Here is a 63,665-nt window from a genome sequence, read left to right as displayed (position 1 = left end):
AAATTTTTTGAGAAATCTGTGGTGGTATGGATCAATATAAATATTGTACTTTCTGCCAATCTCGACAGTTTTGTGAGAGAAATTTGAGAAATCAAATTGCGGCTAGGGTTTGGAGAGTTCTGAGTGATTGTATCTCTCTTTTCATCATAGTGAAAATTTTCTCTCGTATCTTGTCCGTGAACGTAGATTTTTCAGCCGAACCACATAAATTCTGTGTTTGTTTTTCTTCTCTTCTCTATTTTGTATGATTGTACGAATCTGTGTATGCCCTATATTTGTGCTTGCTATAACAGAAAATAATAGTACGGTACTCTCTGACCCCTAGATTACTTTATTATTTCTCAATTTCAAATATATGATTTATCTATATTGGACTACGATTGCTTTGGTCTAAGATGGTGCCGCAACTGTGTAGCTCTAAAGCAGCCCAACAACCCCTCTCGGCATGTTATTAAAAAATTTTTTATTATAGTTTTTCAAAAAATATATTAATTTTTTATTTTTATCTATTTTTAATCGTTGGGTTAAATATCAACTATTCATATTGCATTTGGTAGCCGGTAATTTATCCAGATTGCTAATAATTTAATATGGTAATCTGAATTATTGCGTGTGGCATACTTTTTAGATGGTAATTCAGATTGTCTTGAAGAGGGATGGCTATCCAAATTATTATTTTTTGATAATATTATAGTAAAAATTTTGGATAAAATTATCCCTCAAAAAAAATTATACAAAAGATATTGTCCAACCTTCCTCCCTCCCCCCACCCACTCCGCATGCACCCCTGGCCCACGGCTCCTCCATCTCTCTTTATCTGTCCGTAGCTCTTTCACCCTTATCCCCCACCACCCTCCATGGTTCCTCCACATCCATCCACACTATCCCCACGGCTCCACACATACCCATCCCCTCCCCACCACCCCAGTGCCTGCGATTCTTCACACCTTTCAATCCACCACTTTTTTGCATTATCATCACACCCACATGACTCCTGTTACTTTTCATCAAGGCAAAATTATTAGAGATATTTTAAAAATTTGATTTCATATTATCGATAATTTGATTGTCATACCAAATATGTTAATCAAAATTTTCAATAATTTTACTGTTGGGTATAAAATACCCACAGTCGAAGTCCTCAGCGGAATCGGCTCCGGAAGGTCCGCCCGGACTCCTACGGGAGCCGGGCTTCGTCCTCAACTCCAGCAGCTGCAAGCCGACTCCGTCCGGACTCCTACGGGAGCCGGACTCCGCCAACAACGTCAACCGCAAGCGGACTCCGCCCGGACTCCTTCGGGAGCCGGGCTTCATCCTCAACTCCAGCAGCTGCAAGCCGACTCCGTCCGGACTCCTACGGGAGCCGGACTCCGCCAACAACGTCAACCGCAAGCGGACTCCGCCCGGACTCCTACGGGAGCCGGGCTTCGTCCTCAACTCCAGCAGCTGCAAGCCGACTCCGTCCGGACTCCTACGGGAGCCGGACTCCGCCAACAACGTCAACCGCAAGCGGACTCCGCCCGGACTCCTACGGGAGTCGGACTTCGTCCTCAACTCCAGCAGCCGCAAGCAGACTCCGTCCGGACTCCTACGGGAGCCGGACTCCGCCAACAACTTCAACCGCAAGCGGACTCCGCCCGGGCTCCTACGGGAGCCGGGCTCCGTCCTCAACTCCAGCAGCTGCAAGCCGACTCCGTCCGGACTCCTACGGGAGCCGGACTCCGCCAACAACGTCAACCGCTAGCGGACTCTGCCCGGACTCCTACGGGAGCCGGGCTTCGTCCTCAACTCCAGCAGCTGCAAGCCGACTCCGTCCGGACTCCTACGGGAGCCGGACTCCGCCAACAACTTCAACCACAAGCGGACTTCGCCCGGGCTCCTACGGGAGCCGGGCTCCGTCCTCAACTCCAGCAGCTGCAAGCCGACTCCGTCCGGACTCCTACGGGAGCCGGACTCCGCCAACAACGTCAACCGCAAGCGGACTCCGCCCGGACTCCTACGGGAGCCGGGCTTCGTCCTCAACTCCAGCAGCTGCAAGCCGACTCCGTCCGGACTCCTACGGGAGCCGGACTCCGCCAACAACGTCAACCGCAAACGGACTCCGCCCGGACTCCTACGGGAGCCGGGCTTCGTCCTCAACTCCAGCAGCTGCAAGCCGACTCCGTCCGGACTCCTACGGGAGCCGGACTCCGCCAACAATGTCAACCGCAAGCGGACTCCGCCCGGACTCCTACGGGAGCCGGGCTTCGTCCTCAACTCCAGCAGCTGCAAGCCGACTCCGTCCGGACTCCTACGGGAGCCGGACTCCGCCAACAACTTCAACCGCAAGCGGACTCCGCCCGGGCTCCTACGGGAGCCGGGCTCCGTCCTCAACTCTGGCAGCTGCAAGCCGACTCCGTCCGGACTCCTACGGGAGCCGGACTCCGCCAACAACCTCAACCGCAAGCGGACTCCGCCCGGACTCCTACGGGAGCCCGGCTCCGTCCTCAACATCAGCTGCCGGTAAGCCTTGTCCGGACTCCTACGAGAGCCGGACTTTGCATCTGATTTTGATTGCAGGGGATTCCACCCGGACTCCCACGAGAGCCGGGCTCCACCCACTACCCCAACCGCAAGGAGGACTCCGCCCGGACCCCAACGTGGGGGCCAGACTCCGACCGCTGCCGAACTTCAGCCGACAGATCTGCACTCCCAGGCCACAATCACGGCCACGATTCTGCTACACTTCCTGCGGTGGATTCCGAGCAGCTCCACCACTCCCTGACAGGCCGCAGTAACGATCGCAGCACTGCTCCACTCCCTACGACGGATCCCACGCGGCTCCATTACTACCTGACAGGCCACGATAAACGGCCGCGATCCTGCTCCACCTCTTGCAACGGATACCGCACGATTCTCCCATCCGCTGGCAAGTCACGACAACAAACGCCGCCCCACTTCACGCGGCAGATTCTACGTGGTACGCCCCAGTGATAGCCACGGGTCCACTCCACTACTCTTCGCAGCAAACTCCGCCTGACCCTGGGCAGCCCACTGCCAGACGGTTACAGATATCGCCATCAATCCGTTACCTCCCCCGCCTATAAAAAGGGAGACCCAGATACGTTATTCTATAAGCTCATTTCTTATCTCAAAACTCTGCTAAATTCTCCGTTCGAGCACTCCATTCTTGTTGAGGCAGAGAACTGACTTGAGCATCGGAGAGTCTTGCCGGAGCAACCCCACCTCCGGTTTAGACTTCCTTTGCAGGTCCCGGCGGCGACCGCGACTTTTCCGACTCCAGCTTCTCCGGCGCAAGCAGATTTTTGCACCAACATTTACTATAACATTAATTATCTATATGTACCAAATATAGTAATCACCATTATTGATAATTTAATGATGGTAATTTATCCCGAAGATAATCTACATTACCTTCTAAGATTGCCCGGCAATGTACAAAATGTTACCTTAGATTTCAATTTGATGTGGGGCCCATATATATGATTGGTGCAATAAATATTCAAAAAATTAAGATTGTTTTGATGTTGTAAAGGATATTTTTTTTTTCAAAATCCTTGACTACCACCCTGGAAGATGGAGGGGTTGGAGGGACGGAGGTAGAAGCAGAGGATCCGACGAGTAAAGGCATACGGAGAATGTCGTGGGTGAAGGATGGAGCATCGATAGGCAAAGGACCCATCGAAGGTGGCGGGGGCTCCATAAGTGGGGAAGAGGGAGTGGTGGCAGAGCCGCACAGACAGGTGAGCCCTTGTGGGTGGAGGACCTACAGGTGGGTGGTAGAGAAGAAAGATGAGATGTGGGAGTGCAGTGGAAAAGAAGAAAAAAGAGAGGGAGGTTGCGGCAAAAAAAAAGAAAAAAAGAAAGAATGGGAGAGTGCATCGGAGAAAAAGAAAGGAGCCGTGGGGAGGTGGCACAGTTGCACAAGAAAGTGCACAAGCACCGATGGGGGGAGAGGGGAGAGAAGACCGCAAAATAGGACGATACAAGCGTCGAGGGGGAGGGTGGAGGGAAGATGCCGAAGGGGGAGGGGAGGAAAGACCGTCGGATTGGGCAGGTGCCAAAGGGGAGGGGCATTGGAGAGGAGAGGTGGAGTAGATTGGAGGAGGAAGAAAAAAAATAAAATATTAAAATATTTTTTATAATAAAATATTATAAAAAATATAATAAAAAAATTATTATTATAATTAAAGTTGGACCAACTTTGATGCACGAAGCATTCAGCAATCACTCGAGTACTCTCTCCTCCATGGTTCTCGCTAAAGATATATCTAAGTCGTATAGTTAAAATTAACGAGCTCATAATTCTTCTCCCTATGCTTGATGCCTCCAATAAAATTGCAATTTACGAAACCCGGTCGATCGTTAACCGTTATTAGAGCTTATGTTTAAAGAAAACATGGCATGCAAAATTACCAACAACTTTGGTTGTCGTCAAACACATGTATTAGTTGGGGGTAAGTGGTGGGTGAGAGGTCGTGATGCAAGACTCGCCGAACGCGGAGGCGGTGTTCAGGGAAGGCGGGCGGGCCCGTTGATCGATGCCGGCCTTCGCCATTGTGTCGAGAGTCGCACGAGACGGTGACATCCTCCCACTTCGCACCACTTTCTCAGGCGCACGCCACCCCAGCAACTCCACAGCAGCCCGGACCCAGCTCCATTTGTCTCTCTCTCTCTCTCTGAAGAGGTCTACGGGGAAGGCCAATATTCAAGATGTACCCAACAATCTAAAGGGGACGTCGGAGCGAAATCATAGCCAGGAAAGGAAAGATTGAGAGAGAGGAAGAAAAAGAGGGAAGAGGGGTCATTTAATTTCTTCTCTCCTGGTGATGGATGGGTAGGACCTAAGTATAAAGAGAGAAGGATTGCTTGGGGTAAGCAAGTGTCCTGGGACTTACCCAAAAAAAAAAAAAAGCAGTGTTGAATCACTCGGATCGGCCGTATTCCGTGGAGTCAGAAAGCGGAGGAAGGAAGGCAGCCGGTGGGTTTGTTTATGAAAGAGAGAAGGCTGCTAATTGCCAACGAAAGCCCAGCTACTTCGCTGCTCAAAGGAGTGGTGGGACTTTCCATCCATGTGAAACGGAAGGCAACGTACTTGTGCTGCTTCTATTTTATTCTATTCTATTCTAACCACGTGAACCGGAGACCTTCTGAACCTTTGCTCCTCTTTCTCTCTTTTTTCTTTCTTTTGCATGCCCTTCATCATATCGAAGAACTCCTTCCTATAGTTTGCATTTGGTTGGAAAATATTTCATGAAAAACAGGATTCGTGCAAGAAAGAGGAAGCCGAGTAGCCAGGCCTTGGAGTAAGGCTAGGCTTTGGATATTCTACCTGGGATATCTTCACGGGAACTGAACTGGAAGGTAGTAGCAAAGGAAGGTGAAGGTAGAAGATTCCAGAAGAAGGTCGAGCCAGTATATTTAAAATCAGCGGCAGCAAAAAGAAAGAAAGAAAGAATCCATCCAGCAGTTTTTTGAATAGTGATGATATTTTAGAAGAAAAGAAAGAAATTATAGAGAGAGCAAGAGAATATCAAGCATCTATCGTCTTCTCTTCCCTATCTTCTCTTGTGTGAAAATTTCTCGAGTCGACAAGCTGGCAAACCGGTGGTGGGCCGGGAGCGTGGGCATGGGAGGGGTCGACCCGGTGGTCACCTCCTCGGCCGCCGCCCCCTCATCCCTCCATCTCCGCAACGCCACCGGCTCCCACCTCAGCCCTCACCGCCGGGAGCAGCAGCAGCTACAAGACCTCCCCGCCACCCCCAACAGCAGCGCCAGCAATAACAACGATAACGACAGCAGCGGCGGTGCCAATGCTGACGACAACTCCCCCGCCACCGGCCTCGAGATCGTTGAGGCCGGCTCCGTTAGTGGTGGCGGCTCCGGCCGCCGGCCCCGCGGCCGGCCCCCGGGTCCAAGAACAAGCCCAAACCCCCTGTTATCATCACCAGGGAGAGCCCCAACGCCGCTCCGCTCCCACGTCCTCGAGATCGCCAGCGGGACCGACATAATGGACGCCATCGCCAACTTCGCCCGCCGTCGTCAGCGCGGGGTGTCCATCCTCAGCGGCAGCGGCATCGTGACCAACGTGACCCTCCGCCAACCCGCCGCCCCCCCGGGGGCCGTCGTCACCCTCCACGGCCGCTTCGAGATCCTTTCCCTCTCGGGGGCGTTCCTTCCAGCGCCCTCCCCACAAGGGGCCTCCGGTCTGGCCGTATACCTCGCCGGCAGGCAGGGGCAGGTGGTCGGAGGGAGTGTGGTGGGGGAGCTTGTCGCATCGGGGCCGGTAATGGTGATCGCGGCGACATTCGCGAACGCCATCTACGAGCGGCTGCCCTTGGGGGAAGAGGAGCCCGAGGAGGCGGCGGCCCTGCCGGGGTCGGAGGGGATGCCATTGCAGCAGAACCCGGGGGCTAACGGTGGTTCGTCGTCCCATCAGTCGCATGGGGGGATGGAAGCGGACCCGAGCTCGTTGCCGCCGTTCTATAATTTGCCGCCGAATCTACTGCCTAACGGTCAGCTGCCGCATGACGTGTTCGGTGCTTGGGCTTCCTCGGCTCCTCGTCCTCCGCCATCCTACTAAGTTCTTCTTCCCCATACTATTTTCCTCATGAAAAGAAAAGAAAAAAAACATTTATGCTCCCTTTCTTTCAAGCTTTAATTAGAAATGTTTTCCTTGTTGAGGTTCATGTTTTTATGTGTCATTCCATTTTTTTTTTTTACTTGGCTATGTGATGTTAGTTGTAGAATTAAAGGACAGTTATATTTTGGTAAAATTGGAGGACAGTACTTTAAAAGATTTTTTGTTTTCCTTTTCCCCTTCTCACCTTCGTTTATGTCGTGTTTGGTTACCATATAATTATGTTATTTGTTTTGATATTTAGGTATTATGCTATGTGATGAACTACAAGATAGTTTTAATAGTTTTTTTCGCCCTTCTCAAGAAAATAATATGTTTCCCCCATCTCTTGGAATATGTTTCCCTTATATTTTTTGATAGGTCTTACATAGGCTTACTATGGGGAGGCCAATGTTGCTTGTGTATATATGCATATATGTTTGATGAGATAGGGTCATTGCTGATGATGCAATCTTACAGTAATAATAGATTAATTTAGTTCATGATAATCAAATCCCGTGAATAATAGAATCTTATATCCTGTCAGATTATTCTTATCTTATGGATATATATGTATATGCATGCTAATATTGGAATTATGTTTTTTTTGGACAAAAAGATCTACAATTCCTTTTTGCGTGCAACTTAAACTATCAGTGTAGGTATAGTGCCATCAATACATAAAGTTTCTTTCTCGACTCTTTATATGACCTGTCTAGAAAATTTTTGATTCCATGGTAACATAAGATGTGTCTCTAGCCAAAAAAAAAAAAAAAAAAAGTTACTGATACCTTACCAAAACGCATTAATATACCCCTTCAATTCAGGAAGCAAATAATTCCAATGTATGGAAATTGGTACAAAGTATAATATGATCTTGCAGTCCCACCAAAATATGATGTTTCTTTTGTATTAGCAGCGAACTCTACATGTGACTTAGTTTTTTCAGTCAATCTGCTTTTTCTCGAGAGCTAATAATTGTTCTGTGGTGAGAAAGAGATCACCAATCAATTTTATGATAGAAAGAAGTGCAATAGAATCACTCAACTGAAAAAGAGAAGTTAGAAGACTCATGATTCACAAATAAGAATATGGTGACTTTCTTTGATGTGTAGCTAGAGTGTAGAGTGATGTGATGCAATTAAAAAAAAAAATGATTAAAGAGATCTCTGGTGGGAGACTCAAGGAGTTTGGGGTAATCTATGGATAACCACACTAGGAGTCCATGATCCATGTATTATGGTTCAGTTGACCACTAAAGCATAGTTTAACTTTGAGCAGTGCGTATAAAGACAAATCTTATGACTGTATCAACTTAAAATTCCCAATATGTGGGAATTAGAGGCGGGTTAGAAGAGGAGTCAGAACACCTATTATAATCTCTATTAAAGATAGAGGCTATAGGTATTCAGCTCCTCTAGGTGCTCTGCTATGTATTTAAACTATATAGTAATTAGTAAAGTATTAGTTTAAATCAGGCACAGGATAAAGAGAAATAATAGTCATGTACTAAAAAAGTGCTTCATGTACGATTTTATAGGATTTTGAGTTTATAATTTTATTTATTTACGGTTAAATTTTAGAGGTGGTGGGTTAATGTTAATTGGATTATAGAGTGGGATTTTGCCATGTTGGTGATTGTTTCTTGCCTGGGTCTCCAGTTTCTTGCCATTCTAACTAGATATGCTTCGAGCAAAAACTGATTTGGTAGGAATGGATTCGTTTTCCTGAAGGAAAGATCAAGGCCGGCAAGTCCATGTGCCATTTGGTGCGTTGAATGTTTCTCCAAGTGGGTCGTTTTTATTTCAAGTTTAGGGTGAGGGTTGTTGGGGGTTTGGAATGCATGCCATCACATCGAAAGAAACGTTCACTCATGCATTGTTCTAAAGGTCTTTGGTGCTATGGAAAAGGTAACCTATTGGGGAAAGTAACCTATTTCGGGAACTATTAGCTAGGTTACACAAGTTGTACGAACCTGCTCCCACTTATTTTCGACATGAAATCTGATCACATCTGGTAGAATCTCATGTGCCTGTTTCCCTGTTTTTTATCATCAGCTAGTTAGATTAAGTAGAGCAAAAATATGCTGTGCTGTATTGCATTTTTGCCGCGATTTTGAAGGTTATTTGGTATGCCATTTAGACTGGAAGCAAACTCTCTGGTAATTGCCGATTCATGAGTTTGCTGATGTGTTGGCTTCTCCTTAGATGACTATTAGGTCCTTACGTGATTGTATGTTGTCATGTAATTTTCAGTAACACACAGTGTTGCACTTTTTTCTAGCCCCAAGATGAATTATTTATGAGAATGAGATAATTATGTGACTGAGAGAGGCAAGAAAAAGAACACACAAGAAAACATGACGATGAGGGATGTAGCTAGGGTCCACAAGGGCCATTGAAAAAGACTTAACACTGATCCATTCATTTGTATCATTGACCATGTCACCGGCCAAAGGTGAACCTGCCCATTCTCTCTTGCTGACTAAGCTTATGTGCCGAGTTTTTAGCTTTTGGACCACTGTCCTTGGTTTTATTTATCCACGTGTTGTATCTTCTGGATTGCTGACTGAGTTTGGGGATCTTTAGGTCCATATTTGTAGTGGTTTGAATGACATAATTGAATCAGTGATTTTTCACTGAAGACTTCATGCTCTTCATGACTGCTCAAGTTTAGAGCTTGTTTGGCATTGCATTTTATTAAAATTTTTATTTTCAAACAAAATATAAAAATCAAGATAAAAATATGTTTGATGTTAGTTATTTGTATTTGAAGATTATGTTATTTTTTGAGAAAAAAATAAAAATTAGTAATTCTTACTTTCCATATTTCAAACATAAAAAATAATATTTTTTACTATTACCACCAACATTATTGCCTCCGCCACCGCCACTATCATGCCTCCACCATCGCCACTTTCCATGGTTATCATCGCCTTCACCATATCACCACCACCGCCACCATCTTGCCGTCATCATTTGCCTCCACCAGCATCATCGTTGTTGCAATTAATTGGCAAATGGCACCTTAGTCTTCCTTTGTGTTACCAATATTTGCTCATATATACTTAAGAATTATAGGTACTGCAGTAGTGACTTTAGTTTGTGAGAACATCAACAATATTATTAAGATCTTACATTAAGAAAGATTAATTTTTGATTGCATTTTCAAAGGTATAAGGGTTGAGATTGTACTTTTGAAGCAACAGGGATTTTTTTTCTTGGTATTTGGGACAATCTAATTCTTTACATCATTTATTTATCACAAATTAGCTTTTGTGTGTTGCAGGTTTAGCAGTTCCTGCCTGCATGTATACGCTTAAAGAATTTAATCAAACTTGTTCATAAATTTCGCTGGCATTGTTTGAAAATACCAACACTCACAATACTGCCTTGTTTAAAATTTTATCTTCTTACCTTCAAATATATCCAGATGAGTATTTGGATAAGACAGCCTTTGTGATCTTTTCTGTTCGTGCTTATATGAACTTCCTAATGTCCTTTTTACACACACACACACACAAAAAAAAAAAAGGAGAGAATAACCTGATTCTAAATTTTTTTGCCAGTTCTCTGGTTTTGGGACCTAGAAAGGTACATATATGATATCCATTAGATTTCATCCTTGGAAGTCAGAAAGTTGATGAATAAATTGTTTTCCTCCTATGCTTATAGATAACAAATAACCGGTTTCTCTTATCTTTGCCATATGGTCATCCTTATTTTTATCTTCCTTGTGGTTCGCATCATGGATTGAGTTGCCCATAGCCACATGGTAGTGCCATGCTTGCAAGCAGACCGTTCATTCAAATGGCGTCATGTTATTAGCATATACCTGTGGTACCTGGGACACAGCTTTGCATCCATATTTATCTTGACTCCATGAATTTCATTCAAAGGCTCTCAAATGGCGCCATGCTTGCAAAGCCATGATGATTGAGCTCTCAAATCTACATTATATCTACTGTTACTTTTACTGGCTCTGTTTTAACCTGCTAGGGTAACCTCTAAAGCCTAAAATGACTTGAGGAGTTCTTCTTGCCTCGACTGGTAGCTTGCTGGTTGAACTTATGCTTTTACATACTTATTTGGACAACCAATCTATTTATTGTCCATTTAAGTAAATCTGTGACTCCAACGAGACAATAATGGTTGTGAACTGTCCTCAGGTTTTTAATACTTTGATACGTTGAAAATACTATCTTGATACTCATCCAGAGAAATAATGCTGTGGCTCAGTGAAAATCCTATGTGAAGCACATTTGTGGAACTTGTTCGCAGGGCTGGCCTCTGACTTATGATCTTGATCATTGCATCTTTATGTATTAACTGTGCTCAATCATTTGGCGCCAATTGTGTCGGACATGTGGTTACAAAATGTAAACTTGCCTTTGTAACTCATCAGTCTGATGCCTTGGATATCTCTTGATTAGGGTTGGCTTTTCTTTAGCCGAAGCACTATAATTTTCTGCATTTAGCAGCTTATTAGATCTTTACTCTTATAAAAAATTGATCCCAATGCTGCATTTTTATTCTCGTTTTTCAGAAAACTTGTGACAAAAATGAAAAAAAAAAAAAAAAATCGTGAAAAATCCGCAGACTCCTGTCCTTTTTAATTAGTTCCCCAAAAGCTATGAAGTATAAAATATTGGTTTAACTTAGTGCAAATAGAAGACCGTCGCCTAGTTTGTCTCACAACCTTTTGTCGTAAGCGTTTATTGAAATCTTAAATTTGAGGTTGAGGAACATCTTAGCAATTCACTAGAGTGGAACAATTCTTAAACCTGCGTCTTCTCTAAAGAGCCAGGTACCTGCATCCGTAGCAAGCAGTTGTACGTAGTGTATTTATCTCATGAATCTTAGTCAAAGAACTTATGTGCGAGACACCCAACCACTTGCCAGCTGCTGTGATATCACAAGTCAGTTAAAGCTTGGGACCTGTTTGGCATCGATGGTGCCTTTTTACATTTTTTGTTTCTTTACAAATTAGTGAAAGATAGCATTTGCACAAACCTTGTGGCATCCCTTGCGTCTATTTTCGTATTTTTGTACAGAAGAAAGGTGGTCCTGATGGTCTTCATCCTCGCTAAGAAACAAAGTTTAGGTTACGTGGATAAGCTCCCCACTGACATGAGGTCCAAGAGAGTAAATTTGGTGGTAGCCCACGTCCGTTCGACTGCCTGACCCATCTCCCACTCCACCTCATTCAATCAGTGTTTATCTTCCTTCAGATGGGCCAGTCCTGCCTAATTCATTGAATAGATTGGTCCCTCAGCTTGCATGATTTGAATTCAAAACTTTTTCTTTTTGTTTTTTTGCATGAGATTTAGTGTCCTTTTCAAGTGGGCAACTCCCTCGGGTTTGTTTGAAAGAGAAGCTGCCACTTGCCATGAAGAGAGGGCAGGGTTTTTGACTCGACTTGGCAACGGAAAGAATAGAAGGCAGGGGAATAGATAGCTTCAGTAAGCATTTCCTTTTTGACATCTACTTCCAACCGGTTGCTTGTCCATCAATACTACAACATTGGACAGATGGGGAAGATGTTGTTGGGGAAACCTCTTGCTGCAAACTGATCATTTATTGATTATTGAAGAAAGATAATGTAGCATCCAATCTTCCAAGAGGGTGCTACTTTTATACGGAGTTGATGAACTGGAATAAATTGCAGTGCTATTTGGCACCCTCATTTGCAAACAGATTACTCCGGAGTTATGCTTACAACTAGTCTCAGATCACCCTACCGTGCTCCCAGTGGCCATTGATTTTTTTTTTTTTTTTTCTTCAGGGTAACCCATGACCACTGATGCCTGGCAGAGAGTCTCCCGATTCAAAGCCAGAAAGCTACCCCGCCAACTACCACTCATGACTCATGGGGGAGCCAATGCTGGGCTTACCGTGACTACCCTGCCCCCTTTTGTGTTTTGTTGTCCTTTGGGCTAGGCCCGTCCCAAGTGACCCAAATCAACTAAACCATGGACCGAACTGTCAGGAGCCCAAGATCCACGTGTTGCAGCACATGCACTTTTCCGAGCAATATTCTAGCTCAAGTCAAGCCGAAAGCTTTTAGGCAAACCCAAATAAAAATCTCATGGGGTGGGCACTATCGAAAAAATTGTGGGACAGATTTCATAGCTTGCCGCATTTCTCTTAACATTAATCTTAAAAAATAAATTTAAAAGTCAAAAATTTTTCTACTAGCGATGCCGTCAATCTCGTGAATTTAGAAAAAAAATAAATTTCTCTCTTTTCGACATATATATTTTACTGATGCATACTATATGACCATGAGATACATACGAAATAAATTAATCATCAAACAAATCAATATACACATCTAAATAAATTGATATATAGTTTTCAAAATATAAAGTTTACCAATACACACTGTACAGTCAGATAATATACACTTACTAATTTAATCATCTAGCAAATCAATACATATCTTCAAGTAAATTAATATATAATTTTCAGAATATTATATTCACCAGTATAAACTACATGGCTTGGTGATACACACTCATTAATTTTCTGATATTTATTGCAAGCTTCCTTGATACACATCTAGTAATGATCCAATACATATCTTTACATTAAAAATATATTCTAGAAACTGTATATCAATTTATCTACAAGTGGATATTAGATCATTGCTGGGTATATATTAAAGAAGCTTGTTATATGTATCAGCAAACTTCAGAAGCAGCAAAATATAAGAGTATCAGCCATCTAAATAGATAGCAACTAGTAGTGTCTGGGATAAGAGATCTGTAAAGCATCAGCCATCAATATACGGGCAAAATCAGAACATAATCTATCACCTTATTGGAGAAAGAAATCATTCTTGAGAGCTAATATAGCTAACCAATATGTAGCTTGATTACCTTCTTGAAGGATATGCGAGGCAGCAAAGGAAGGAAAACAACTTCTCCAAAGAGTGATATTTTGGAAAATAGGAGAATGAGATAACCTGGAAGGAGATTTATGCTCAATCTAGCTCAACACTATTGTAGAATCATCCTATAGGGGAATAGCTGGTGCATTGCAATGATGGAGAGCATAGTAAAGCCCTAACCATGCCCCAAAAGTTCAACAAAAGTAATGGCACAGTAGGGCAGCTTCTTCCTGCTTGCAATGATTAAAATTCCCTCGTGGTCTCTAATAATAAAACCAGCAGCAGCTTGACTGCCCCATCAAAGTTCACCAACAGGACTCCAAAAGAGGGGGTAGCTAGGAAATACATCGGGTGGATGAAGAAGTTGAAGGTTGCTAATATGGCAATAAATGCCTACCCTAACGATGTTGTCAATCTCATGATTTTAGAAAAAAATTAAATTTTTTTCTTTTTCAATACATATTTTTTACTAATGCATGTTATATGACCATAAGATACGCACGAAATAAATTAATCATCAAACAAGTCAACATACATATCTAAATAAATTGATACATAGTTTTAAAAAATAAATCTAAAAGTCAAAAATATTTTACTAACGATGTTGTCAATCTCATGATTTTAGAAAAAAAATTAATTTTTTTTTTCAACACATATTTTTTACTAATACATACTATATGACCATAAGATACACATGAAATAAATTAATCATCAAACAAGTCAACATATATATCTAAATAAATTGATACATAGTTTTCAAAATATAAGGTTTACCAATACACACTATACGGTCAGGTAATACATACTTACTAAATTAGTCATCTAGCAACTCAATACATATCTTCCAGTAAATTAATATATAGTTTTCAGAATATTATGTTCACTAGTATAAACTACATGGCTTGATGATACACACTCATTAATTTTCTGATATATATTACAAGCTTCCTTGATACACATTCAGTAATGATCCAGTACATATCTTTACATAAAAACATATTCTAGAAACTGTATATCAATTTATCTACAAGTGAATATTAGATCATTACTGATGTGTATTAAAAAAGCTTGCTGTATGTATCACTGTACAATATAGTAAACTACGTATCAATTTGTTTGGAGGTATCTATTATATTATTAGATGACTAATTTTGTTAAATATGTATCATCTGGCCATATATTATGTATTGATAAATTTCATATTTTGAAAACTGCATATCGATTTATCTAAAGATATATATTAGATCATTGTTAAGTGTATAATCAAAAAAACTTGCATCATATGTCAAAAAGTTGATGAATGTGTATCACCATATCATGTATTATATACTAAGGAATATAATATTTTGAAAATTACATATCAATTTACTTAGAGATGTATATTGAATCGCTGATGACTAATTTACTAGTTGTACATCATCAAACCATGTGCTATATATTAGTTAACTTCAAATTTCGAAAGTCGTGTATCTACTTATTTGAAAATGTATATTAACTTATTTGATAATTAATTGATTTGGTATATATCGCTCGACCACATAGTGTATATTGGATAAAAAAAAGCATGTTGTGAAAATGAAAAAAAATATTATTTTTTTTATTTTTAATTATGGGACTAACGGCTCGATTAGTAAGAAGAATTTTTGATTTTTAGATTTTTTTTTCTTTAAAATTATTTTTAAAATAAATATGACAAATGATGAATTCTGCTCATAATCTTTTCTCTAGTGTCCGTCGTCTGACGTGACATAAGAAGTTTGAAATACCCTGCCTCGCTTAAATGCTGGCTTCTCAGAGAAGCAGGTGGGCAAGAAATGAATCATGATAGACAAGTTTTCGAGGAAGATCTTCAATACAAGTAAAACAGAAGAAAATGACGGGAACACGAGTTCAAATGACGTACAGTACCACCGATGCAATTCGAGCAAAAGATTGCTCCCCATGGATATCAGCTAAAAGATTCAGTCATCATCTACATAAATTGTTTCTTGCTTAAGAAGGCCACCAAATACCTACTACTTCACCTCTGGTTTTCGGTCCGGGACATCTGGCTGCTTGGGTTTTGGCTAATTCCCTGCTGGTTGCTTTGTAACCGCCTTTCCGTGGTGGCGGATTTCGATGAGAGTGGTTTGTCATCAGGCTTTTGATGAGAAACTGCAGATCATGCAGTAGTTATTTGTGAACTCAATATTTCCCATGGGAATTCCACACCAAATCCCTTTGCTCGACTCAAGAGGTTGTCCAGTGAGGACCCTGCTGTCTCTTGGGCTTCTTTAGCGAGGCTAGCAGCCCGAGCTTCTTGCTCTGGCAATTTCTTCACCTCTTCTTCAAGCTTCTTCGGCTATCATGGCTTCCTTCTCTACTCACGAGCTTCTTGCTCTACTCGCGAGCTCTCTCTCTCTCTCTCTCTGAGGCTATCATGGCTTCCTTCTTGCCCTTTGCCAGAGCTTCTGCACATGCCTTTCTTCTTCCATCTTCAGGGATGGCACTGAAAAGACGGGAAGTTCACTTGGCTTAACATACTCGAAGTAGTGAAGCTGTATGTTCAAGACCGGTTAATAGGAGGAAAAGAACATGATGATCGAATACTCGCTATTCTATCGATACGAAGAGTAAGAGGCAAAGCTGAGTATTTTTGAAAATTAAAATTGTGCTATATGGGAAGCTATGTTGCAAAAAATGAATGGACTCTGTAAAGTCAATTAGTAACAAAACACTGTACATGATAGAGCAGATACATTCACAGGAACATGCATAAGCTACTATTCCTAAGATTCAAATCTATGAGCCGAAATTCTATATAAGAATCTGGCAGAGAATAATAGAGTTTAGCATCACAATGAAGAAAGTCTGAGATTTTAATAGCTCTTCGTCCTTGAAGGCTACTCTTTATGCAGAGCTCCTACGGTTATCTTCCTTACATCTCATTGTTTGTGTGGTTGTGTCCTTCTTGGGAGGAGCTTTATCTCTAGTAATTAGAGGGGAAATGAGCCGACAGAGCCAAACTAGGCCAGGCTCAAGCTCGGCTTATTTTATAATCGTGTTGAGCTTGAGCTGCTTACAAGTGGCTTGTTTATTTTTTTTGGTAAGGTATAATTGGCTTGTTTAAAAGACCTAGCGAGAGTTTAAAATCATTCAAAGCTTTTATTTATACAGTTTGCAACAATAATTCTATTATATTTTAATTTTATAGCTGGAAAACATTCTATTCTACATAACCGATATTAATTGACCATAAATAATTCTGAATTATTTATATAATATATATAAGCTAAAACTAGCTCCAATTCTGCTCATTTCTTAGCTGAGCGAGCCAGACGCAATCATACGTACATGACAATCACAGTCATCAAGCTTTCATACGAGCCGATAAAAAGAGTGGAACAACCGACACTTTCACGGACTCATGGGTTTCAATATTCTATTTGCAGCATCCATTCTTAGCATTTTCTTTGTTCTTTTAATAATTCAGCAATATGTACACCATGCATTACCCAGTCTACTATGCCAACATGCAACAACTCAGGGACGTGCTGAGCGCTGGCTAAGCTGCTTTTCTTTTTTGATGACTACAAGAGTCCGATTACAGATACAAAAATTAACTACTGGTTTGCGGAATACATGGCAAATCAAAACAGACAAGACTCATGAGTGTCAATGTAATAACAATTCAATACAGCATGCAGCTGACTATACAAAATAAAGTGTGCAGCATAATCAGAACAAGGGGAAAAAGTACAAGATTTAATTATATTTAGAGCTTCACCAAACATCAAGCTATGATTATGTATTTGCCGTAATTACTCAAACAGCAGAAACCAGCAAGAATCATATCCTTTTAACAAAAAGAAAAAACAGATTAATTACACAGTAAATGCCTTGTCAGAGTAATAGCTCGACAGTATTGGCTTTGAGTATGTAGTTTTTGTGCATGATAAAGATGACTAAAAATTCAGAGATTCAAGCCAATAAACCCACATGATACTTCATATTCTAGATATGTTGCTGATATACGATACAAAAATGTTGCATTGCAACCGCAGAGAAATGCTCAAGGTACACAACTCCTCCCAGCATCACATATAAATTCAGTTTACAGGTATACACAACTCATAAAGGTCCCTATATTCAAAAGAAAAGAAGGAGAAGTGCCAGCATAAACAGATACTATGTTTGGTCATCAGAGTCTATATAATATACTCAGATGGGCAACAAGAGCTTTACAGTTACTTTCCCAATATTAGGGGGTAGTAGAAAGAGAATCATATCAAGGATAAGGATTAATGTGATGATATGCATACTAAATTATGCTCAAGTAGCTTTCCCCAAAAATCTTGCTTGCAGTGCCTCGTTGAAGAGTAAGATTTTCAAGTCGGAATGGTATCAATTTGAAAGTGAAATATAAAATCAAAGTTCACAGACTCGATACTGAAATTTGTACCAATCGATCAATGGTACGGATCAATATGGATTCAGAACAGACCGGACCGACACAAAGCAAAAGAATCGAACTGAGAGACGAAAAAAAGAGATAAAAAAAGAGGAGAAAGAAAGAAAAAAAAGGGAGTGGAAGCTGCTGAAAAGGCTCCAGCTGGCCGTCAGATAGCGTAGTCAATGCCAGCAGTGCCGCGGGCCTGAAACAGAAGTGCTTGTTTCACGGATTTTTTAAAAAAAATGCAGATTACTGTAAAGCCGGCAAATCCATTACTGATTTCACTATTTTGAAAATTTTTTAAAAAAATTTGAAAAATGAAGCCGGCAAATCGATTACCGATTTTACTATTCATCGATCTTTTTAAAAAAAGCTGATAAGTAAATAGAGACGGTCGCCCCTGTTCCATGGCCGCGATTTCGTTCGCACGTTTTTCGCCGTCCGATGGCCACGACAGCCACCTGTCGCCCTTCGATAGCTCCTCCGTTGTCCGCTCCTCCCTCCAGTATGATCGCTCTCCCTCTCTCTCTCTCTTTCTCACTCGTTTAAAAGTCTTATCAAGTAACACTAGAGATGCAATCGAACCAAGCCAAGTAGCTGGAAGCTCGAGCTCGACTCGACTCAAAATAATAATATTTGAAACTTAGCTTGAGATCGATTAAACCTTAATATTTCAAACTCGAACTCGGCTCAATGAAAAATAGGTAAAACTCGAGATCGACTCGAATATCAATCGAGCTATACGCGAGCTTAAATTTAAATCTGAAATCGAATTTTAACCGATTAATAATATATATATTAATATATATATTATAAATAAAAATATTATTATTATAAATATATATAAATTCGAGTAGGTTAACGAGCTTTCGAGCCAAATATCCTGCTACTCGAACTCGATAATAATCGAGTTGAGTCGAGCTTGAATAGCTCACGAATAGTACGATTCGTTTGTACCTTTTGATGACACCGAACTGCGAAGGCTTTGACGGCTCTCTAGCGATCACATTCGGCCATCGCCAACCTCTGACAATATCGTGCTCTCTCTCTCCCTCTCCTCCTCTCTCTCTCTTCTTCTTTTTTCTTCCTCCTCCTTCGATATATCATTTTTCTCGACCGAACCATCCGATTCTCCGTTGGTCCGACCCGATATGGAATATACCGACCCATTCAGACCGGCATAAAATTCCATGCATAAAACAATATAATGCATTCTCACAGCATAAAACAATATAATGCATTCTCACAGCACATATGCATTCACTGGGATGACTTGCATGAAGGAAATTATCAGATTGATCAGACTATGAAACAATCTTGAGATGGAAGCTCATCATCCCGATGTTTATTTACAAAGTCCCCATAACAAGTCCAGCTGATAATTATCCAGAGGCGAAACCAAAAAACAATGTAACTAGTCAGACAAATTGCTTGAATTATAGCTTTTATTATAGTTACTAAATCTTTCTTCAACAAACCATAATGAATGCGCAGCATTTCATGTGAGTTGAGGTTCTAAAGGTGGTTCTGCACATGGCCAGACCTACCAAGTCATACCTGACAGCATTATCAATTTTAAGTCAACACAAAACCAATTTTGTTTCAAGCTCAACGGAAGAAAACAGTCAGCAACTTTAATTTGGAGATTGAACACTTCCTGGGGTTGTTTCTTCCATCATGTTGAGATTTTAAGTCCTAACTTGAAATAAACTTAGATAGAATGATAATTCCTGTGAAACCTGATAAGAGTTTTCAAATGGCAATATACCAAATTGCCGTAGCTGATAGCTATGAAACTATCATAGGAAAATCTTATAAGAAATTACCGAATAAATTCATCCAAGCAAAGTTAAGACGAACATTACCAGAAAATCTAGCAGCCAAGTCTGAAGTTGAATGCAACAAAATACAGCTCAACAATCCTCATTTATCAACTTCAGATGCCAGAGCAAACACAAATTACATTAAACCGTCTGCTAAATGAAATGATATCTCATTCTACAGAACATATGAATGCATATTACATAACAAAACAGCAACTCAAATATCATAAGTTCAATGATTGATGGACTTCTTTGCTCTGAGAGATTCGAGGGCCTTCTCTCGCAGCTCAATCTCAAGCTGCTTCCGCTCTGACTCTGTTTCTTCTGTGTCACTTAGATGAGAACCTTTTCTTATGGCAGCATCACCATCAGATTCATCAGCATCATTATGATTTTTCTCCAAATCTGATGGGGGAGTAACAGTATCTACAGATTTCACTTTAAGTTTGCCTACACGATGTTCCAATTTTCTCCAATGCCTCTCTTCACGCCTGAGACGTCTCTCCTCCTTGCGTTGCTTTTTCTCATCTTTCCTCCTCCTCTTTGCCTCCATGTCATCTATCTGAGAATCGGATTCAGAACTGTCATCCAAATTTCTTTTATACTTAGAAGACTTTTTGCGCCTTCGCTTTTCCATCTCCCGATATCTCTGCATATCAGTTTCTTCAGAGCCCGAATCATGGATATCCAAACGGTTGCTTTGGTCCACCTCTTTTCCGGACTTCTTAACAGATGCTATTTCATAATGTGATTCTCTATATTCATTGCTTTTTGCACGTGATTGCTTCTCAGCTTTAACTGCATAACCATCTCCATAAGTGCTCTTCACTGCCTGCTCATCGGATACCCTTTCCTCTGAAGAGGATGCATCTCTTGCATGCTCCTTAGTGGATTGCTCTCTATCATAAGCATTATCTGGAGCATAGCTTTTGTCCACTATTCTTCCAAGACCGTACTCTATTTCCTCCAGTGATTGTGACACTAGTTGTTTATGTCTTTTAGGAAGATCTTCTTCACTGCCAAACAAAGAGCCAAAATCACTTCCAAATTTTTGTGCATACATATATTACGGTTCACAAAGTACCAAATATTAACAAAACTTCCACAAAAATATGTTCCGTATATAGACCTCTCAATCATCAAATGGATCAGTGCAATGTGCTACCCATCCAAGTATATATAGAACTGGTGATGTGTCAAACTCACACCAAATGGATCTAATTACTGTCCTTCATGTGAGTGGTTACTTTCAAGTTGGATGCAATTTTTGAAAATGGATGTGCAGAATGAAGGATGTACTCAAATTACAAGGAGTGATCCTCTTCGATAAAGTTGCAGGGATCCCCAATTGTTTCCACATGAACCCACTTTTCCGCATTATAACCACCCAAATATCTCACACTAATAGCAAGACAACTTCTCAGAAAGTTCCGATTCAGGTAGGCAGCTATGATTGAAGAGCTTGCTTATGTGGCAGCAACCAAGGCACTCCCTATAACTTCTCGTATGGTAGCTTTCCATACATTTTTTGCCCCATATCATGTGAACAATAGATAAGATTTTTTTTTCACAGCCATGTGTAGATGTCACTCAGACCCTTTAATTTATCCTAATTAATTTATCCTAAAGTATTCGCACATGACACTTAGAAATGGGTAATGGCATAACACTTGGGTATGGGTCTGCAAGAAAAAATTCTTCTAGAATAGAGAGATCCAACACTGGGGCACATAGCAGCACCTGAAAGTCATACCCAAGCCCATGAAGCATTGTCTATAACTAGCCGATACTGCATAATCCTGTTTAGTCTGAACCATATAGTTTTCTGCAAGTTGAAGGACCATTTTTCTCAAAAGCACCGATTAGCTGTGCCTAACCATGCAATAACTGCACATTTTGTGAATTGGTGTTTCATCATTTTCATATAGTTTTTCAACTACTAGTAGTAGTAGATGTCAATTACCGTATAGAATGCATACAAGGGACTTGTGAAAACTCAAATAAACAAGGTTAGAATCAATTGTATACACTGGAGATCAATCCCAGACTCAAAGGCAGTCAGCTAGTTCTGACTTCTATTTTCAATTTGCAGCTGTTGATCAAAAAATCAACTCAGATTAATCAGCAGGAGTTTGTGGCAGAAAAGTCGTCCTAGTTATATCTCACCATCTTAACACCAGAAACCACAAGTGAAGCTAAATAGATAGAAAATCTTCTCTTGAGATGAGGAAGTAACTGCAAGTTATTTATCCAAACAACAAATGGACAACAACCAGAATAAGCTGATCGATGAACATATTCATAATATGAAACTTCAAGTCAACTACATGGTTTGGCTTTACTAACCCTTTCTTCACCATGCAAGATGACAATATAAGTCAAAAATGAAATAAATATAAAGCTCTGGAGCTCTGGAAGTACATCATTTTTGGCACAAGACAGGATGAGCTCTCAAAAAGTGTAAAGCTTATTTCTCTAATTGAAACAAGAGCTACGATGTGTTATTTTACCTTGAATGAATCTCCCAAGTCCCAACAGCCAATTGCATGATAAAGAAAGGAAAAATGCATTTGTGCTTGCATATATCAGAATGCAATGGTGAGGACTGAGGAGGGAAGCAGAATGGAAGGCATGGAGAACACAATCACCTTTTTTTCTCATGTTCTTTCTTTCTGTTTTCCAAGATAGCAGCTCGACCTCGGGAAACCGGAGAGCAGTCATCTGCCAATCTTTCAGAAAAATACTCTTCTGGACCGAAGCCCTTAGTAGGGAAGTCCTTTTGCCATACATTAGCAGGTGAATCTCTACTTTTCTTGCATGAGGAATCAACCCTATGATAAGCATCCTCCCTGAAAATCAGAATGTAAATTCAAACCACGATAACTATGAGACACTATCGAACTTGAAAAATTTGAAAGTTGAATGAGAGATAGTAAAACAAAATTGGACCTGGCATGACTCGGTTGATCTTTTTCTCTACTTGTTTCAGGATTGTGACAATGAGGTATACGTCTTCTAGTTTGTTTAACAGGACTCTCAGAATGGCTACGGGATCTTTAAAGGAAAACCCGACATAATCTAATCAGTAAGGAAAGAGAATAAGCACTAGTTATTCACACCACATGAATTATCAGAGATGCAGACCTATTTCCTCTTGGATCCATCCTTCGCAAATGGGATGGTGACTCTGATTGGCTTGGAGAATCGTCTGATGCTGCACCACACTTCCTATCATGAATGTTGTTTTGATTCCCTGAATCATGCTGGGCAGACTTTGAAGAAATTGGAAATCGCAGTGATTCTGAAACCTTATGTACTGAGTCAGGGTGTTCCGCCACCATCCTCTTCAAGGCGGGATGAAGAGGTGACCTCTTTTCATGAGACCTATAAGATATTGGAAGATGTATCATAAGAACAAGCATATTGCAAAGATTTACATATCTCCTTTTATGTCAGAAGGAAGAGACTGGAATGACAAAGAACAAAAAATTAGAACCACCTTTGAGATGTGTATCCACCATGATAATGTTTGGAGTTGATTCCATTAATATGGTTATTAATCCCCCTACTCGAACTCCTATGAGTTGGATATGATGGACTCTGGCTCCTACATGGACTGCGGCTCCTGCAAAGTACTACAACATCAGACATGCAATGTGATGGAAGAACATTACCACAGCTAATCCAGAAAGAGCAGTATACAATTAGGCTCTGCATCAGGACCTCTTTCTTTGCCAACGAGATGCTTGATAACCCACAACATGACTTCTAGGCAAACGCATAGGTGACCTCCTTCGGTGCTTTGGAGACCTAGGTGGAGGTGATCTCCTCCTTAAAGGAGATGGGGACCTGCACCGGACTGGTGACAAAGAGCTGCGTCGGATAGAAGACCTGTGATGTAAGGGAGAAGGTGATCTCCTGCGGACTTGAACTGGAGACCTGTGACGAGAGGAAGGAGACCCACGCCGCACATATGATGGAGATCTTTTTTGTGCATAAGGAGATCTCTGCCGGACAGGAGAGGAAGATCGATTCCTGGATAAGGAAACCGATCTTTGCCTAGTACGAGGCAATCTTCGTCTTAAAGGTGATCGATTGTATCGTGGTGAATGCTCACGGCTTGGAGAAACGGAACGTCGAGGTGGAGATCTGTATCGCCTCTCAGAAGATATAGACCATCTGGGTGGTGAGCGATACTGCCTCTTAGGAGAATTTGACCTTTGTGACTGAGATGAAACAGACATACTTCTTGATTTGCAACCTTCCCTGATAGGAGGAGACATTTGTCAATCATGCTTAAACAAGTAACCAAAGCAATAGCAAATCACAACTTGCATGAGCAAGAAACTTATTAAACTGATATTCAATCATCAGAAAATGATATCATAAAATAATCATCTTTTCAAAACACTTCATTCTTTCGCCAAATATTACCAATAATCATATTTATGAGAAACACTTCCCAGAACATGAATTATCAAATTTCATGGAAGTATGGACCATACTCTAGAAAGATCTTTTCTTGGGAAATTCAGTTCATTTACATTAGAAGCCATCAAGAAATTGATTAGGCAAGCTTCACATTGTGGCCCATATTGCAAAGCCATGACATGAAATAGACAATAAAATTACTCCAATATCTACTGTAACAATGTTCTAATAAATCTAGAAGACATCTTAGTCCAGGATAGGCTGCTAAAATCACAAACATATATAAACAAAATTCTAGAACTGATACCAAAAAAAGAAAGGAAGAAAGAAAGGTACTTTGAGTAGCTCCCAGATTTTGAAAACGATTTGCTGCATGACCTACTTGGGGAAGGTGTCTGCCTGGAGGAAAATAAAAGTAACATGTCAATACCCACATTGGTTACCCGTAATAGGAACCATAATATGATAAGAAAATATTGAAAATCAAATCAAAGAAAGGGTATTACCGATGAGATGGCGAATGATCATGCGAACATGGAGACAAAGAGGGCCTAAAGAAAAGGAATAATTTAGTTTATGGGCAAAAACTGGTTCATGCAACAGATAAACGCAAAACTTGCATTTCATTTGCCTTCAAATTATTCATTTATGAGAGACCCATGGAATCAGAAATCTACCTAATTTATCCCAAGTCAGAACCAACAATACTAAACCAACTTTACCTCACAGGACCAGTGGTAAAAAGCATAAGCTACACTCAATGGTGGAAAATGCCTACATGCTGAAAAAAAATTATTAGAGCTGCTAAATTTAACAGATTAGCAAATACAAAAATAAAATGATTCCACCACACTTAAGATATCAATTAAAATATGCCAAACAGTTCTGCCCACATCAGTGATACTATATGCCAAAATGATTAAGCACTACACATGCACAAGATAGTACCAATTCTCAAAACAAAAGTGGAACAAAGATCATATAGAAGATCAGAAGGCAACATTTGCTCTATGCACAATGTATCAGCAAATAACTGTTATACATGCCTGCACATAGTGCACAACCACAGTAATTACAACACAAAGCAAATATTGCAGACACAATCAGCAGGACTCTGTTGCAAGTGGAATTAGAAAAATATAAGAACACAAAAATGAATCAGTGAACAAAATTCTAAAAGCACATCAAGACAATGTGAATAGGGAGCAAGTTGTTTAGAACTTAGATGCTGGCCTAAACCTTTAAAGCTAGCATTTGAATTATCTTTTATATTGGAGGTAAGTCAAACTCCTCCATGTAAAAACTTGTCACGAGTTTCTAAGCACTAGTTATCATCCATACAGAGTACAACCTTCTTTTGTAAACACTTTCATTATACCGCATGAAGTGCAAACAGAGTAAGATGGATGGAAGGGATCACAAACCAATCTACTAATGAAGCATAAAGATAAAATACGGTCCAAATTTTTTTGTCTTTTTTAGAAGTGATTCTTAGTTCAACATCATCACCTTGACACTTAGGAACAGATTAGTTGGGACAAAGAAGCCATTTAGTTAACAAGATTAACCATAGATCATACAATCAATCTAGTCATTTCAAAAATAAACCAAATATATCAACAAATAAATAGAAAGGTTTAAAGGCAACTATGTCAAGCAGCAAACATCAAATCCCATAACAAGCAGGAGTCTAATTCTTTAATAGATGGCAATTTTCAGGAAATTAATGAATGACAGGAGAACCAAAAAAATTAACAAATAAATCTATATGTTTCTACTTTCTACCGCAATCAGAAGATGTCATTCTACATATCTTCTGCTATACTTCAGATAGTCTAGCGACTAATCATGATGCTAGAACTGTTTGTTCCATGTCCCTGTTTAATTTTTTTCTGCTCGTCTTCCATTTTTTTCTTTTTCTATTCTCTATTTCTCAATCAATCCCAACTGTCCACGATCATGTGCTAAGTACTAAACCAAAGTCTTTTTTAGTACAGAAACCTCACTAACCAAAATTCTCGATCATTCCATTAGTCCTCTTTAGCAATGTTTCTCTGTTAATATCTACCTGCCCTCCTCCATTCTCCACCCTCTAATCAGGGTTTTTCAATCCAGATGTGTCGGTTATCTTGGTGGGTTCCCAATACCTAGAAAACAGGTTCTGATTACCAAGATAACTGAATTTTGGATTGTCCCAACCAAGATGGAAGGTGGAACTGATTTAGAGAAGTCCAATAATTCATTATCAAGAAAAATATCTAGGACAGATCAGGATATCGGCAAATTGTCAGCCAAGAGAAAGGAATTAGAGTCCTTTCTAAGAAGATCAACTCCACTTCTACTCCGGCCCCCTCCCTCCTAGCCAGCCTCCACCACCATCCATGACTAGCTTATCTTCCCTTCTCACAAAGCCATCCAAATTCACCTCACTTACCTCAAAGAACTTCCTCTTCCCTCCATTCCTCCTTTCTAACTCTTCTCTATTGATCCCTTCTCCTTCTCCAATGCCATCAATGCGTTGAATCCACTTGTTTTCTTCTCACCTCTCCATCATCTTCTCCTCCCTGTTATTTCTTCTCACCTCCCCATCATCTTCTCCTCCCGTTATCCATCTTTCTCCTCCCAATGAAAAAATAGAAGAAGAATAAGGTCAAGCCAATTTTCATCGTCATTGCCATGCCATGAACCAGATCGAACTTTAACAGCCTCCAATTTCGACCAACAGCCCATCCCAGATGGTCCCAACCATCTGTCCTCCTCACAGTCTAACTAGATTGACACATGAAGTGATAAATCTGGAGCTGACTTTGATTTTGATTTTTAGCATTGACCAACATTACATTAATAAATGTAGTTAAAAATCTTGGTGGATATACCCATATTTTTTTACCAAATTTTCCAGGAGTTATCTGTTTATATCATCAGGGATATTTTAGGCCTATATTTGAAACTTATCGAATCAGCCACTGGCTGATGCTAATACAAACCGAGATCTTGGTGAAGCTCTATGCCAAGATGAAACCCTTGCTCCTGGTCCAAGTAATAATAGCGAGGACTGTCACTAGAAGGGAAAGAAAAGTTTCTTTTTACCTTTTTCATGTGCCTGTATGTTGGAAGGAGGAAAGGGGGTGTTGGATAGATTACCCAATGCTTGGGCATGATGTCTGGTATATCTAAAAACATAGAGATTTAATGTTGGCCACTTGCTATTGTAACATCAATGATCAATTTTTCTACTTTATGAGGAAAAAACTTCATATGCTTATATGAAGGATCATCTGATGCATGCAAGTTTGAGAAGAATTTTAGCCTGAATAACTACAAATGGGATCAGATTGTTCACTGAACACAACAACACTGCTAAGTCATATAAAAAGTAAGTGGGGAGAAGACAGGAAGGCATGTGGTTACTTACCAGCTTTTTGATTTTGAATGATGCCCCATCTCCGCTTCTGTATCTTTCTCAGGATAAACACTAGAAGCCCTTGGTGGTGATTGCTTTGAAACTGAAGCAGAATCAGCATTAGCAGACCTTGACTTTTCAGCTACCCCATCCTACAGAAGTTTGAGGTAAAGAAGGATATGAACCCAAATAATTGGAGAAGCTAGCTGAATGGCATAAAGAGATAAACACATGTCAAACAAAAAGATTCCTCCATTAAACAACAAGTGCTCTTGCTCAGACAAGTTAAGTTACCATCCTCCTCTGTTTCTCTTGCTCTAGCTCTCTTCTCTCTTTCTCTTTTCTCTTCTGAATCTCCTGAGCAATTCTATCAGTCTCCGCCTGCAATAACGGGAAGCATTAGATAGCTCAGGAAACAAAAAGTACAACAAAAGCAACAACTGCATGGTAGAATTTGGAGAAACCTTTCTCCTATCTGTTTCCTCTTTCTTCGCATCCAAGAACTGCTGAGGAACCCCACTGGCATTATTCTGAGCACTAAGCAGTAGACCCCAAAGCTCCTTCATGAACTTCCCCGTATTTTTCTCCATGAACCCGGTAAGCTGGATCTGGATCTGTTTCCCGTCCACCTCCTGTTTCATATAATCTAAGAACAGTTAAATGTAATTCCAGATGAATGTGCACCAGCTAAGGATAGCAAAGAGTAATGGTAGAATACCTTGACATCCAGAAGTCCATATACAAAGTTAATGATGACTTCATCCTCGAACCCAAGGAGCTCTGTCGCCCTGGTTGCGATCCATGGCCTGATCACATCCATCTTTACCTTCGTCATATCCACCTACACATGAGAGATGAGATAATTGAGATTCAATTCCCAATATATAAAATAGTAAACAAAATCTTATTTGATCAGCTAGGCTGTTGCCAGCCTCCCCTTTAAAAAAAAAAAAGTTTCTAGTTCGTCCTGAAAATTCGAAAACATAAAGAGAACAGCGTGCCATGCTCGCAGGTATTTCCCAAATGTTCCTATTCTTCCCAAAACCCTAAAGACCCCGGGAAGATTCCGTTAATTGGAAAATAAATAATGGAGGAATACTAGAAAGGAAAACAAACGATCAAAATGCTAGAGTGGAATCGAGGTACCGACCAAATGATCGAGCTCCGGTGCGAATTTTTGTGTCTTCAAAAGCTTCGCTTGCTTGTTGGAGAAGCGAGTATCCTGATCCGCCGAAGTCCCCTGAAATTAATGCCAACAAACAGTTAGAAACCTAATCCATCACTAGGTCGCAGAAGAATCGAACCAGCCGGGGGAAAAGATCGAAGGATAGATGGGAGAAGGAAGAGGATTCCGCTCACCCGGAAGAATCCGCCCGACATCTTCTAGGATTGGCAAATAACTGTAAGGGTTTCGACGCGAGGAAGGAGAGGGGGAGGTGACCAGCACTGGAGTCACGCCCACGCGCCTGGATTCTCCCGCTGTGAGGGTTTCTTGCGGAAGCCCATCGAGGACGCTGGTCGTGGGGTAAGTTGGTGGGGGAAAGGGCCCTGACTACTTACGAAAGTGGTACGATCAACGGATCAAGGGTCAGGCCATGGCTTGGGCTCGTGGTGCCTGGGTGTAGACGTGAAATCGGAGAGGGCCGTCGTCCTAAGGGCTCGGGCTACGTATATGGCCATCGTCGAGGCCCATTCAGGCCGCATCATAGATCCAACTTAATTGCAATATTGTAGAACTGATCGATTGCATGGCCGCAATGTCAAGGCGTCCACTTCAATAATCCATTTTTTCTTATAAATTAAAAAAGTCCAATGTGATATTCAGATGTGTCTAGTATTTATAGAAGTAAGCATGAGAATCTTCATGAGATGACAAATTTCTTAACACTAGAGGGAGTTATTATATGTTAGCATGATTTTAGATAATCACATGATTTTATAGAGATCATATGATTCTAAATGATCTTACGATTTTAGGGATCATATAACAACCTATATTATCTCATAATATTTTGTTTATTAGAATGATTTTGTATCAATATGTATTATTTTTATTGTATAGAGTCTGGATATTGGTATACATAGGCCCATGATAACCAATATGTCATTTTGCCACATCAACATAAATAAGCCATATCATTGTTGACCACCCGCGTCATCCTGCCATACCATTGTCTATTTAGTCACAAAGCTTGGTACATCAATTGTTTTATCATGTTATTGCAATATAAGAGACATTTTAGCTGCTAATTAGATACCATGATTTATGTCAACAATATATCAATCAACCACATCAGTCAATCATGTCTCCATATATGTTAATTAACTATATTGACACGTTAGCCAAATATATCAGTAGATACACAAGTCTATCATATAAATCAGTTATGTTAGTAGATACATCAGTCTGCTACATTAGTTTACTAAGTTGGCATTCCCAAATATATCAATTTGCTGCATTAACTCTCTAATCTGTCATATCAATTTCTAAGATGCTATATGAGCTCATGTTCCATCATGTTAAATTCTATATTATCATATCAGCTTAACACATCAATTTATCATATCGAATTTTAGCTATGTCATCTCCTAATCTGCCACATCAGCTTCTGATATGCTACGTTAGCTTTTGATCTGCCATATCAGATTTTGTGCTATTATATCAGCTTGATATATTAGTCTGATATATGGGCTTCTAAGTTGTTATATCAGCTTTTAATCTACTACATGTCATTTTCTGAATTTGCATAATAATTTTGATCTGCCATTTCAGTCTTTGTGCTGCTATATCAGCTCTTGATCTGTCACTTCAGTGTTTGAGCGACCACATCAGCTTCTGATATGCCACCACATCAATTTCTAAAATGATATGTCCGCATCTGGTCTATCATATCAGTTTTTGAGTTGCCACTCTAGCTATCAATCTATCACATTAATTTTTGAGTACATTCGTAATCTAATTTCTAAACTCAAGTTGGCATCTTTAAGACCACCTTGAGTTTAAAGGGAGATGTTAATATAATTTTAAATGATCACATAATTTTAAGGATCATATGACAACACATATTAACCCATAATAATTTTTTTATTAGTATGATTCTATATCAACCTATATTATTTTTAGAAAACTAAAAATAAATCTCCTTCTATACTTTCAACTTAAAAGTAGCTACCACTTGAGTTTTAAGTAAAAATAGCTATCTATTTGAAACATAAGTTAAAAGCAATAACCCATTTTGACTGAAATGACCCTTAAACCCTTATATCCTTTAAAATACTATAGTATTATATTATCATAATGTAGTATTTCTTTAAATAAGGTAGTATTACATTATATTAGTGTAATATTACTTTATAATAATGCAGTGTTTTTTATTATATTATATTAATTAGTTTTTCTTTATAATAAGATAGTATTACATTATATTAGTGTAGTATTTTTTATAATAACACAGTATTGCTTTATTATATTATATTAGTATAGTATTCTTTTACAATAAGGTAGTATTATATTATCATAATGTATATTCCTTTATTGTAGCATTACTTTATAACAATGCGTATTGCTCTATGATAATGCAGTATAATTTTATAATAGTATAATATTACTTTATAATAGTATAGTACAGCTTTACAATTACAAAGACAATTGGATCATTTTACCTTTATATGGATAGTTGCTTTTAAGTTATGTTTCAAATGAGGAGCTGCTTTTATTTGAAACTCAGTGGGTAGCTACTTTTAAGTTTAAATTCAAATGGGTAGTTTTCTTTAATTTATCCTTATTTTTTGTATAAAATTTATATATATTATATTATTATATTTAATTCTTAAAAAATATCAAATATAATGGGATAGAAATATCAAAATAATTTTCTCTTTCTCTTTCTTTCCTATTTTTCTCTTCTCCTAACCGTTTTTGTTTCCCTCATCATTGTGGGCCCTTGTGTCCCCTTGAAAATCAAATATTTTTCGTGGTTTAGTTAAAAAAAAATTAATTAAATACAAGGGATGTCCTGAGGAAGAACCTTGGAAAAAACCCTCGTCCTCGCCCCATATGCACCCAAGTGCCTGAAATAATGGATTATCTGTTTTTATTTTTTTTTTTATATAATAACAGAGCATTCATACAGATCTAACGTGAAACATCCATAAAGATCAGAAAATAAAATATTCTTAAATTATCTTGGGATTGCATCAGAAGAAGTCCAGAGCCAGTCGTCATGTGCTCCGTTACATATGCCGCAACCCAGTCAACTGCTGAGTTTGTTTCCTAAAAATATGTTTAACTGTAAGATCAACACAGTCAGAAAGTAGAGTGCACATGTCCGCAAAAAGGGGTTATACGGCCCCCTTTGTGGCACCCTGAAGCCACGCACCACCACAGTAGAGTCATCCTCAATAACAATCTGGGGCCCCCAAGATAGTACGGGCATAGATAACCCTAGACCAAGCTACACGAAGCTCCGCTCTAGAAACCGTGGTCTTAATCAAGTGCTGACCACCTGCCGCATCAATTGGAATCCGGACTCTGGATCACAAATCCAGCGCCACCTCTCCTATCTCCGATACTCCATCAAATTGACCTTCAGATGTACTGGAGGAAGGAGCTCCAGACAACAAACACCCAGCGGATAACTACAAGAGCAGAGTAATCATATGTTCTTCATTGCCTTCTTTTTTGCTAGATCTGGAAGGAGATATGCTACGCGCACTGCGGGGCTTACATTCTCAAGTTCCCTTTGACTGATCTATCTCAGTTGGATACAAAGAAACTTCTCCAAACCAACCCGCGTCCTATTATTTTCATGCATTTTGCTGCCGTTGCTTGGGCCTACTGGAGAGAGCGTAATGCTAGGCTGATTCTCAACAAGCACTTCTCTGCTGCCACAGTTGCTCTTGAAAGCCTGCACGCCTTCAATGACTGGTCCTCCCTTTGCAATCACAAAATATTGGCTTGGCTCAGTTCGGAGAAGTTTGGTTGAAAGCCAAGCATATTCAAGAAGACTGCCTGATGTCTGATAACTATCCCACTGGATCTGGCACGGCACGATCTGTTGGACATTCTGAACTTTGGGCGCGGGTTTCTGCTGGTGTTTTGCTTTCTCTTGTTGTGTCAATGATGATGTGTCCTACTGTATCTCTTTTAACTGGTAGGCAGTTGCACTTACTGCTTCCCCTGGTGTCCCCCTGGTAATCTGTGTCACAGGGGATGCTGACTCTAATCCTACTCATGTAACTTGGTATTTCCATTCTTTTAATAAATCACGGGTGGCTTTGTTTGCCTCCCGTTTATTCAAAAAAAAAAAAAGGAGTACAAATCCATGCCATTGACAAATCAAGGATACAGAGACCTTGGTTAATTATTGTATGAACCAGCTGGTTCCGGTCGTCTTCAACCGTGTTTTTTTTTTTCTAGTCTGATGTGGTCAGACCACGGCGGGGTGGACACGATAAAGACAGCAGCTTCATCGCTAGCACAGTGACCTTCGAGCTTTTGACGCTTGCAAGCCTTAGGCCACCCACTTTCTACAACCCTCTGCATTGATTAATTAGTTTGCATTGACCACAAGGTGTGGATGCAAAGAAGAAACAAGAAGAAAATGGAAACCAACCTTTGGAAACCCATATATCGAAATATTACAAAAAAGTCACATTATCGGTTGCTATTTTGTTTTCCAACTAGGAAATGATAACCTCACGACTTCACTTTGCCAGCCTCCACTTTAAAATGATAGAATCTGGTACGATAGCACGATAGAGGTACAACCGAGCCCAAATCACCCCCGCCCGAATCGTGAACCAGATAGAAACGTTTGTCGACGTCCGGTCGAGATCCAACGATACACGTGTCAACAAAAATCTAAAACACTCACAAGAGTTCATCAGATGGACTGACGCGGCCCTCGTCTAGCCTAGCTATAATATATATATATATATATATTTTTTGTTGTTGTCGTTGCCCGCCGCTCAAGCTGGGCGCCAATCAAATGTTTGTTCGGTGCCGACGACTTCATCCTACGCGGCGGTAAACGCCCGCAATTCCCCCTTATCTGCGACGACTTCCATTTCTTCGCTCGCTTGTTCCCATCAGATGTTTGCAACCGCGTCGCCGAGAAACCTCGCGGAAATGGTGCCCCCCAACTCCCCCCCACTTCCCTCAAATAATACCCTGTCTCCCGCCTCCATAAGTCCCCACTAAATCCACACCAATAATTTCATAACAACCAACCCCGTCGATCAATCTCTTATCTCACCAAGAAAGAACGAAGCAACGGAAAACAAACCGTGGATCACTCGCGTCCGTTCCATTAATGGTCGTCGCCAAGGCGTGGTTCGCCGATCTGCGGGCCCGGGTCGGCGCCGGCACCGGCTCTGACCGCGGCCTCCGACCGGACGACACCCCGGGCGTTGTCGGGATTCTCGCCTTCGAGGCCGCGGCCACCATGGCCCGCCTCATCTCCCTCCACTGCGCCCTATGCGAGCCGGAGGTCCTTTGCCTCCGGTCCCATACCATGCGGTCCCCGGGGGTGGCCTACCTCAACTCCACCGACCAGTTCCTCCTCTTCCGCCTCGCCTGCGCCGAATTGATGGACGATCTCGACCGCGCCGCCGCCGCCATCTCCCGCCTCGACGCCCGGCGTCGCGGGGGCCTCCCGAGAGGCTTCGCCAGCATCTACGCCGACCTCAAGGCCGGCGAGACCATCGCCGATTTAGACCGTCTCAGGCTGGGTTCCAGTCCGAAGGTGGTCGAGAAACAGATCAGAAAGATGGCTCGCCTCGTCACGACGACGGCGAGATTGTACGCGGAGTTGGAGCTGCTGTCAGAATTGGAGGCGTCGGAGCGGAAGATGGAGCAGCAGTGGAGGCGGTACAGCGGGCTGATACCGATGCAGAAACATATCGCCTCCGATCCGCTCCGGCTTGAGATCAAGTCGCAGCGTCAGAGAGTCCGGCGGCTCAAGGAGGCGTCGCTCTGGAACCAGAGTCAGGACAAGGTGGTGGACCGCATGGCCAAAGCCGCCGTCTCAATCTTCGCCAGGATTTGCGCCGTGTTCGGCCAGTTCGTGCCGGGACTTCCAAACAACCGTTCCGGTCTCAGACCCCGAACCTATCCGATATTCCCCAGCAAGCATCGTCCGGTTTGATGGAAAGACCAATACCAAGGGAATCAAACATCAGAAACTCGGCTCCGATATTAAGAACAAGGGAAGCGATTGCAAAGTCTGGTACCGACTGGGGCAAGCAATTGGAAGCGCCTCCGAGCACGGTCGGAGGATCGAGCCTGGCGCAACGTTATGCGAACGTGATCGTATTGGCAGAGAGGCTGCATCTACTGAGAGCCAGCGGCGATGGGCCGGTGGACAGGGAGCAGGCCGGGGAGGAGGCGGCCGTGAGGGAGGAGCTGTATGGGCTGCTGCCTGCGGGGATGCGGGGGACAGTGAGGGCGAAGCTGAGGGAGTGTTGGAGGAAGGACGGGGGAGTGGTGGACGAGCGGCTGGCGAAGGGGTGGAAGGAGGTGGTGGGGCGAATTCTTGGGTGGCTGGGGCCGGTGGCGCACGATACTTTGAGGTGGCAGGAGGAGCGGACCATGGACCGGCAGCAGCGGTTCGACGCGAAGCCGAGGGCGCTGCTGCTGCAGACTCTGCATTTCTCCGACAAGGAGAAGGCGGAGGCGGCGATCGTGGAGGTGCTGGTCGGGTTGAGCTGCGTTTGTTGGTACGAGGAACGGCGGTTCGACTCTTTGAGGTTTCGAACATGATTAAGAATCAAGTTCAGAAGAAGATGCTGAACAGTCATGGGGATTTAGGAATTCGTTAGGGCCTTGGGAATTGGTAAAAACGTTCCTGGATTCGTTTTTTTTTTTTTTTTTTTTTTTTTTTGATGATGATAAAAACATCCCTGGATTCATGTTTAGGACATGGAATGTGTTTACCCATTCCCCTTGCTGGGTTGGTTTTCTCGTTATACATACACACGGTTTCCATCAGTATGGGTTGGAAAAGCCGGATAGAGTTTGCTCGTTTCGTCTGCATGGTTTCAGAGGCTGTGGAGACGGAAGATGTTAGAAAATAGATGTATTAGATTAATTTTTTTTAAGATGTGTTGGAGTGATTTTTTTCTTTTGTTGGGTGAATGTTGGAGTGATTTTTTTATGATACACACGGTTTCCATGAGTATGGGTTGGGAAGCCGGATAGGCATCTCTTTTTCCCGTTTCATCTGCATAGTTTCAGAGGCTTTCGAGACGGAAGATGTTAGAAAATAACCGTATTAGTTGTTTCTTTTTCTGTAGATGTGTTGGAGTTTTTTTTTTTTTTTGTCGGATGAATGTTGGAGTGATTTTTTTTATGATACACACAGTTTCCATCAGTATGGGTTGGAAAAGCCAGACAGGAAAGAGATGGAAGATGTTAGAAAATAAACGTATTAGATTTTTTTTTTTCTATAGATGTGTTAAGTGATTTTGCTTTTTTTTTTTTTTTTTTGGAGGGTGAACGTTGGAATGATTATTTTATGTAGTTTCCATGAATACGAATTGAAAAAGCCGGATAGGCATCTGCTTTGTTATTATTATTATTATTTTTCGATACAAACAAATCATTACATCAGTTAGGTGTGAGGCAACTCAAAAAATTAAAGTACAAAAAATTTATAAAATCAGCAGATAATTCTATCTTATCTTCAAATCTATTCATCAAAATGGTCAGCAATAAAAATTACCATCTAGTCTGCTGTAGTATTAATCTTTCGGTAAATATGTTGAATTTAACTACAGTAATATGATAAAAAAAATACAAATATCTGAATAAGAGGATGATCTCTGGCTGTCGACTACTTCCTAAATCAAATAATAATAATGATAAAGTTATTTAAAAAAATTATTTATATAAAATTATTGTTTGATAAAAATTATTTTAATTCAGATAGTACGAAGCTTCGTAGACGAGCATGTGCTTTATTCGTTTCATTTGCGGAGACCGAGGATATTACAAAACAAACGTATTAGATTGGATTTTTTTCCACAGATGTATCGAAGGCTTTTTTTTTTTTTTTTTTGTTGGGTGAATGTTGGAGTGATTTTTTTTATGATATACGTACATGGTAATTATCGTTGTTTCCGTGGTCGTCCCGTCCCCATGGTCTAACATCGCCATCATAGGTATGAAACTGAAGCTCCTGCTTTTGACAGCGCATTGCAGGTCTGGTGTCACGCGTGACAACGTAGTGGACCGGTCAAAGTCTTTTTCAATGTTTTGGAAGCTACAGTTACCATGAAATGCGCTACCACGAACGTCTCGATCAAAGAGGTGTGTCGTATCTGCGTCATGAATATTTTACATGCAACTTCTGCTCAATTCCCGCTCGATTCCGCGTGACCAGCGCTAATGCCTCTAACGGCGACGCTCAAAACATGAAAATAGATGGTGAAGGAGCTCAATTGAGTAAAACAGAAAAGATCCAATTGGATCATACACCAATGATTCAAACATGTCATTTGAAGTGTTGGCATGAGATATTACACCTGCAGTCAAGCAGTAGTGGTGTTAAGGATATGGATGATCAACAAATTTCTTAGGTATGTCGGATGGATCAAAAACTTAAAATAATAGTAAATTTGAGCCAAGGTCATGCATATTAGGAGAAACAATTCCTTAATGGGTCGATAAAGCTGCACGATGTACCAAAAGATTAATTTAATGATAAGGCTAATTAAATCTCAGACTTTATCTAGATGAGGTAGGATAAAGCCGCATGAGCATAGAATCTCCATAGAATACTTAAAGTGGACTGGTGCGCATGTCATTAGAGTCAAACACGTGGGCAAAGCACGCCATCGTTCAATTCCAGGAACTGAACATGGTCATTTTTATCAATTTTATGAAGGTCATTATATGCAATTATCAGCTTGAAAAAGGTAAACCTAATAATGATTAAAGAAATCTCCAACACATCTTTGACTACCTGCAACTACGATGAGCCCCATAGAATCGTCCATGAATTTTACGTCTCATATTCTCTAGCATGATGACAAATCTATCTTGGAAATTTATATCTGTACTCAATTATTTTACTCCATGTAATCGAGCTCTTAGTTGTTCTCTACCTCCAATTATTGGTATTTTTTTTTTTTTTTTTTGTAGCTTTAGTTATTTTTCTAATATTCTTATGTTATTAGAAAGTTTAAGTCCTTTTATTAAGATAATGTTGATGCTAGAGCCCGACCAAGGCACTAAACTGGCTGAGCTACTAGAGTGCTTGGATCGGCTGCTCAAACCATAAGGGTAGGCTAAAGATTGCAATGTATCTCCACGATGGCAATATGGTTGCTACCGTGCTCAGCAGTGATGGCTTCGATAATCACCACTCCTAAGATGATGTTGGATGAGGAGATCATATTTGGGCCTTCGCTTATGCTGGATCTGATTTGAAATATCAAAGACAAAAAATCCTCTTGCTAAAGTATGTTTGATGAAAAATTTTTAATGCCTAAGTTAAATAGACTCTCAAAAATTAGTGGAGACGTGAGAGCAGCAGAGTAGCGGTAAAGGATACAAAAGGCTTAAGAGCATTTATCCAGTAATCCATCGTGAATGGTTTATATAAACAAAGTTTTGCTATGGTATTCCATTAATATTATTTTATCATAAAGGACATTTAAGACATTATACCACCATCAATTTTATATTTTATTATTTTAAAAATAATATTTTATTATTTTTTAAATAATTTTTTTCTTCTTCATTGTTTCTCCTGGCCACCATCACCGCCTCCCCGCTGCCACATGCCTCCCCATCCTCCTCCTCCGCCCCGCTCCCTATCACCGTCCCCTCCCCCCCAATGGTATCATTCACGGTGCTGTCCTAAACACAGCTGGACATCCTTGGATCTTGAAATAACCAAGATTCAGTTCTCACCATATCATATCTCATACAGTGTGGTAGGAACAAGTTGAGAGAGAATAGTTTCATAGAATTAAAGTATGTCTCAAAAGAGTTTGGGATATTACTTTTTGAAAAGATTATAATGTGATTGTAATCCGATATGCTATCTTCTTGAAAAATTATTTAACCAAGATGAAGCAATGGGAAGAAAGTTAAGCTCAAAGAGAGTATCTCTAAAAAGCAATGAGCGGTAGGACTTAAAGAATCTATTCATGATGAGCCAGTAGACGTACATTCCTTCTCCACCTCGTACATATAGTAGGAACTTCAATCCTCTTGAAAGGTACTTGGGTATGCTTAACAGAGGATGTAGAGAAAATAGTTTCTCATGGGAGATGGAGAACATAGAGATAATCCCAAAACCTACAATGAGGCGATATAAGATATCGACTTCAAGAAAAAGATGTGAATTAGCTTTTTTGACTGGATATCTTTTGAAGATTTTTCTATAGAATTGTAACATCCCGGCCCAGGATCAAGCCCAAAACCCAAACAAAAAAAAAAAACAGAGCGGAAGGAGACTCCCGAAGGGAGTCTTCTTCTCCGGTGAATCCCGGATGAAAGGGGAGTCCTAGGATCACCCGAACTCTAGGGACCCCTATAAATAAGTCTCTCCCTCTCTCAAGACCCTCCACCGGTGATCTTCGAGCTCGATTTCTCTCCTTTTCTCCGAAGAAGCCGCGGTAGCCTCTTCTCGTGTTCGTCGGAAATTGAAGATCAAAGAAGCCCCCGGAGTTCAGGTAAGGGTTCAATCTTTCTTCCTCTCTCTCTTCTCTTTCTTCCCATGTTTTTAAACTCCTCGCCGGCCGTCAGGATCGTCGGAAAATCCTTGAAAATAGTGAATCCTGTTTTGTTCTGTTTCGACCGGACCTTTTCCTCTCTTTTCCGGCCACCGGCGCCGCCGGTTGCGGCGTCCCATCCCCGAGACCGGACTCCCATATGTCTCTCTTCCTTCCCTGAAAGCCTTGGCCGCCGGCGACCGGCCAATGGTCGGAGTTATTGAAGAAAGGGGACGGATCTCCTGTTTTTCAAAAAAAAAAAAGAGCCGCCGGCCGTTGTTGGATCTCCAGCCAGGCCGTCACCCCGTTGGAGCCCGAGCCACCGGGGGGGGACCTCACGGTCCTCCCCTGTTTCAGCCAAGGGAGGCCGCGGGAAAAGGAAAGAAGAAGAAGAAAGAAGAAGAAGAAGAAAAGAAAAGAAAAAGGAAAAAGGAAAAAGGAAAAAGAAAAGAAAAGAAAAGAAAAAGGAAAAAGGAAAAAGAAAAGAAAAGAAAAGAAAAAGGAAAAAGGAAAATAAAAAATAAAATAAAATAAAATAAGAAGAAGAAGGAGAGAATTTTTCCTCTCTCTCCTTTCTATCTTTTCTCTCTCCTCTCTCTACCTTCTCTCTCCAGTTTCTCTCTCTAGATTCTCTCTCTATTTTCTCTCTCTAGACTTTTTTCTCTTTTTATGGATTTTGTCTCTCTAGAGTCTTCCTCTCTCTCTGATTTCATCACAGATCCTAGGATAGAATTGAGATGAAAATAAGATGATCTGAGGTTGCTCCGAAATTCGTGCAGTAGATCTGATCCCAGTCCGATTCTATTCAAAATTGTAACACTTGATTCATATTGAGTCACCCTGATAGGACCTCTGATGATCTCGATCATGAGTGCCTCATCGGAAGGATATGAAAATTTCTCTCTCCACTTTCTCTCTCTACTTTCTCTCTCTAGAATTTTCTCTCTCTTCATGGATTTTTTCTTTCTAGAAGTCTTATGGATCAGTGGAGGATCCAGATACTTAGATAAATCCTAATTTTGATTAATCCTAAGAGAGATCCTCGATTTGTGTATTAGGATCAATTATCGGTAATTTTCTCCATATATGTGATTTTTATATTGATCAGGGTTATGAAGAGATGATTGTCTGCATATGATATCGAGTGGAATATCTTGTTAGAGAAATTCATAAATCAAAGAAGAACATTGACTTCTGTGTTTGGATCAGTCACCGGTAAAGGTAAGAATCTCTGTACATGATCACTATTATATATATGCTATTTTACTGTTGGTCTTGCATTATTGGTTTTGCATTGTCGGATTTGAGATCGATGAATTTATTATATCTGAGATACTATTATTTGATTTTGAGCATGGGTATGTTATGTCAATATATATGTATCAGAGATTGATGGCATGATTATATGGATATGACATATCTGAATTGATCATAATGCAAGACAGAATTGATTTGATGAAATCAACACATAATGATTAAATGAAAAGAAAGAGATATATGGTATGGACTAGCCTTGTCATGTGGAACAGTCGGCCAGGAGCTTATGCCTGGGACAGCCCCCACTGGCTTACAGGTGGATCAGCCGGCCAGGAGCTCATGCCTGACAGCCCGCTAGGAGCTTATGCCTGGGACAGCCTCTCACGGGCTTTGGTACGTGGAACAGCCGGCCAGGAGCTCATCCTGGGATAGTCTTGAAAGACTTTTTAAATGGATTCGATCCGGATGATGACTGAGGTATGGACTTGGATAGTCCAGAGCCAGAAAGAAAATGTTAAAAATCATGTGATTATGAAAAGAGAAATGAAAGATAAGGCATGAAACAATTGTTGAACAAAAGTGTTTCACCTGTTAACATATGATGATGCATCTATTTTGACAAAACAGCAAATTTATGAATGTTTGCATTATTCTGGACATTGAACATGAGATTTTATATTTTATTGCTATTTTTTATTTTCAGACTATATTACTATATCAGTGTGATATGGAAATTCTTACTGGGCTGTAAAGCTCACACCCCTTTATCTTTCTTTTCTTCTCAGAGTTACAAGATGTCCATGGTTGGCTATGGTATGGATTTGTGAGTGAGTGGATGCATAGATAGAGTACCGTTGATACTTGATCAAAGGATTGAAGGAATGTTAATTGTAATTATGCAAGTTTTATGAATTATTATTGAAATTAAATATTATGGTTGATAAGATTGTAATGATTTAATTTGGCCTTGCATATTCTTTAGGGCTTGCTCTAAGGAGTGTGCGGCCATCACGTATCCGACCCGGGTGTTGGGTTCGGGGCGTGACAGAATGGTATAATGTAACATCCCGGCCCAGGATCAAGCCCAAAACCCAAACAAAAAAAAAAAAAAAAAAACAGAGCGGAAGGAGACTCCCGAAGGGAGTCTTCTTCTTCGGTGAATCTCGGATGAAAGGGGAGTCCTAGGATCACCCGAACTCTAGGGACCCCTATAAATAAGTCTCTCCCTCTCTCAAGACCCTCCACCGGTGATCTTCGAGCTCGATTTCTCTCCTTTTCTCCGAAGAAGCCGCGGCAGCCTCTTCTCGTGTTCGTCGGAAATTGAAGATCAAAGAAGCCCTCGGAGTTCAGGTAAGGGTTCAATCTTTCTTCCTCTCTCTCTTCTCTTTCTTCCCATGTTTTTAAACTCCTCGCCGGCCGTCAGGATCGTCGGAAAATCCTTGAAAATAGTGAATCCTGTTTTGCTCTGTTTCGGCCGGACCTTTTCTTCTCTTTTCCGGCCACCGGCGCCGCCGGTTGCGGCGTCCCATCCCCGAGACCGGACTCCCATATGTCTCTCTTCCTTCCCTGAAAGCCTTGGCCGCCGGCGACCAGCCAATGGTCGAAGTTATTGAAGAAAGGGGACGGATCCCCTGTTTTTCGAAAAAAAAAAAAAGAGCCGCCGGCCGTTGTTGGATCTCCGGCCAGGCCGCCATCCCGCCGGAGCCCGAGCCACCAGAGGGGGACCTCACGGTCCTCCCCTGTTTCAGCCAAGGGAGGCCGCGGGAAAAGGAAAGAAGAAGAAGAAAGAAGAAGAAGAAGAAAAGAAAAGAAAAAGGAAAAAGGAAAAGAAAAGAAAAGAAAAGAAAAAGGCAAAAGAAAAATAAAAAATAAAATAAAATAAAATAAAATAAAATAAAATAAGAAGAAGAAGGAGAGAATTTTTCCTCTCTCTCCTTTCTCTCTTCTTTCTCTCTCTTTTCTCTCTCCTCTCTCTACCTTCTCTCTCCAGTTTCTCTCTCTAGATTCTCTCCCTATTTTCTCTCTCTAGACTTTTTTCTCTTTTTATGGATTTTGTCTCTCTAGAGTCTTCCTCTCTCTTTGATTTCATCACAGACCCTAGGATAGAATTGAGACGAAAATAAGATGATCTGAGGTTGCTCCGAAATTCGTGTAGTAGATCTGATCCCAGTCCGATTCTATTCAAAATTGTAACACTTGATTCATATTGAGTCACCCTGATAGGATCTCTGATGATCTCGATCATGAGTGCCTCATCGAAAGGATATGAAGATTTCTCTCTCCACTTTCTCTCTCTACTTTCTCTCTCTAGAATTTTCTCTCTCTTCATGGATTTTTTCTCTCTAGAAGTCTTATGGATCAGTGGAGGATCCAGATACTTAGATAAATCCTAATTTTGATTAATCCTAAGAGAGATCCTCGATTTGTGTATTAGGATCAATTATCGGTAATTTTCTCCATATATGTGATTTTTATATTGATCAGGGTTATGAAGAGATGATTGTCTGCATATGATATCGAGTGGAATATCTTGTTAGAGAAATTCATAAATCAAAGAAGAACATTGACTTCTGTGTTTGGATCAGTCACCGGTAAAGGTAAGAATCTCTATATATGATCACTATTATATATATGCTATTTTACTGTTGGTTTTGCATTATTGGTTTTGCATTGTCGGATTTGAGATCGATGAATTTATTATATCTGAGATACTGTTATTTGATTTTGAGCATGGGTATGTTATGTCAATATATATGTATCAGAGATTGATGGCATGATTATATGGATATGACATATCTGAATTGATCATAATGCAAGACAGAATTGATTTGATAAAATCAACACATAATGATTAAATGAAAAGAAAGAGATATATGGTATGGACTAGCCTTGTCATGTGGAACAGCCGGCCAGGAGCTTATGCCTGGGACAGCCCGCCAGGAGCTTATGTCTGGGACAGCCCCCACTGGCTTACAGGTGGATCAGCCGGCCAGGAGCTCATGCCTGGGACAGTCCATCAGGAGCTTATGCCTGGGACAGCCTCTCACGGGCTTTGGTACGTGGGACAGCCGGCCAGGAGCTCATCCTGGGACAGTCTTGAAAGACTTTTTAAAGTGGATTCGATCCGGATGATAACTGAGGTATAGACTTGGATAGTCCAGAGCCAGAAAGAAAATGTTAAAAATCATGTGATTATGAAAAGAGAAATGAAAGATAAGGCATGAAACAATTGTTGAACAAAAGTGTTTTACCTGTTAACATATGATGATGCATCTATTTTGACAAGACAGAAAATTTATGAATGTTTGCATTATTCTGGACATTGAACATGAGATTTTATATTTTATTGTTATTCTTTATTTTCAGACTATATTACTATATCAGTGTGATATGAAAATTCTTACTGGACTGTAAAGCTCATATCCCTTCATCTTTCTTTTTCTTCTCAGAGTTACAGGATGACTTAGATTGGCTATGGCTTGGATTTACGGGTGAGCAGAAGGATAAATAGAGTGTCATAGTATCTGATCAGAAAATTGAAGAAATTTAAATTATAATTATGCAAGATTTTATGAATTATTATTGAAATTAAATATTATGGTTGATGAGATTGTAATGATTTAATTTGGCCTTTCATATTCTTTAGGGCTTGCTCTAAGGAGTGTGCGGCCATCACGTATCCGACCCGGATGTTGGGTTCGGATCGTGACAGAATGGTATCAGAGCATAGGTTAGGATCATTAGGGATTATGATATAAGTGATTGGAATATGACAGAATAATATCAGAGCTTAGGTTTAAAATCCCTAAGATTATGAAGTGATATTAAAACTTTATGTAAAGATCAATAGGATGTGACGGAGTGACATCCGAGCTTAGAGCTTAGGTTACGTTTATTTGGAGCAAATGATACAAGTGATTAGGATATGACAGAATAGTACTAGAACCCAAGTTTAAGGTCACTAGGGATTGTCATATAAATGATATCAAAACTTTGGGATTATAATCACTAGAGTATGATTGATAATATCGGAGTTTAAGATTTTGATCATTAAAGATATGATAGAATGATATTAGAGTTTAGGTTATGATCACTAGGAAATATGATTTAAGTGGTATTTGAGTTTAAGGTTATAATTATTCAGAATTGTAATTCTAGTGATATCTGAACTTAGGTTATGATCACGAGGAACATGATAGATATAAAAGAGAAAATTCAATATTTAGATTTCAAATCAATAGATAGTAAGATGAAATTTATGCATAAGTGGCATATGTTATCTATAATAAAATTGACGAGTTATATCTTGGATTTCAATTAGTAGGGTGGCCTGAATATAAGAAGAGTTGACCTTGGAATGAAGTGGGAGGTATTGATAAGTTATGTTGAGTATACTAGATGATTTTGGAATGTTAAACTTATATGATTGAAGATCATGATACTTTTCTAATTTTGATGATAATTGTCTGATGTGTTATGAATTTTGGATTTATCAAAAGAAAGTTAATTAGGGTATGGTCTAAGAAGAAAATTCCATCATATGAGAAAAAAATATTTTTGAGTATTGAACCTACAAGAGGATCATAAATGAAACTTAATTTTAAATAAAAAATATACTTGAATTTTATTATGAGAATATGAGATACACATCTTGGTGAAATCTTTGGTTACTCAAAATATCATATTCTGAATATGATTCTTTGATCTTTCAAGTTGCATTGAATTTCAAGTCAAAAGCTTACTTTTCTAAGTGGACCAAAAGTATTTTGATATTGTTGTTAAAAAAAAAAAAATTATTTTATCAGAATATGATATACAGGTTATGATAAAATTCTTAATAATTTATATTTTCATCTTTGGATTAGATTCTTTAATTGTTGAAGATAGTGGAGTGTATTAATTATTCAAGTCAGAGTTCGGATTTCTGAATTGAAATAAGATATCTTGCTAGTATTAAATTTGGAATGACTTATACAAGGGACAAGATTTTGTATGGATAATAAGATTTTGTATGGATTTATTGATTAATATTAAGGATTGTGATAAAGGGAGCTCTATTAGAAATAATCAAGTTGATTCTACTTAAGGATGCTGGCTTGAGTTCTTCTAGTTTGTCAAGTTAGAATTAATTCTTTTAAAAAGGAAGATTGATTTAGAAATTATCTAAATGATTGTAAGGTAAATCTAAGATTAACTCCAATTAATTTTAGACATGTTGGATTCTTGAAAAAGTGATGAAACTTATGCAATGATTTCAAACATAGAAAGTGGATCAAGATTTAATTTTTATATGCTATACCCGAAGATAGTAAAGATAAAGAAACTTAAAATTTTGCTGTAAGTCTTATATGAAATTTGAAGGTTGGATCTATCCTGGATTGACCTAACATATAAGGATATTTATTTTATCTTTGATAGACTTATATAATTTGGTAAGTTGAGATCAGAGTGCGCAGCAAAAGCGTAATGGTCTGAATTGATTAGAAATATTGATCCTTTAAATCAAAAGATAATATGATGGAATACATTAGTGGCAAATAAGGAAGGATTTTATTGATAATGAAAGGATACTATAAATTTTGATCTAATCTGATCATAGCCGGATAATTTTGTCAGTAGTTTGCTTCATTGTAGATAATGCCAAAAACTCTAGATATCTCAAGTTTATTAATAGCTTGATAGTTTTGATATTAGTTCAAACTTAGAAAGTCCTGACATAGATCTCATATTTTTTTAAAAATCTAATATTGTTACTCGAACTGATATAGAAGATTGAGATTTTTTCTTAAGATGAGAGTTTACATATAAAATTTGTTGAAAGATCAAGTGAAGAAAGAAATCGATGATTGTAAAGAGTGATCGATGTTTGACGTTTATTTATTTTTCTATCAAGGGTAGTCTGAGATAATTATGAAGTTGAGTGGAATCTATTAGACAAATAATGGTGGTATATTAATATAAGTCCAAAATATTACAGTTCTTCAAAAAGTTGAGAAATCAATAAAAAGGGATGAGTTTGAGATTTCAAATAAATTTTGTTATAACAAGATCATGAGAAATAAATAATATATGACATTATCGTAAGTTTGTGAATGACATGAAGAATGCATACTTTGAAATATATCTCAAACAACATAACTTAATTTCGAGGACGAAATTATTTGAAGGGGGGAAGAATGTAACATCCCGGCCCAGGATCAAGCCCAAAATCCAAACAAAAAAAAAAAAAGCAGAGCGGAAGGAGACTCCTGAAGGGAGTCTTCTTCTCCGATGAATCCCGGATGAAAGGGGAGTCCTAGGATCATCCGAACTCTAGGGACCCCTATAAATAAGTCTCTCCCTCTCTCAAGACCCTCCACCGGTGATCTTCGAGCTCGATTTCTCTCCTTTTTTTCGAAGAAGCCGCGGCAGCCTCTTCTCGTGTTCGTCGAAAATTGAAGATCAAAGAAGCCCTCGGAGTTCAGGTAAGGGTTCAATCTTTCTTCTTCTCTCTCTTCTCTTTCTTCCCATGTTGTTTTTAAACTCCTCGCCGGCCGTCAGGATCGTCGGAAAATCTTTGAAAATAGTGAATCCTGTTTTGCTCTGTTTCGGCCGGACCTTTTCCTCTCTTTTTCGGCCACCGGCGCCGTCGGTTGCGGCGTCCCATCCCCGAGACCGGACTCCCATATATCTCTCTTCCTTCCCTGAAAGCCTTGGCCGCCGGCGACCGGCCAATGGTCGGAGTTATTGAAGAAAGGGGACGGATCCCCTGTTTTTCGAAAAAAAAAGAGCCGCCGGCCGTTGTTGGATCTCCGGCCAGGCCGCCACCTCGTCGGAGCCCGAGCCACCGGGGGGGGACCTCACGGTCCTCCCCTGTTTCAGCCAAGGGAGGCCGCGGGAAAAGGAAAGAAGAAGAAGAAAGAAGAAGAAGAAGAAAAGAAAAGAAAAAGGAAAAAGGAAAAAGAAAAGAAAAGAAAAGAAAAAGGAAAAAGAAAAATAAAAAATAAAATAAAATAAAATAAGAAGAAGGAGAGAATTTTTCCTCTCTCTCCTTTCTCTCTTCTTTCTCTCTCTTTTCTCTCTCCTCTCTCTACCTTCTCTCTCCAATTTCTCTCTCTAGATTCTCTCTCTATTTTCTCTCTCTAGACTTTTTTCTCTTTTTATGGATTTTGTCTCTCTAGAGTCTTCCTCTCTCTCTGATTTCATCATAGACCCTAGGATAGAATTGAGATGAAAATAAGATGATCTGAGGTTGCTCCGAAATTCGTGCAGTAGATCTGATCCCAGTTCGATTCTATTCAAAATTGTAACACTTGATTCATATTGAGTCACCCTGATAGGACCTCTGATGATCTCGATCATGAGTGCCTCATCGGAAGGATATGAAGATTTCTCTCTCCACTTTCTCTCTCTAGAATTTTCTCTCTCTTCATGGATTTTTTCTCTCTAGAAGTCTTATGGATCAGTGGAGGATCCAGATACTTAGATAAATTTTAATTTTGATTAATCCTAAGAGAGATCCTCGATTTGTGTATTAGGATCAATTATCGGTAATTTTCTCCATATATGTGATTTTTATATTGATCAGGGTTATGAAGAGATGATTGTCTGCATATGATATCGAGTGGAATATCTTGTTAGAGAAATTCATAAATCAAAGAAGAACATTGACTTCTGTGTTTGGATCAGTCACCGGTAAAGGTAAGAATCTCTGTACATGATCACTATTATATATATGCTATTTTACTGTTGGTCTTGCATTATTGGTTTTGCATTGTCGGATTTGAGATCGATGAATTTATTATATCTGAGATACTGTTATTTGATTTTGAGCATGGGTATGTTATGTCAATATATATGTATCAGAGATTGATGGCATGATTATATGGATATGACATATCTGAATTGATCATAATGCAAGACAGAATTGATTTGATGAAATCAACACATAATGATTAAATGAAAAGAAAGAGATATATGGTATGGACTAGCCTTGTCATGTGGAACAGCCGGTCAGGAGCTTATGCCTGGGACAGCCCGCCAGGAGCTTATGCCTAGGACAGCCCCCACTGGCTTACAGGTGGATCAGCCGGCCAGGAGCTCATGCCTGGGACAGCCCGCCAGGAGCTTATGCCTGGGACAGCCTCTCACGGGCTTTGGTACGTGGGACAGCCGGCCAGGAGCTCATCCTGGGACAGTCTTGAAAGACTTTTTAAAGTGGATTCGATCCGGATGATAACTGAGGTATAGACTTGGATAGTCCAGAGCCAGAAAGAAAATGTTAAAAATCATGTGATTATGAAAAGAGAAATGAAAGATAAGGCATGAAACAATTGTTGAACAAAAGTATTTTACCTGTTAACATATGATGATGCATCTATTTTGACAAGACAGAAAATTTATGAATGTTTGCATTATTCTGGACATTGAACATGAGATTTTATATTTTATTGCTATTCTTTATTTTCAGACTATATTACTATATCAGTGTGATATGGGAATTCTTACTGGGCTGTAAAGCTCATACCCCTTCATCTTTCTTTTTCTTCTCAGAGTTACAGGATGACTTAGATTGGCTATGGCTTGAATTTATGGGTGAGCAGAAGGATAAATAGAGTGTCATAGTATCTGATCAGAAAATTGAAGAAATTTAAATTATAATTATGCAAGATTTTATGAATTATTATTGAAATTAAATATTATGGTTGATGAGATTGTAATGATTTAATTTGGCCTTGCATATTCTTTAGGGCTTGCTCTAAGGAGTGTGCGGCCATCATGTATCCGACCCGGGTGTTGGGTTCGGGTCGTGACAAGAATAGCTTATGGATTTCACTTTTTTTGATAGGAGATCACAAAGTCTGCAATATTCTTGGAGTTCACTACAAGAAATTTGATTTTTTGCGACGAAATTTTAGCGATGAAATATTTTTCGTCGCAAAAAAGTAGGCTTTTGCAACGAAATTTAAATTTCGTCCTCAAAAATTAGGTATTTGCGACGAAAAAAATTGCATTGCAAAAAGTTATATCTTTTGCAACGAAATTTTTTTTTTTTGTTGCTAGAAGTTCATTTTTAGCAACGAAATTTTTTTTCGTTGCAAAAAACAATTTTTTTGGCGACGAAATATTTTTTTTCATAGTTAAAATTTTTTTTTTGCGATAAAAAAAAATTTTGTCGCCAAAAAATTATATTTTTTACGATGAAATTGATTTTTCGTTGCTAAAAAAAAAGATTTTTGCGGTCAATTTTATTTATATTTAGCGACGAAACTATTGCGTCGTTATATTTTATTTTATTAAAAAAATTTTGAATATTTTGCGACGAAAATTTAAATTTCGTTGCTAGAATTGATTTTTAGCGACGAAAGTTTTTTCATCGCAAAAAATTTTTTTTTGGCGACTGAAAAATTTTTCGTTGCTATTTTTTTTTTGCGACGAAAATAGTTACGTCGCCAAAAATTTAATTTTTAGCGATGAAATATTTGTTTCGTTGCGAGAAACTTGATTTCCCGATCATTTGCGACAAAATTAAATTTTCGTTGCCAAAAATTAATCATTTGCGACGAAAATATTTTTGTTGCAAAAAAAAAAAATTTTCGCGACAGAATATTTATTTTTAGCAACGAATTTATTTCGTCGCTAAATATTTTTTAATTAAAAATAAAACCGAAGGTATTCTGCCCTAATTGAAAAAATCCGCTTGATCTCCCTCCCGGCCCGATCTCCGCTTCGGTCATCCAAATCTTCTCCTTCCCCGATCTCCGGCGACAGTCGTCGTTCCCCGGTCGCCGGTCGTCCTTCCCGATAAGTCCTCTCCCTCCCCGCCACCATCCTCTCTCTCTCCTCCACCTTCAATCTCCGATTCCCAAGCCGCCCCTCCTTCCCGAAATGCCCCTCCTTTTCCCGATCTCCCCCCGAGCCCCTCCTCTCCACCGCTCCCCGCGCTGCCGTCACCCCCTCGTCCCCCTCGCCAACGACCTTCCACGGCCCCTGCTACGTCATCGGTGACAACATCGACACCGACCAGATCATCCCAGCGGAGCACCTGACCCTCGTCCCCTCCAAGCCGGACGAGTACCAAAAGCTCGGCTCTCTCGCCCTCTGTGGCCTCCCCTCCTCCGCCTACCCAGTCCCCTTCGTTCTCTCCGGCGCCGCTTCCACCCCCTTCCCGATCGTCATCGCCGGCGCCAACTTCGGCTGCGGCTCCTCCCGCGAGCACGCCCCCGTCGCTCTCGGGGTCGCCGGTGTCTGGGCCGTCGTCGCGGAGTACTACGCCCGGATTTTTTTCCGGAACTCCGTCTCCACCGGCGAGATGTTCCCTTTGGAGTCCGAGGAGACGGTTATATGGAAGGAATGCACAACCGGGGATATCGTGACCGTAGATCTCGACGAGCGCTGGCTGACCAACCACACCACGGGGAAGGAGTACCGGTTGAAGCCGATCGGAGATGCGGGGCCGGTGATTGAGGCTGGGGGAATCTTCGCCTACGCGAGGAAGACCGGGATGATCGCTTCAGCATCGACGGCTTAGGGTAAAGGTGGGATCTTTCTTTCTTTCCATGTTTCTTTCTGCGTGGAAATTTAGGAGAAGTACTGAAATGGAATGGGTATTAATTTTGGCATAAATAAATCATCTTGTGGAACAAATGGGATATCTCGTTTTATAATTGATGATTAGCATTGGACATTGGGTAACGAATTTGTCTTGATTTTACGTTTTTCCTGATGATGATTGTGGAATGATTGGATGATTGTCTCATTTTATTATGCTCCGGTCATTGGCTTAGTTAATCCTAACGCCCTATTCATGTTCTATTGCCATTAGTTACCAGGGAGGTGGATGATAGGATACATGTATGGAAAGTTTAAGGGAGGCATGGTTGGTTTGATAGCTTGCTCTATTCAATGAAAATAAGAAAATATCCATGCTATTGGAAAAGGAGTGTTGAGCATTCCAACTTAAAGAACATAGCTTTTTTGCAGTTCATAATCTATAATGATGAACTTGACTTACCACCTAGGCTATTGTGACTCTTCTGATTTTCTACATTGACATTCGGCTAAACAGGTCAAAATAGTTTTTAGCTTCTAAACAGGTTAAAACAGATGTTGGTTTGTTACATGGATGGGGATACATAGCTTTAGCTTGCATTTGGATGCACTAAAAGTCATCGTTTGCTGGTTTCTTCTGGGTTCTCTTATTCCTTGTAATTTAGAAACCCACTAAAACAGTCAGCCCATTTGATTCCAATGGTATTGATTTTGCGACACCTTTTGAATTGATGAGCTTTAACGGATTTCCACCCCATCCTTTTTAAGGTGGTAGTAGATGTTAGATTTTGCTCATGATGAATATTTTGGCGGAACTTAGTTGTATTTTAGCACCATGATACTGAAGCATGAGGGTTTTTTGGAATTCACATTCAGATTATTTTAGGATCTGGTTGGCTGTAACAAAAGTTTTAAAAACTTATTGGCTGATAGAAGTCTAGATTTTCATTTGTTTCGACCAAGAACTGACGGCTGGAAAGCTTGTATCTCTAGAAAACTTTTCTTTTCCATGGTAAAATTCTATTTTCCCTTTTGCATCGGCTTCCTAGCAACCAAGCAAACCCTTGGTATTTAAGGCTCTCCTGGTTTATGCATGAATAGTTGTTGAAAGATGTCTTGGATGAGTAGGTTAGGTTTAAGTCCTCAAGACCTCAATACTTCATTCTCATGTGCATGACCGAGTGGCACTTGGCACTGATGATTGCAAAATAGTGCCTCATCTTCAGGATTTGTCATTCTTTTTTGCTGGTCCTTACCATGGATTGAAAAACCACCAGAATTGGATGATACTATACTGTTCTGATGCGAAACCATAGGTTCTGGGATACTAAAATCGTCATACTGGTACGTGCAGCTATACTGGTCCAAACCATGGTACTTACCATACCAGCTGTAGTGGTCCTAGTAGGGGTCTTGTTTTGGAAAAATATGTGCAAACACACAATGAAAAATCGAAGGTACATATATTTCGAGATCATCCGGTTGGCACAGAGGCTAGTATCGTCGCAAATGAGATCAGTTTGTATATGTGGAATCATTTTCCGTGGGCTGCTGAAAGTTTCAAGCATGTAGCTCCTCGATACCGTGATGCTCTAGTCTCTCACATCAGGGTAAGAATTAAATTTGGATGTCTTGCATATCATTACATGATCCATATTATTTTTGGTTATATAAATAAATTTTTTATTATATGAATAATTTCATGTATTTGCCTTTTGGTATGATTACTGTGTAGGATAATATTGACTTCGAGGATTGCACTGACGAAGAAGTGACGGCATGTATTCTCAAAATGGCTGCAAATAGATACAGAGATCGGTGATGTAGGCTTCATAAATACTGCAATGAGCTGCAGGTGAAGGGGATTGATCCTGTGACCCAGCCATACAGAAATTGGGCTGGGTCTAGTGACGATTGGCGGTGGTTATGTGAGCATTTTGGAAGTGAGGCATTTCAGGTATGTCTAGTGTTCCAAGTTTTTTTAATTATGTTATGTCCTTTATTGGTTATAATTGTATGTATTTTGTAGCGACGATCGGAGGCGAATAAGGTGAATAGGAGCAAGATTGATTCTATTCACACGCAAGGAAGTGCCTCTTTTGCACAGAAAATGAAGAGGATGGTACGTAACTACATTTGCAATCATACTTTGTAACTTTTTATTAAATATTTACATTATTTTGATATCTTTTTTTTCTTTTTTTTTTGTTTGAACAGGGACTATCCGGAGTCGACGCCTATGCTAAATTCTATCAAAACAAGAGTGGCGAGTTCGTGACCGAGGAGGCGAGGCAGCGTCATGTAAGTATCATTACTCTACATTTTGAATACTTTTAAAGAGTTTGGAAAAAAATTATGATTTTATTTGGTTTATTGTGAAGGAAAAAATGTTAGAATTGAGAGAACAGGCGACGAGGGAGGTGGAATCTGATGGTGATACTGGATCGCAGCAGGTTTGTTTGATGACAGATGATACGATTTTGGATACCATCCTCGGGCGGCAGCTAGGATCTGGTCATAGCATGCGGTCCAAAAAATCACGCAGTTCGTCATCCGGCCGGTCTGATGATGCATCGGTGCCAGAGGCAGTTAGGACATCCATGAGCATGATGCAAGATCAGATTAGTTACTGGATGAATCGTAGTCAGACGCTCGAGAGGATCGTAGCTGCGGTGGCGGGATGGCTCGGTATTGATGCTTCTGAGTTAGCACCTCTACAGTCACATGATGCCGCCTCTGCACCACCATCGCGACACGTATCGGGTCAGGGATCGACGCCTGGAGGAGGGAACGAGGCCAATGAGTCAGATCATACTTAGTTTGTACTTATTTTAAATTTAAAATGATGTATGGACTTATATTTTTGTATATGACAAAGATGGTTATGAAACTTTTTGTTATTTGAAATTGGTCTTTTGACTTAGAATATTTTTATTGTGTTAACATACTGTTTATTTAAAATATGTTTGATCAGATAATTTATATTTGAGCAGGTTTTTTTGGAAAATTAATAAAAATTTTATTTTTTATCCAAAATTTATTTTAGCGACGAAATATTAATTTCGTCGCAAAAAAATTTGTGAACCCAAAAAAGTAAAACATTTATTGCGACGAAATTTTTTATTTCGTTGCTATTTTTTGCGACGAAAGTCTTAGTTTCGTCGCTAAAAATTATAACTTTTGCGACGAAATTTTTATTTCATCGCAATTATACCGACGAATATTTTTATTTCATCGTCCTTATAGCGACGAAATTATTATTTCGTCGCCATTATAGCGACAAAATTTTTTTTTCGTCGCAATTTTTGCGACGAAATTATTTCGCTGCTATTTTTACGATGAAAAAAAAATTTCGTCGCTAAAAATTTAAACTTTTTGCGACGAAATTTTTATTTCGTTGCAATTATAGCGACGAAATTATTATTTCGTCACCATTATAGCGACGAAATTTTTTATTTCGTCGCCCTTTTAGCGATGAAAATTTTATTTCGTTACTATTATAGCGACGAAATTTTTTTTCGTCACAATTATAGCGACGAACATTTTTTTCGTCACAATTTTTGCGATGAAATTTTTGCGACAAATTATTTTGCGACGAAATCCGTCGCTAAGTTTTGCGACGAAATTCATTTTCGTCGCAAAAAATAAGAAAAATTTTTTTTTAAACAAAATATTTAGCGATAAAATTTTTTTTCGTTGTAATTTTAGCGACGAAAATTTAAGCTCTTGCGATAAAATATTTTCGTCGCTAATACAGTACATAACTTCGTCGTCTGGGTTTACTATTTTTTGCGACGAAATAAAATATTTTCGTCGCTAAGGTCTTTTGCTACGAGGCTTTCTCTACAAATTTTTAGCGACGATATATTTCGTCGCAAATACTTTTAGCGACGAAAATAAGATTTTTAGCGACGAAAAAATTTCGTCGCAAAAAATCAAATTTCTTGTAGTGGTTGGAACAATCATTTTGATGATATGATCAAATTATTTGATCAAAAAAGAGGAATTATGTATTTTCAAAAGGGTCAGTGGAGTGTCCAATACTGACATCATTTAATATATGATTGTATATAGAATTCTCCATGAAAGACATAAAGCAGGCGTTCTAAAGATCTATAGAGATAGATGCAGTTGGATGCCTGTGTTTTCACAAATAAAGTACAGAGACTAGATGCTGAAAAGATTCAGCATAAAAATCTCAGAGAGAGATCTGCTACCCTCTCGGACATAGATGTGTGTGCCATATAATGTACTTCAACTGATATAGATAATACTGTGAATGTCATAAGTAGATATCAATTGAATCCAGACTGAGAGTGCTGGATTGCTGTGAAAATATTCTTAAATACTTAAGAAGAACTAAGGATTTGTTTTTAATTTGGAGAAGAATCAAAGCTAGGAGTAGGAGGATACATCAATTCAGATTTTATGTCTGATATTGATGGTAGAATATCTACATCATGTGGTGTATTCCTATGTCGATATTTTGGAAGGATTTTAAATAATTGATCGATAGAAACTGAGTAAACTGTAGATGTGTAGGATGCATTCTAGTTCTAATGTTAGTTGTAGAACTAGATGTCATACCATCAGATGTCATGACACTATACTGCAAAGAGAATGACACCATAGTCTTTGTTAAGGATCCTAGCTCTCACCAGATAACCAAGCACATAGAGCAGTAAAATACACGACTACATCGAGTATAAATACATAGAGGTGCAGAGAACAAACTCTACATGAGATGTGATTGACCCACTAGTAAGTCACTTAGCTAGCCAAAGACTAAAGTCTGTCTTGAGAAGATGGGGCTTGGTAGATGGTAGATTGACTTTAGTGCAAGTGGGAGATTGTTGGATGTATGTCCTAAAAGTCAATCTCGGCTGATGCATATCATATCTCTACAATATAATTTTGTACTTTATGGGCATTTATATTATCATTCATATTTTGTGTCTATGAATCATCCAAGGGATTAACAAGATGATGACATATATCTTTAAAGAGTTTAGAATTTGAGACATGTGTCATTGATGATTAATTCCTAAATTGCTCCTGATCATAGGATCATCATGGGGATGGTGATTAATCTAGATAAATCAGTGCACATATCACTTTTTTCAGACAGATGGATCTCGAGTCTGTGGTGTAGTGACACTGGAGCGAGAGTACAGGTGATTGTTAGAGAATAACTAGCACTGAGCGTGACCAACACGAGAAGTCACATGGATGTCTGCTCACTAGTTAGTGACTTTCTCGATGCTGTAGTTATGTGACTGGTCCTTTGATCTGCGGTGCTACAGCTGCTCGTAGTGAGACTGCTGGAGTTTGACTACACATAAATATAAATCTCAATGAGCCCTTGTAGTGGATGTTGACGACAGTTGGTCCACTGTAGGAGTAGGGTATACACCTAGATGAGATCTATCGACCCTAGCAGAAGGAAGTAGTCCTATAAAATTTATGAAGCTGAGTCTTTAAGTATATGACCATAGCAATGTGATTATTGAAAAAGAGTTTTCATGATAATCATATATAGACTCAAGTTGATTGAATCTATCATATGACCGATGATGAGGTTTGATGATTCATCTATAATCTGCCATCTAATCAAGACTCACGATAGAAGGACTGTATTATACGTTACTATACCTAGAGGTTCATCACTTTTTATTCTGTTGGATTACCACTACATACTGCTAGATGTCACTGATAGATTGTGAGACCCACGAGCATCATCTTGATGATCGATGATTTTTAATGGGCAGAGTTGGAATGATTCCAACCCATTGAAAAGAGTTTCAATGATATCATGATAGGGATCACAATATATCTTACTACCAAACAAAATAGAACCTATGGAGTCATATCTAAAAAAAACTTTTGACTGATCAGATAGTTGAATTACGATTATGAATCGTGATAAGATTTGATTATCAATTTGATTGATGATTGATCCAATGCAAAAGTTGTATTAAATAACTCGCTAAAAAGTTAGTAAGTTAAAGGATGATTACTTAGTAATTGGATTGCTAAGTGGCTCAATTTGATTGAGCTATGGGGCTTACATCAAGTCTAATTAAATTAGATTTAATTTGACTTGACATGGGTTTGATTTGATCAAATCTAATTGGGTTATGAGATAACCAAATTGCATGGAAGAATGATTTCTAATTGAATTAGGATTTGGGTTTGACTCAATTCCTATTTAGACTAGGATCTAAACAAGAATATTTGAATTCTTATTTGGACTAAATTTTTTTATTTTCATAGGTGCATCAAATCCTAATTAGATTAGGATTAAATTGAGTTAGACTCAAACATCAAAAAAGAGTCCAAAAGGACTAGGACTTCTTCTCTAATTAGGAGACATCTAATCTAAATAGTTTAGGCTCCAAATCAGATTTGGTTTTTTATCTATTTTGATCTAATCAGTTTCTAATATGATTAGGATTGGTTGGGATTTAAATTGGTTTAAATTAGCCACCTAAAAGATGAGTCCTAATTGGATTAAACTCTTCACTCCATGCGCCACTACAGGTCCCACGCCCAACCAGATTTGGACACCCCACGCCATCCTCTCTTTTTAACGTATAATAATCAAGAGAAAATACCTTATTTTCATGAGGTATGTGGGGCGCAAAATATTTATGTGTTGGGTGGCATAAAATTAAAAGTCCAAAGATCATTGGACTCTTATCTCCTACTCAAAATCTATCTCCACTTCTCCTATTTAAACGTGAGATCCTTTGGGGCATTTGGGACCATATATGGATCAGGTTTGACATCAAAAGTAGAGGGCTTGGTGCGTGGAGAAAAAACAAGGGAGAGAGAGGGACAGCGTGAAGGCTATGGGTGTGAGGTATGGTTGCTTCATATCCTTTCTTTTCTTACAACAACCAAAGGTTGGTTGTTAGGACATCTCTCCTTCTCTTTTATTCATGTTTAGACATGGGTTTCTCTTCTTCTCTTTGTCCAAAAGTTGGATAAAATTTCTATATCTCTAGCATATAGAGATTTGATGCATGAGTTTAAGGAAGAAAAGAAAAGATTCTTCTCATGATCTCTAGCGTAGAGATCAACATCCTCCTACTTCTTCTTCTTCTCTAAGAGTATCTTGAGAGAAAAGAAGATTTTCAACTGTCAAGATGCGATCTCTGCAAGGGAGCTAGCACTCCGGTGAGATCAAAAAGCTTCTGATTAGATCAGAGTCTAGTGTGGATATCCGTAGAGACCGGATACTTGTGCGGCTATAAGGGACCTTCGAAAAATATCAATGATCATCAGTTCACGGTGAAGATTGATCCATGCTAAGGTATATTCTCTATTTATTTTTTTATTTAATTTCTATATCTGAATCCTATCTCACATATGATGATTCTGTTTATGGTTTTAAGATTTGATCTTATGCATGTTTAGATTAAATTATATTCAATCTGAAAAATTTTAAATTCTGTTGCATACTCATTTTGAAAAATTTTATACGCATAAAATCATGAAACTCCAATAATGGTATCCGCGCCCACCCCACCCTTTGGCACCCCCATGGCTCCTCCGCCTCCCTCCTGTAGGTCTTTTATCTTCTTCCACCTGCAACCCCCCCCCCCCCCGCCTACTCGTGACACCCTCCGCCATGCATGCCCACCCCGACTTCTGTGCTGGCCCACAACCCCACCCCCATCGGCCACAACTTCTCCACTTTGCTGCAAATCGCCCCCCACCTCATGTCGCCTTCCCCTGCGCATGCCAGCCCCACCTTCTATGCCGCTTTCTAACACCCTCCATCTCCCCCATGGCTTCTTCTTACCGTCATAAACTACCCCCCACCCCACATCATCCTCTCCTGTGCACACCCGCCCTCGACTTTTATGCCAGCCCACAAACCCACCCCCACCGGCTCGTAGCTTCTCCGCAACATGGCAAATTACGCCCCCTCCAATCACTGTGACTTCTGCACACTCCACTGCCTTGTCAGTGACTTTTCGCGGTGCCGCTCAGCCACCCCCCAACCAAAAAAGATAGAGAAGATTTTTGAAAAGGCAAAAAAAAAAAAATTAGTTATGATACGAAAGAATCCTAAAGTTTGAAATATTTACCGCATCAGCGCATATTTAGATTTCAACTGATTGAAACTCGATGAACGTAAAACCCTATAAATAAGGGTCCACACACATCACTGAGAAATTCAAGCATGCGGGGCTGTAGTTTTTGGTAATAGATTGCATGTCCCAAAGATCATACATGGTCATTTCATCTATGCATCATGCCCCATGCATCTCCCTCACTCATTATGCAATTATGGAAATAGTTTGCAACCGAAACCAAGGTGTCGCTAGTTGGGTGGAGAGTTTGGAATTCAAAGGACTCGTCGTGCATCTCTGGGTCAACCATGTGGTGGGTTTAGACTGATTGATCAGAGACTTTTGGCAAGCTCTTATCGGACGGTTTGTCACATTGATTGTGGTTGATTTCAAGGCATATCAAGTGATATAGTTAAACCACATCTTCAAATCAACCTATTTGATTTGGCAAGCTAGTAACCCTATCAATGACTATAATAATTTTCCAGAAAATAACAATCATTATTAAAAAAAGAGAGAAAAATATATTGTCACTTTCTAATAGTCAAGTATAAATCCATATCAACACTAAGCAAGAAAATCAATCATAACTTACATGTTCTAAGATCAAAGCTGCTACATTACCTAAGCTATAGCTCATGGACCATTTTCGATCTGAATTGTGCTTTTTGAGAGGTGATCTAATCCTCAAAAATAGAATATAGAATTCTTACCATTTTAGGTTAGTAGGCCTTTTATGGGTTGCCATACATCAAGGATAGTGGTAATGGAAACGTGTACTATTATTGAAGATTTTGCCGAGGACAAGGGTATTCTTGAATCGATCATCTGCATCTTTTTTTTCCTAGCATATGTTTGCCTCTGAATGGTGCATTTAAGCAGGTATCACATGTTTATCATGTTCCCCATGGAGTTAGATATTTAACATGTACTCATTATAAATTCTAAAAGCTTATGGTGTATGGTATGTAATGACAATTCATGAAAAGTAACAATAATTTTGTGGATTTGACTGGTGTCAAATAAATCATAGTCTTCAATATCGAAAAGTGAATGTCGAAAATACTATTATATGTAGGGCTACAATCGAATCAAGCCAAGTCAAATAGCAAGAAGTTTGATTCGATTCAAAATACCCAAATTTGAAACTCATTTCAAAATCGATGGAGTCTAAATATCCTATGCACGAGCTTGGGTCCATTAAATATATATATATATACACTTGAGACCATCTCGACTCAACTCAAAAATCAATCAAATCATATTCGAACTCGGATTTGAACATTAGCATGCATACATACATACATATATATACACACACATATATATTATAAATAAAAATAATATTATTTAAAATATATATAAATTTGATAGATCCGTGAATTTTCGAGCCGAATATCTTGCTACTCTTGAACTCCAATCGAGCTAGAGTAACTTGCGAATGGCTCAACTTGTTTGCATGTATGCCGATGTATAGTAGCTGCAACTTTAGATTTCATGCTGGCGAACCTATTCAATTTTTTTTTTGAAAAAAAAATTATATGCAACATATATACAGATGCCTAGCAAATATAGAAAGTTCTATTAAAAAATAAAAAAAAGCTATGGGACGTAGGATGACTTGGTCAAAGATGTCCTTACAGAGCGTGCTATGCCTTTTGCTTTCTTAAATGCTTTTCCTTGGGGGACCATCCTTCGAGGATAAAAAGCTTATCCAATAAATTATATTCTTCTAAATAAATATTTATCAATAATATTTAAATAAAAAATAATTTATCAATATTTTTTGATATATTAAAAATAATTTAAAATTTTATTATTCATATTTATTTATATTACTATTTTCTTGAGTAAGTTGTTAAGATCTATTTATATTTTCATAATATTTTTTATTATATAAATATTATTATATTATTTTATATTATAATAATATAATATAGTATGATATTATAGTAATTGTATAATATATTATTATAATAAATATTATATTATAATAATAACATATTATATTGTATTACATTATATACTATCTGATATTATAATAATATAATATATTATTATATTATTATTATAGATTGGGGGTATTTTAGGAATAAAATATAAAATTATTTTTTCGTTGATAAAAAATAATTTATCCATCTAGGAAAACTAAAAAATTTAAGTAAGTTCGTCAATAAAAAAATAGATCAATATTTCTATGATATTTGTCCACCAAAAATGGGCCTTATATAGAACCAAGTCCTTGTTGCTTGAATTATGCACTAACACCTTATAAGTCATCTTTTCTTGGCATGGATATACTTTATAAATTAGCTATCCATATGCATGATTTCTCCGGTAAAAGAGCAAATTACTTTTGCCATATAATGCCATGAGCTAGTACTATACAATTGTTTATCAAGATAAGAGGCATATGTGGTGATGGAATTACAGTTTCATAGGTTGAAAGGATATACTCGTGTTCCAGAGATTTTAGTTTGCTGGATGAGAATCTGAGATGATTCTAAGATAACCGATTGGCCACCTTATTACTGTCATGGAAGATAAATCTGGCAGTAATCTATCTCAATCATATGAAAGACAACAGTGGGTATGCAAGTCTACACAGGTTACAAAATTCTTTTATTATTATTATTATTATTATTATTATTATTATTATTATTATTATTATTATTATTATTATACTTCATTGCTCATCGATTTCTTGTAAGAAGTTTGAAAATTCAATGAAATGAAAGCAATAACGAAAAATAAAAAGAAAACCTATATACCTATATTTAAAGGGGAAGGTTTTGTAACCAGACTTTTTCTTGATGACTGGATTCTGTCTCTACTTTTCTTTTAATCAAATGGCATATTATAATGCTGAATTAGGAGAAATAAAGAGAGCATATACAACTTAGAATCTATCTCAATGGTTGGATCCAAAATTTTATCGGATTTCGATACAAACATCAAAATCAAATAAGACTAAATGTAGATTTACAAGTATTCAAATTATCTTTGGAGCGGACCTGTTCCAATCCTATAGAAAATAATTTTGTGGTCCAATCATCCAAATAGACTTGTAGTGTCACCTTTTATATCTAGTCAATAGAAGAGAGAACCTGAACCTGCTGCCCCAATTTTTTTTTTTGCTTTCAAATTTCAATTATTAAAGGACTCCAAGATGATAAGAATATTTGAATTTCTCCTATAGTTATTTTAATCTTGATTATTTTTATAAGATCACAACAATCTGTAAAGGATTTTATGATTTTTTTTCCCTTATTTGACTCCAACTACGACGTTATTCTTATATTCATACTTTGTACTTTGCGCCTATGCTACCACATGCCAAAAATTCTAGTATTATTAAAGAATTTCTCCCTGTTGTATTTTTACTGTTGTAGTTATAGCTAATTATATCTACATTTTGAAAATGTACCGTGAACTGGAAATAAGAACATGAAGAAGTGAAACTAATCTGCCATCCGCTCATGCTTGCAGCTTCCCAAACCCTAGAGCGCGACGGATTGATATAGAAATCAACGGCCTAATATTTTCCACACACTGTAATTAGCAAGGTAACACTACTCGCAAGCCCATTTCATTGTCCGAAAGGTTCCTGAGTAAGATGGATCAGGTTCTTTCCGCAGTCAGCAGTACGTCAAATATTCTCTGTCTCTCTTCAGCCTTCAGTTACAAATTTTTGTATGTATATATTTTTAAATATAAAAAATTATATAAATATTTTTATAGACTCTATAAAATATTTATTTTATATATATATCCTTCTTATCTTCTTTTGTTGCATATATATATATATATATATATATATATCCATACCATCTAATATTATTAAAAATAAATAATTTTAAAAAAAATAATTAAAATATCTTTATAGATGGAGATGTAAAAAAATTATAAAAAAATATATATAAATAAAAATTTTGAAAGAGTACTCATATCATTTTACATATTTATGACAAACATGCATCCAAAAAAAATCAAAACTTAGTTGAGACTTGCCAAATCCATCATAATTCGGTTGGATCGATTAGTCTAAATGAAGGTCAAGTTACATTGTCAATTTTTTTTTTTTTAAGATCATAATTCAGTCAAGTTGGAATATTAGGTGACCATTTTGTTAATGTTTTTCTTCAATTAATTTCGATATAATTATCATTATTAAGTTTATGATATTTATATATATTTTTTATTTTAAAATATTAAAGTATATTAAATTTAAATTAATTATAGATATTTAAATCAATAAAATATTTTTAATGAATTATAAATGTTCAGTTGTTGTTTGTCTGTTGATGTGAGAATTTTATAAAGATATTATAATTTATTCTATAAATATTGATATCGATATAGGATCATGCGGCATGATTTTTTTGTTTTATTTGTCACTCTCTTCAATTAAAAAAAATAACTGAATCATATTTGTTGGTTTTGACTTCTACCATATTAACATGTGCCCCAAAGT

The 63,665-nt window shown here is 39.0% G+C and overlaps 4 protein-coding genes and 1 pseudogene across 5 annotated transcripts; 4 read left to right on the top strand and 1 right to left on the bottom strand.

The window, feature by feature from the left end:
* The first annotated feature begins 4,469 nt into the window (after positions 1-4,469).
* On the top strand, positions 4,470-6,799 carry LOC105056902 (AT-hook motif nuclear-localized protein 15-like). The gene is given in 3 exon segments (XM_019854693.3): positions 4,470-5,912; positions 5,915-5,967; positions 5,969-6,799. Coding segments are annotated over 3 exon segments (951 nt in total). The 5' UTR covers positions 4,470-5,629; the 3' UTR covers positions 6,584-6,799.
* Positions 6,800-19,839: 13,040 nt separating this feature from the next.
* LOC105056903 (uncharacterized) lies at positions 19,840-29,114 on the bottom strand. The gene is made up of 14 exons (XM_010939269.4): positions 28,959-29,114; positions 28,750-28,839; positions 28,318-28,440; positions 28,064-28,231; positions 27,894-27,980; positions 27,612-27,751; positions 24,703-24,747; positions 24,533-24,595; positions 23,489-24,031; positions 23,265-23,390; positions 22,910-23,149; positions 22,715-22,819; positions 22,414-22,614; positions 19,840-20,781 (listed from the first exon to the last, which is right to left on the bottom strand). The coding sequence occupies exons 1-14, from the start codon at positions 28,977-28,979 to the stop codon at positions 19,998-20,000; spliced, it is 2,736 nt and encodes a 911-aa protein (XP_010937571.2). The 5' UTR covers positions 28,980-29,114; the 3' UTR covers positions 19,840-19,997.
* A 4,660-nt stretch (positions 29,115-33,774) lies between these two features.
* On the top strand, positions 33,775-35,722 carry LOC105056904 (protein PSK SIMULATOR 1-like; annotated as a pseudogene).
* Positions 35,723-36,700: 978 nt separating this feature from the next.
* Positions 36,701-51,285, top strand: LOC140853673 (3-isopropylmalate dehydratase small subunit 1-like). Its single transcript, XM_073248327.1, has 2 exons — positions 36,701-36,761; positions 50,369-51,285. The coding sequence occupies exons 1-2, from the start codon at positions 36,701-36,703 to the stop codon at positions 51,088-51,090; spliced, it is 783 nt and encodes a 260-aa protein (XP_073104428.1). The 3' UTR covers positions 51,091-51,285.
* Positions 50,960-53,946, top strand: LOC140853836 (uncharacterized). Of its 2 annotated transcripts, XM_073248925.1 has the most exons (5): positions 51,430-52,720; positions 52,846-53,067; positions 53,140-53,232; positions 53,328-53,411; positions 53,492-53,946. In XM_073248925.1, the coding sequence occupies exons 3-5, from the start codon at positions 53,221-53,223 to the stop codon at positions 53,927-53,929; spliced, it is 534 nt and encodes a 177-aa protein (XP_073105026.1). In that variant the 5' UTR covers positions 51,430-52,720; positions 52,846-53,067; positions 53,140-53,220; the 3' UTR covers positions 53,930-53,946. The 2 variants fall into 2 exon arrangements, with proteins under 2 accessions (XP_073105027.1, XP_073105026.1); XM_073248926.1 differs by lacking the exons at positions 51,430-52,720; positions 52,846-53,067 and adding an exon at positions 50,960-51,097.
* The last annotated feature ends 9,719 nt before the right edge of the window (positions 53,947-63,665 follow it).

This window comes from Elaeis guineensis, chromosome 14 (assembly GCF_000442705.2).
Source record: "Elaeis guineensis isolate ETL-2024a chromosome 14, EG11, whole genome shotgun sequence".
NCBI lineage: Eukaryota > Viridiplantae > Streptophyta > Magnoliopsida > Arecales > Arecaceae > Elaeis > Elaeis guineensis.
Note: the sequence above shows the minus strand (reverse complement) of the source record. Positions and strands in the feature narration are given on the sequence as shown.

Excerpts from the sequence above, each read along its gene's own strand:
- LOC140853836 (XM_073248926.1), top strand. Across the intron at positions 53,412-53,491 it reads AGGAGGCGAGGCAGCGTCAT|GAAAAAATGTTAGAATTGAG; the intron begins GTAAGTATCATT and ends TTTATTGTGAAG.
- LOC105056903 (XM_010939269.4), bottom strand. The coding sequence starts at position 28,979 with ATGTCGGGCGGATTCTTCCGG. Across the intron at positions 24,032-24,532 it reads AAATCTGGGAGCTACTCAAA|GGAAGGTTGCAAATCAAGAA; the intron begins GTACCTTTCTTT and ends TCCTCCTATCAG. Across the intron at positions 23,150-23,264 it reads GGTGGATACACATCTCAAAG|GTCTCATGAAAAGAGGTCAC; the intron begins GTGGTTCTAATT and ends AATATCTTATAG.
- LOC140853673 (XM_073248327.1), top strand. The coding sequence starts at position 36,701 with ATGGTAATTATCGTTGTTTCCGTGGTCGTCCCGTCCCCATGGTCTAAC. Across the intron at positions 36,762-50,368 it reads GTCTAACATCGCCATCATAG|TCCTCTCCCTCCCCGCCACC; the intron begins GTATGAAACTGA and ends CTTCCCGATAAG.